We start from the raw sequence: 72,089 nt of genomic DNA on the forward strand, positions 1-72,089 counted from the left end.
TTGAGGTCATGCCTTCTCAATTGAACCGGCTTCCCTCTTGAATCTCTCTTCCATTGGGCGCCCTCTTCACAAATGTCTATGAGGACTTGGTCCAACCTTTGATCAAAGTTGACCCTTCTAGTGTAAGGGTGTTCATCTCCTTGCATCATGGGCAAGTTGAATGCCAACCTTACATTTTTCGGACTAAAATCCAAGTATTTCCCCCGAACCATAGTAAGCCAATTCTTTGGGTCCGGGTTCACACTTTGATCATGGTTCTTGGTGATCCATGCATTGGCATAAAACTCTTGAACCATTAAGATTTCGACTTGTTGAATGGGGTTGGTAAGAACTTCCCAACCTCTTCTTCGGATCTCATGTCGGATCTCCGGATATTCACTCTTTTTGAGTTTAAAAGGGACCTCGGGGATCACCTTCTTCAAGGCCACAACTTCATAGAAGTGGTCTTGATGCACCCTTGAGATGAATCTCTCCATCTCCCATGACTCGGAGGTGGAAGCTTTTGCCTTCCCTTTCCTCTTTCTAGAGGTTTCTCCAGCCTTGGATGCCATAAATGGTTATGGAAAAACAAAAAGCAATGCTTTTTCCACACCAAACTTAAAAGGTTTGCTCGTCCTCGAGCAAAAGAAGAAAGAAGAGAGTAGAAGAAGAAGAAATAAAGGAGATGAAGATGGCTTTGTGGTTCAGCCAAAGGGGGGAGAAGTAGTGTTTAGGATGTGTGAAAATGAAGGAGTGAAGATGGGGTTATATAGGGGTGGGGGGAGGGTTAGGTTTCGGTCATGTATGGGTGGGTTTGGGAGGGTAAGTGGTTTGAATTTGAATGGTGGGGTAGGTGGGTTTTATGAAGGATGGATGTGAGTGGTGAAGAGAAAGATGGGATTTGATAGGTGAAGGTTTTTTGGGGAAGAGGTATTGAGGTGATTGGTGAATGGGTGAAGAAGAGAGAGAGTGGTGGGGTAGGTGGGGATCTTGTGGGGTCCATAGATCTTGAGGTATCAAGGATGGCGAGCAAAATTGCTTTTCATGCCAATTCTGGCGTTAAACGCCGGGCTGGTGCCCATTTCTGGCGTTTAACACCGAGTACTTACCCTTTTCTGGCGTTTAATGCCAGTCTGGTGCCCCTTTCTGGCGTTAAACGCCCAGAATGGTGCCAGACTGGGCGTTAAACGCCCATCTGCTAGCCTCACTGGCGTTTAAATGCCAGCAGGTTCTTCCTCCAGGGTGTGCTATTTTTCTTTCTGTTTTTCATTCTATTTTTGCTTTTTCCATTGATTTTGTGACTTCTCATGATCATCAACCTACAGAAAACATAAAATAACAAAAGAGAATAGATAAAATATAACGTTGGGTTGCCTCCCAACAAGCGCTTCTTTAGTGTCAGTAGCTTGACAGTGGGCTCTCATGGAGCCTCACAGATGCTCAGAGCAATGTTGGAACCTCCCAACACTAAACTTAGAGTTTGAATGTGGGGGTTCAACACCAAACTTAGAAGTTGGTTGTGGCCTCCCAACACCAAACTTATAGTTTGACTGTGGGGGCTCTGTTTGGCTCTGTTTTGAGAGAAGCACTTCATGCTTCCTCTCCATGGTGACAGAAGGATATCTTTGAGCGTTAAACACAAAGGATTCTTCATTCACTTGAATGATCATTTCTCCTCTATCAACATCAATCACAGCCTTTGCTGTGGCTAGGAAGGGTCTGCCAATGATGATGGATTCATCCATGCACTTCCCAGTCTCTAGGACTATGAAATCAGCAGGGATGTAATGGTCTTCAACTTTTACCAGAACATCCTCTACAAGTCCATAAGCTTGTTTTCTTGAGTTGTCTGCCATCTCTAGTGAGATTCTTGCAGCTTGCACCTCAAAGATCCCTAGCTTCTCCATTACGGAGAGAGGCATGAGGTTTACACTTGACCCTAAGTCACACAGAGCCTTCTTAAAGGTCATGGTGCCTATGGTACAAGGTATTGAGAACTTCCCAGGATCTTGTCTCTTTTGAGGTAATTTCTGTCTAAACAAGTCTTCCAGTTCTTTGGTGAGCAAAGGGGGTTCATCCTCCCAAGTCTCATTTCCAAATAACTTGTCATTTAGCTTCATGATTGCTCCAAGGTATTTAGCAACTTGCTCTTCAATGACATACTCATCCTCTTCAGAGGAAGAATACTCATCAGAGCTCATGAATGGCAGAAGTAAGTCCAATGGAATCTCTATAGTCTCATTTTGATCCTCAGATTCCCATGGTTCCTCATTGGGGAATTCATTGGAGGTCAGTGGACGCCCATTGAGGTCTTCCTCAGTGGCATTCACAGCCTCTTCCTCCTCTCCAAGTTCGGCCATGTTGATGGCCTTGCACTCTCCTTTTGGATTTTCTTCTGTATTACTTGGAAGAGTACTAGGAGGGAGTTCAATAATTTTCTTGCTCAGCTGACCCACTTGTCCCTCCAAGTTTCTAATGGAGGACCTTGTTTCAGTCATGAAACTTTGAGTGGTTTTGATTAAATCAGAGACTATGGTTGCTAAGTCAGAGGTGTTCTGCTTAGAACTCTCTGTCTGTTACTGGGAAGATGATGAAAAAGGCTTGCTATTGCTAAACCTGTTTCTTCCACCATTATTGTTGTTGAAACCTTATTGAGGTCTCTGTTGATCCTTCCATGAGAGATTTGGATGATTTCTCCATGAAGGATTATAGGTGTTTCCATAGGGTTCTCCCATGTAATTCACCTCTTCCATTGAAGGGTTCTCAGGATCATAAGCTTCTTCTTCAGATGAAGCTTCCTTAGTACTGCTTGGTGCATTTTGCATTCCAGACAGACTTTGAAAAATCATATTGACTTGTTGAGTCAATATTTTGTTCTGAGCCAGTATGGCGTTCAGAGTGTCAATCTCAAGAACTCCTTTCTTCTGATTTTTCCCATTGTTCACAGGATTTCTTTCAGAAGTGTACATGAATTGGTTATTTGCAACCATTTCAATTAGTTCTTGAGCTTCTGTAGGCGTCTTCTTCAGATGAAGAGATCTTCCAGCAGAGCTATCTAAAGACATCTTGGACAGTTCAGACAGACCATCATAGAAAATACCTATGATGCTCCATTTAGAAAGCATATCAGAGGGACACTTTTTGATTAATTGTTTGTATCTTTCCCAAGCTTCATAGAGGGATTCTCCTTCCTTCTATCTGAAGGTTTGGACTTCCACTCTAAGCTTACTCAATTTTTGAGGTGGAAAGAACTTTGCCAAGAAGGCATTGACTAGCTTTTCCCAAGAGTTCAGGCTTTCTTTAGGTTGTGAGTCCAACCATATCCTAGCTCTGTCTCTTACAGCAAAAGGGAATAGCATAAGTCTGTAGACCTCAGGGTCAACCCCATTAGTCTTGACAGTGTCACAGATTTGCATGAACTCAGCTAAGAACTGATGAGGATCTTCCAATGGAAGTCCATGGAACTTGCAATTCTGTTGCATTAGAGAAACTAATTGAGGCTTAAGCTCAAAGTTATTTGCTCCAATGGCAGGGATAGAGATGCTTCTCCCATAGAAGTCGGGAGTAGGTGCAGTAAAGTCACCCAGCACCTTCCTTGCATTGTTGGCATTGTTGATGTTTTCGGCTGCCATGGGTTCTCCTTCTTTGAAGATTTCTGTTAGGTCCTCTACAGAGAATTGTGCCTTAGCTTCTCTTAGCTTTCGCTTCAAGGTCCTTTCAGGTTCAGGGTCAGCCTCAACAAGAATGCTTTTGTCTTTGCTCCTACTAATAAGAAAGAGAAGAGAACAAGAAAATATGGAATCCTCTATGTCATAGTATAGAGATTCCTTGAGGTGTCAGAGGAAACGAAAAATAGAAGGAAGAGGTAGAAGAAGAGTGTGAGAAGAGGGGAAGAATTTTCGAAAATTAAGTAAGAGATTTTAAAAACATTTTGAAAAACACTAATTGATTTTCGAAAATAAAAGTGGGAAAGAAATCAAGTGATTTTTGAAAAAGATTTTGAAATTAGAAATAAAAAAGATTTGATTGAAAATTATTTTGAAAAAGATGTGATTAAGAAGATATGATTAGTTTTTAAAAAGATGTGATTGAGAAGATATGATTTGAAAAACATTTTAAAAAGATTTGATTTTGAAAATTAATGACTTGGCTATCAAGAAAAGATATGATTCAAACATTAAACCTTTCTCAACAGAAAAGGCAACATACTTGAAATGTTGAATCAAATCATTAATTGATAGCAAGTATTTTTGAAAATAGAAAGAAATTGATTTTGAAAAAGATTTGATTGAAAAGATATGATTTGAAAAATATTTGATTTTGAAAAGATTTTGAAAACTAAAAAAAAAATTTGATTTGAAAATAGAATCTTCCCTCTTGTGCCATCCTGGCGTTAAACGCCCAAAATGGTGCACATTCTGGCGTTTAACGCCCAAAACTCTACCCTTTTGGGCGTTAAAAGCCCAGCCAGGCACCCTGGCTGGCGTTTAAACGCCAGTTTGCCTTCTTCACTGGGCATTTTGAATGCCCAGCTTTTTCTGTATAATTCCTCTGCTGTATGTTCTGAATATTCAATTCTCTGTGTTATTGACTTGAAAAGACACAAATTAAAAATATTTTTGGATTTTTAATAATGAGGAATAATCAACATGCAACTAAAATCAAATAACAATGCATGCAAGACACCAAACTTAGCAGTTTGTATACTACTGACACTAACAAAATGAGAATGCATATGAGACACATAAACACTCAAGTCAATAGAATTCAAAGATCAGAGTAATGAAATCATCAAGAACAACTTGAAGATTAATGAAGAGACATGCATGAATGCAAAAAGAACAGAAACATGCAATTGACACCAAACTTAACATGAGACTAGAGTCTCAATAGGAAACATAAAATATTTTTTTGGTTTTTATGATTTTGTAATTTTTTTTTATTTTTCGAAAATTAAGTGAAAAAGAGAATAAAGGTATTAAAATTCTTAATGAGAATTCCAGGAATCATGCAATGTTAGTCTAAAGCTTCAGTCTAAAGGAATTAGACATGGCTAGCCAAGCTTCAGCAGGATATTGCATTCAAGAGCTAAATTGATGAGAATCAATCAGATTTGGTGATGATAAGAACATCACCTTGAAACACTAGAATTCATTCTTAAGAACTCTGAAAAAATACCTAATCTAAGCAACAAGATGAACCGTCAGTTTTCCAAACTCAACAATCCCCGGCAACGGCGCCAAAAACTTGGTGCACGAAATTGTGATCATTACAACTCAAATATTCCAAAAACGTGGTGTTCAACACCATGGCATAAACACAACTTCGCACAACTAACCAGCAAGTGTACTGGGTCGTCCAAGTAATAAACCTTATGCGAGTAAGGGTCGATCCCACAGAGATTGTTGGTATGAAGCAAGCTATGGTCACCTTGTAAATCTTAGTTAGGCAAACTCAAATGGTTATGAATGATGAATAAAACATAAAGATAAAGATAGAGATACTTATGTAATTCATTAGTGGGAATTTCAGATAAGCATATGAAGATGCTTGGTCCCTTCCGTCTCTCTGCTTTCCTACTGTCTTCATCCAATCCTTCTTACTCCTTTCCATGGCAAGCTGTATGCAAGGGTTTCACCGTTGTCAGGGGCTACCTCCCATCCTCTCAGTGGAAATGTTCAACGCACCCTGTCACGGCACGGCTATCCATCTGTCGGTTCTCAATCAGGCCGGAATAGAATCCAGTGATTCTTTTGCGTCTGTCACTAACACCCAACCCTCAGGAGTTTGAAGCTCGTCACAGTCATTCAATCATTGAATCCTACTCAGAATACCACAGACAAGGTTTAGACCTTCCGGATTCTCTTGAATGCCGCCATCAGTTCTAGCTTATACCACGAAGATTCCGGTTAAAGAATCCAAGAGATATCCACCCAATCTAGGGTAGAACAGAGGTGGTTGTCAGGCACACGTTCATAGGTGAGAATGATGATGAGTGTCACGGATCATCACATTCATCAAGTTGAAGAACAAGTGATATCTTAGAACAAGAACAAGCGGAATTGAATAGAAGAACAATAGTAATTGCATTAATACTCGAGGTACAGCAGAGCTCCACACCTTAATCTATGGTGTGTAGAAACTCCACCGTTGAAAATACATAAGAACAAGGTCTAGGCATGGCCGAATGGCCAGCCTCCCAATGATCTAAGATAGCATAAGAATAAAGATAGCTACCCAGATTGATGATCTAGAGATCTAAAGTGATCAAAAGATGAAAATACAATAGTAAAAGGTCCTACTTATAGAGAACTAGTAGCCTAGGGTTTACAGAGATGAGTAAAGGACATAAAAATCCACTTCCGGGCCCACTTGGTGTGTGCTTGGGCTGAGCATTGAAGCATTTTCGTGTAGAGACTTCTCTTGGAGTTAAACGCCAGCTTTTGTGCCAGTTTGGGCGTTTAACTCCCATTCTTGTGCCAGTTCCGGCGTTTAACGCTGGGAATTCTGAGGGTGACTTTGAACGCCGATTTGGGCCATCAAATATTCGGAAAAGTATGGACTATCATATATTGCTGGAAAGCCCAGGATGTCTACTTTCTAACGCCGTTAAGAGTGCGAAATTGGGCTTCTGTAGCTCCAGAAAAGCCACTTCGAGTGCAGGGAGGTCAGAATCCAATAGCATCTGCAGTCCTTTTTAGTCTCTGAATCAGATTTTTGCTCAGGTCCCTCAAATTCAGCCAGAAAATACCTGAAATCACAGAAAAACACACAAACTCATAGTAAAGTCCAGAAAAGTGATTTTTAACTAAAATATACTAAAAACTAACTAGATCATACTAAAAACATACTAAAAATAATGCCAAAAAGCGTATAAATTATCCGTTCATCAGTGCTCCAGTTTGAAGTGCAACGATTGGTGTAGAGCTCGATTGAATGGGTCTAGGAAGCTGTTTGGATGCCTTAGTGAGAATTCAGATTGCTTGCCACCCGGTTGGAATAATAATGATCAACAAGAAGACGGGTGCAAAAGCAAGGCTTGGGACCCCTGAATTCATTCCAACAATCAACACTCTTGGGGACTTGTCACTTGCTTTAACTTTCTTGAAGGCTTTATGTGCCTAGTTTGCGATCCTAGAGGCTATTGGAATTGCAAACATTAGTGGGGATTCCTGGATGAGTTCAAGCATAAGCCACCATGACAAGGAGCTCACCAAATGTCCAACTTAAGGACATTAACTAAAAGTGCTAGGTGGGAGATAACCCACCATGGTACGGTCGTTTCTTTTTATTCTTAGTTTTATTTTATTTTATTTTTCTCCGTGTTCATTCATACATTCTGCATCATCACCTGCATTCTGCATAAAAAAAGCATTCGACGCGCAAGCATCTAGGACGCATACGCGTCAGCTGTGAATACAAAAATTTTAGGTATTGAACAGAGAGTTACGTGGGAGTGGCATAGGAACCATGCCTTGCACATAATCAAGTTCAAGCGTACACGTATCTCACGCGTGCGCGTCACTTGTGATTTTGGTAACCCACGCGTAGGTGCCTAGCACGCGCATGCGTCCGCGCCTAGCACGCGCACGCGTCCATCAGGGAATCGGCGTAAATATGTTTTGAACAGAAAGTTGTGATGGCCTGGCGCTGGCATCATGTGAGAGGTACAATTCCACTCATGCGTACGTGTCCCTGACGCATACGCGTCCCTCTCGTTCTCAGACCACCCACGCGTGCGCGTGCCTGACTCGCACACGTCGTATGCAAATTTTGATTCCTATTCTATGCGAACAGAGAGTTGTGTGTGCGTGCGGCGGGCTTCGCACGACTGGCATGCCCATGGGCACGCGTACGCGTGCCAGACGCTTATGCGTCACCCTCACTTTTGCGCGACCCACGCGTCCGCGTGGGGTACGCATGCGCATCGCCTGCGCCGCATCACTAAGCCGGCACGCCGCCAAGTTTCCCTTATTCCCTCCTCCCAAATCCTAATTCCCTCTCAATCCTAATTCTTTCTTCTCCTCCCTTCTCATCTTTATTATCTTTAATTTTCTTTTACATACTTCATTTGCATACTTTCCTTCATTGCATTTTAATTTTATTCATATTTTTATCCCCTTTTCTAATTTTCTATTTTATCACTGGTGTTAAAATTTTCTTACTCAACTGTTGCATATCTCTTGCATTATTTTGGGTGCTTCTCGACTTATTTCCTATTTAGTTGACATGTCCTGTGCTTCTATTATTTTCTCACTTACGTGTTGTAGCTACCATGTAGTTGAGATCCTTATTATTTGGCATTAGCCCATCTATGTTTCATTTCTTTTCCTATTTTTGTTTGCGGGTTATTTTTCTTCCTTTTCCTCTTCTTTCAGGATGGCCACCAAGGAGGGGAACGGAACGCTTTTAAATGGCGGCGAACAACAAGTCCATCTACACAATCCATTCAAGAAAGAGCAGTAGTTGTAGCTCACAACCCCCGTCCACTTGCACATCTTAGCATGCACCGAGGATGGTGCAATCTTTAAGTGTGGGGAGGTCGATACCGATCTCCGTGGGTTAGTTACTCTCTTTTCAACACCAATGTTTAGTTTTTGTTGTTATTGAGTTATTGCATTGCATAGTAGATTGCATGTGTAGTTAATTGCTTGCATGTATGTACTACTTGGTTGAAGTAATATTTTCTTTTTCAAGAAACTTTTTATAGTATTTCACTAATTTGAATTAAAATTTTTGTTAAACTTGTTTGAAGATTTTTATTTGGAACATGGTTTTAGAGCTCGAACACACAAAACCAATGAGATTTTGAGCCTAATTGATTGGTTGCATTTTATCAACTAATATTTTATTTTGATGTGTGTTGTTCTCCCTAAAATTGTGATCTTTGTCTTGGTTAATTCTATATTTCCATTGTTTGATGTATGCATGTACTTATATGATTGAGGCCTTTGTTTCATTGAGCTTACATACCCATATGGCCTTACCCTTTCATTATCCTTTGCAAACTAATGTTGAACCTATTTTACCCCTTTGTTATTTACTTTAGCTCATCACTAACTCTAAATGGAAAATAATAATGTCCTTAATTTGAATCCTTGGTTAGCTTAGACTAGTGAGAGTGCTCATGAATTAAGTGTGGGGAAAGTGGTTATGGAAATGTTTGGTTTGAAAATTGAGTATGTTAGACTTTTTTTGTGAAAATGTGAAAAAAAAATATTGAGCATATATTCTTGCACTCAATACCTTAATCATGTGCATTGAGAAAGACAAAAGAAAAATAGAAGAAAAAGAAGAGAAAAAAAGAAAAGAAAAAAAGCAAACAATAAAAAGGGGATAAAATGCTCCAAAGTAAATGATAGCAATGCATATGAGTTGTACTCAAATTTGGATGCATGAATATGTGGAAAACATATTTAATGGGTGGTTAGATTTTGCATTTTAATTACATGGATTGTCCTAAGTTAGGTGGGAAGTTTAGGTTAATTAAGGATTCAGATTTTAGTCCACTTGACCAAATACAATCCTACCTTGATCCTAATCCCATTACAACCCTCAAAAGACCTCTTGATTTGTGTATTTGTGCATTAGATTTTTGTTGATTGTTAGATGAAAAGCAAGCCTTAGAAAGCAAGATTAGTAGAGAATTAAGAGAATTGAACCTTAAACACATGAGTGATTAGAGTTTATACACTTCCGGTGAGGGTTCGATGCTCGATTCTTTGTTCCCGGCTTTCTGCAAGTCTATTTGTACTTCATTTTTATGGTTTGAATTAGTGAAATCCAGTTGACACTTGTTCTTGAAAGGTTTATCTACTTTTAACTAAGTAGGTAAAAGCATTTTGCATTTAGTTGCATTCATATAGACAGGTAGCATTTCATAAATTCTACCATTCCTCTTCACTCTCTTATAGCTTCTCTTGAGCTTAGCATGAGGACATGCTAATGTTTAAATGTGGAGAGATTGATAAACCACTATTTTACAGTTTATCTTGTGCTTAATTAAGTGGATTTTATCCATTATTCTCACACTTATTCATAAAAATCGCATGTTTTACATTTTTCTTCCTGATTTTGTGCTATAATTGAAAACATTCTTCTTTGGCCTTAAATTTGCTAATTTTAGTCCTCTCCTATTACCATTCAATGCCTTGATATGTATGATAAGTGATTTCAGGGTTCATAGGGCAGGAATGGCTTAAAGGATGGAAATGAAGCGTGCAAAAGTGGAAGGAATACAAGAAATTGAAGGAATTGCTGAGCTGTCAACCTTGACCTCTTTGTACTCAATCGGTCATAACTTGAGCTATAAAGGTTCAAATGAGACAGTTTCAGTTGCGTTGGAAAGCTAACATTTGGGGCTTTAAAATGATATAAAATTTGTAATAGTTGCTAGGCTTTTAGAGATGCGCACGTGTGCATCACGCGTACGCGTGGATAGTACGGCAGACAGTACGTATCAGAAATCGCTGGGGCCAATTTTTGGGCTATTTTTGGCCTAGTTTCAAGCCCAAAAATACTAATTAGAGGCTGCAGAGTGGAGGAATGAAGTGGACACTTCTCATAATTCACAATTTAGGTTTTAGATGTAGTTTCTGGAGAGAGATGCTCTCTCATCTCTCTAGGTTTTAAGATTTCTCTTAGTTTTAGGTTTATTTCTTCTCAATTCCAGGTTCAATGTTTCTTTAATTTAGTTTTTCTTCTACTTTATTTATTTTATTACTTTAGTTTATCTTCTTATCTTGTCAATTTATTAATGCAAATAGTATTTTTCTATTTAATTTCTTTATTTGCTTGATTATCTCAACTCAATTCCAAAATTATGATGTCTTCTTTCTACTCCCTTTACATGTATGTGAAATTGGCATCCATGTCAATGGAGTAGGCTTCCAACTTGGCTTTGGAGTTGATTAATATTAGGAGACCCTTGAGTTGGGAGACTCAAGAGTTAAATTGTAATTGGGAGTTATTGGCTGGCTCTCTAATCACTAACGCTAATCCTTCCCAAGGGAGAGGATTAGGACCTGTGAACCGGAGTTAGCTCAACTACTTGACTCTCCTTTATTCGTTGAGGGTTAACTAAGTAGAAACAACAACCTATTATTATTGATGTTGGGAAATCTAACAAGGATAGAATTTGTTTGTACTTGTGACAAACAAATTTTTGTATGAAAGGATTCTTTGTTGGTTTAGAAACTATACTTGCAACGAGAATTTATTTGTGTATTTCTTTACCATAAAAATCCATTCATCAGACAGACATGCATCATACTTGGTTGTGCATTTCTTCTGTTTTGATGGTTGAATGAATGTATGCTTTGTTTATTTGTATTCTATTCTCTATGTCTGTGTTTTATTTTATTTTATTCTTTTGTTTATGTTTTGCTTTCTATTTTCTCTATTTTATTTATTTATCTGTTTCTTCTAATTACTACTTCTCTATATTCTGTTATTTGTCTGCTAAATAATACCGAATTAATTAACTTAACTAATAACCCCAGCCCTACTAAGAACTCCCCAGTTCTTACCGCTTCTCTCTCCCTTCTCCCTTCAGATGGAAGCATGAGTACCCTTTCGTAGTTTACTGACAACCGTTCACAAAAAGGATTCTGCTCTAGGTAGTCTTCTGAGTCTAAGGTGAATCTTGTTCTCTGTTTATATGTATATATTGTGAGACCAGCCAACGTCTGCACCCTATTTATACGTGAACTTTAACCTAAATTTTGTGTACAAGACTCTTGTTATATGGCTACTTGATGAGGTACCAGAGAGACATCATATGGCAATGTCTGATCGTACAGAGGAGTAGTAGATGATGTTACCCCTTTTGATGACGTTCCACCTGACTTGAGTTTTGAAGACTTAGAACGTACTTTCCCTCGCTTTAGTAATTTAGAGAGACTAGGTGAGTATAGAGTCTAGGCTAGCCTGGGTGCCAGCTTAAGGACTTCTTGAACAGGTCAGAGCCTGGGATGTTGTATGTATGTATGTATGTATGTATGTATGTATGTATGTATATATATAGTTATTACCTAGCTATTTGTAGGGGTGTTCTAATCGAGATCTATGTTCCAATAAAGGTTGGATAACTGAATGTTGTTAACTGCTTAAAATGTTTATGTGTATATAAGTGTGATTTTTATAACTGTTTTATCTTCTATTCTTTGTGAATTGATTATAAATGATTCTCTTTATTAACCCAAACGTTTTTTTTAAAAAGAAAGTACCTCGCAAAATAACTATGCTCTTAACGACGATTCAGGCTCATATAATAAATAATAGATAATAATTAGGAAGACAAGTTAGTAGCTCTCAGTTTCTGGTATGATCTAGACATACTGAAAATTAGGTTGTTACACTAACCAAGGTTTCAAATTAGGGACATTCCTTGTTTTTCGCTTAGAGGTAATGATGTGCTAAAATAAAGAACAAATGGGGTAAAATAGACTCAACATTGGTTTGCAAAGGATGATGAAAAGGGTAAGGCTGTATGGGTATGTGAGCTTAGTGAAACAACGGTCTCAATCATATAAATGCATTCATTCATCAAACAATGGAAATATAGAATCAAGCAAGACAAAGATCACAATCTTAGAGAGAACAACACACGCCGAAACAAAATATTGGTCGATAAGATGCAACCAATCAGTAGGATCAAAATCTCACTAGGCTTGTGTGCTCTAGCACTAAAACCATGTTCTAAAATAAAATTCTTCAAGAAAGTTCAACACAAAAAATTTTATTCAAATTAGTGAAATACCATAAAATAGTTTCTTGGAAAGGAAATCATCACTTCAACCAAGTAGTGGTAAAATATGCACAAATTCTAACTAACATGCAATCTATGATAATGCAACAACTAACTAACAAAGAAAATTAAGAATTGGTGTTGGAAAAGGAAGTAGTTACCCACGGAAGTTCGTCCTCGACCTCCCCATACTTAAAGATTGTACCGTCCTCGGTGCATGCAAATATGAGCATAGTGGATTAGTGTAGGTTGCTACAACTGATGAGCTCCTTCAGAAGATTATTCGGAAGAACTTGTTTGTCTGCCCCATTTAGAAGCTTTTCCTTTTCCTTCTTGGTGGCCAGTGACAAACCCCAATTTGACGGTTTGTTGTGTATTGAATTTAGAGTATTTTGATAACCTTTTGTCACATTTAGTCTATGAATCAGCATGGTTTTGTTATCTCTCCTATATTTGTGCTTAAGTGTAAAAACATGCTTTTCAATCCTTATTTTGATGAATTCTAATTTCTCTTTGATTCCATAAGATGCCTTGATGTGTTTACTAGTAATTACAGGATTGAAATAGGCTAGGCATGGATCAAAGGAAGCAAGGGAGGAAGCATGCAAGTGGAGAGAAGCACAAAAAGCCAAAGAGTTGATCTCGGCCAAGCACGCGTACGCGCACAAGGCGCTCGCGCGCACATTGCGAAACAGGCCAAGGACGCGCACGCGTACCATGCGCGCACGCGCCGATGATGGCACATGACCTCACTAAAGCAACACGTGCCTGGCGATTTTGGAAGGTTTCAGCAACCAACTTTGGCGCCAAAATGCATATAAGAGCCAAGGATTGAAGGGGATTGAGAACTCATTCATCAATACATTCACACACACTCATTAGGATTAGTTTTAGTTTAGTTTTCTAGAGAGAGAAATTCTCACTTCTCTCTAGGATTAGAATTAGGATTAGGTTTAGGATAATCTCTCTTCTTAGATCTAGGTTTAATTCATACTTTGATTCAATTTTCCTTTATCAATTCTTAATCTTCTTCTCCTCCTCTTTCTAGTTATGTGTTTTAATAATTGTAATTCTTCATTTTGTCTTGGATAGATTGTTGTTCCTTTATTTCCTTTCAATAATGCAATTTGAGGTAATTCATGATAATTGTGATTTCCTTGAATGTTGTTGTTAATTCTTTGCAATAATTGTTGTTAGATTCTATTCTTGTTGTCAATTCACCATGCTTTTCCTTGATGCCTTCCAAGTGTTTGATGAAATGCTTGGTTGGATTTTAGTGTAGCTTTTGTTCCTCTTGGCTTTGGTAGAGTAATTAGTGACTCTTGAGTTATCTAATTCCTTTGTTGATTGATAATTAGAAGTTGATAATCGATTTGAATATCTCTAAAGCTAGTCTTTCCTTTAGGAGTTGATTAGGACTTGAGGAATCAAATTGATTCATCCACTTGACCTTCCTCCATGGTTAGAGGTTAACTAAGTGGGAGCTATGAATAATTCTCATCACAATTGAGAAAGATAACTAGGATAGGACTTCTAGTTCTCATACCTTACCAAGAGTCTTTTATAGTTGTTAGTTTATTTTCATTGCCATTTACTTTCATGCCTCTTATCAAAACCCCAAAATAACTCACAACCAATAACAAGACACTCTATTGTAAGTCCTAGGGAGAACGACCCGATGTTCAATACTTCGGTTTATAAATTTAGGGGTTTGTACTAGTGACAAACAACTTTTTGTATGAAAGGATTATTGTTTGGTTTAGAAACTATAATTTACAACGAGATTTCATTAGTGAAATTCTAAACCGTCAAAAATCCAATCGTCAAAATGGCGCCGTTGCCGGGGAATTGCAATGGTGTTATGTTATTGGTTATTGTATATATGTGAATAGTGTGAATATGTTTGCTTTTGTTAGCTCTTGCTAGTTTTAGGATTTAATTTTCTTGCTTCTTATTTGATTGTGTTTTCATTTTTCTCTTGCTATCATGAATTCTCATTTTGGCTATGAGTGTGATTACAACTATGTTGTAGGAAGTGGAGATTACAATGAAGAAATGTATCAAAGATGGGACAATCAAAGGTGGGAGGAGCCATATGCATATGATCAATCCTCTTGGCAACAACCTCCACCAATGCACTATGAAGAAGAGCCATTCTTTGATGCATATCAATCCAATGGCTATGGTGAATCTACTTGTGACTTTCAAGAACCACCACCATATGCCTATGATCCATACCCTCAACATAATTCTCAACCATACTCACAAGCCCCTTTTCACCAACCACCTTCATATGACCCTAATCCATATCCATCCTACCAACAACCATATGAGCAATATGAACCACACATAGAGCCACCACCATTCCAACATCAACATTTTCAAGAGCTACCCCCTCCATACTATTACCAAGATGAACCACCCCCAATATATGAAAATTTTCAACCACAAGATGAATTCTACCTTTCACCACAACCCCCCATGGAAGAATATTCATGTCTTTCAATCCAAGAGCCTTATGGTCCTACTCATGATATCCAAGAGAAACAAGAGTCAAGGGATCGTCTCAAGGAAGCATTGGATCAATTTCAAGCAACCATGGAGTGTGTTGTGCAACAAGTGGAAAGAGTGGAGAATATTGAACCACCACAACTCTACCAAGAAGAACCATCTTCCTACTATGAACCCTTCCCCCAAAATGAGGAACCCTTCCACCCACCCCAACCTCTATTGGATGAAACCCTTGGTGTTCTTGTTCAAGGGCAAGAAGAGATGAAAAGGGATGTGCAAAATTTCATGGCCGCCTTGGATGCGGTAACAAATCAATTAGCATCCCAATGCTTGAACACTCAAGAAACTCCCATGGCTACATGTGGAGAATTAAATGAAGAACATAGCATGAAGGAGAGATTGGAAATTTCGGTGGGAAATGAAGGAAGTTGCTTTGTATTGGAACAATTGGAAGAAGCTTTAATTGTTGAAGACAAGGAAGAAGTGGTAGAAGACTTAGGAGATGCGGAGCCTCCATGGGAACATAGAGTTGAAGAAAATCCCTCCAAGATGATTGAAATTGATGCTAGGGAGGAAAGTGCACACCTTCCAAGGTATATTCCATATGAAGACTTGGATGGGATAGAGCAAGAATTGAGTTCCCATGGCAATGAAGAGCGAGCATCAAGTCCTAGTGGTGGAGAATCCTTTGAACTTGAAGAACCTTCTCCCGGTGCATTTGAAAATGTTGTGGAGGTAAACTTCTTTCACCCTCCCAATTATAGTTTGATTAAGGGAAAAGGCTTAGATAGTATTGATGAACAAAGGATTGAATTAGAGAAATCTTGTGAAGAGGTGGAGATCCTTAGAAAAAGGAGGATGGGGGTGGAATATGCTTTGTCAAGAACCTTGGAATCATCTTTGCCTAAGTTGCCATCTACACCTTCACTTGAGTGGGTAAAATTCATTTCTATTAGCTTTATTGTCCCACTTGAGTATGGCTTGCTTGATACGGATGGTCAACTTAGGATGCTTTGTGGGATGAAGCGTAAGCGAAAGATGTTTCGTGGTTGGCGTTGCAAATCAAGGCTCATTATGGTTGATGCATCAAACATGAGATATAAAGGTTGGAGTAATGCTCAATTAGATGGGTCTAGGAGGATTGTTGGCCACTATATAGAGAATTCACCTTACTCACCACCCAGATGGACTAATAATGATGATCAACTTCAAGATGGGTGTGAAGACAAAATATGGGATCCGGGAACACATGAGGATCAACATTGGGAACCCATGGTTTGTGAAGAACTCCATCAAAGCTTGGAGAGATTAATCTTGAATGATGGAGCTTATTGGAAGTCCAAGCATTGGTGGAAGTTCCAAGATGAGTACAAGCACAAGCCACCTTGAGAGAAGCTCCCCATAAGTCCAACTTTAGGACAATAAATAAAAGTGCTAGGTGGGAGACACCCCACCATGGTAAACTCTTTCCATACTCTTTTTGTTTTGTTAATAAGTGAATTGAGTTGCCATTGTAGGTAGATTCTCATTTTCATTTTTATCTTCTGTAAATATTGGTAGAATTAGTTTAATTTCTTGTTTTTATTGTTTTAGTATAGTATGATAAATAAGGTTTTAGGGTGTTTTGGTAGCTGGTTGGAGGATTGAAATGCTTGGATTGGTGCAAGAACTTGAAGAAAAAAAATTTGAAAAATAGAACACCATCCACGCGTTCGCGCACATGACGCGGACGCACACCTGAGCATTTTCGACCATCCATGCGGACGCGCACTGTACGCGTACGCGTGGATGCAAAATTTCACCTCCAGCCAAAAAACCCGAGAGTTAGGCCTGCACTGTGCGAACATTGGGCCTAGGGCACAAGTCTATGCACGCGTGCGCGCACCTGGCGCGTACGCGCACATCATCTAAAATTCGCAATGCACGCGCACGCACACTGTGCGCGCGCGCGTCGATTGCACAATCTGCACCCCCGGTACTTTACCCGAGAGTTGTGCCAGACTTGGGCCGACACTATGCCTCCGGCCTAACTCGACGCACGCGTGCGCGCACCTGGCGCGTACGCATCCTTCGACCAATATACCCATCGACGCGTAAGCATGCATGACGCGTGGTGGACGAAATTGTGATCACTATTCTTTGTACTTGTATGGATTTATTCAATAATTGTCTTTATTTGAATTCGCAACTCCGTTTAACTAACCAGCAAGTGTACTGGGTCGTCCAAGTAATAAACCTTACGTGAGTAAGGGTCGATCCCACAGAGATTGTTGGTGTGAAGCAAGCTATGGTCACCTTGTAAATCTCAGTTAGGCAGATTAAATTGGTTTATGGGTTTCGAAAATAAAAATAAGGAAATAAATAATAAAAGGGATAGGATACTTATGCAGATTCATTGGTGGGAATTTCAGATAAGCGAATGGAGATACTGTATGCTCAAGGACGCCTGCTATTCTCCTGCTTCAACTCAATCCTTCTTACTCCTTTCCATGGCAAGCTGTGTATAGGGGTTCACCATCAGCGGTGGATACTTTCAATCCTCTCGGGAAAATGATCATATGCGGCTGTCACTCGCACGGCTAATCGTCTGGAGGCATCACCCATGGTTGATGGCTACATCCCATCCTCGCAGTGAAAACTACGCTCACGCACTCTGTCACAGCACGGCTAATCACTGGTTGGTTCCTGCGCCTACTGGAATAGAATCCCTTGATTCTTTTGCGTCTGTCATTAACGCCCAGCACTTGCAAGTTTGAAGCGCGTCACAGTCATTCATTACCGGAATCCTACTCGGAATACCACAGACAAGGTGAGACTTTCCGGATTCCCAGGATCCTACTCGGAATACCACAGACAAGGTGAGACTTTCCGGATCCTCATAAATGCCGCCATCTATCTAGCTTATACCATGAAGATTCTGTTGGGGAATCTAAGAGATACGCATTCAAGCTCGGTTGCATGTAGAACGGAAGTGGTTGTCAATCACGTGCGTTCATAAGTGAGAATGATAATGATCATCACTTTCATCATTATATTCATCATGTTCTTGGGTACGAATGAATATCTTGGAATAAGAATAAGAGATATTTGAATAAAAGAAAATAGAATTGCATTAATACTTGAGGTACAGCAGAGCTCCACACCCTTAATCTATGGTGTGCAGAAACTCCACCGTTGAAAATACATAAGTAAAAGGTTCAGGCATGGCCGAATGGCCAGCCCTCTCCATGATCAAGTGACCGAATGATTAAAGACTTAAAGTGGTCAAAAGATGTCTAATACAATAGATAAATGTCCTATATATACTAGACTAGCTTCTAGGGTTTACATGAGTAAGTAATTGATGCATAAATCCACTCCCGGGGCCCACTTGGTGTATGTTTGGGCTGAGCTTGATCAATCCACGAGCTGAGGCCTCTCTTGGAGTTGAACTCCGAGTTATGACGTGTTTTGGGCGTTCAACTCCGGATCATGACGTTTTTCTGGCGTTTAACTCCAGACAGCAGCATGAACTTGGCGTTCAACGCCCAGTTACGTCGTCATTCTTCGAATAAAGTATGGACTATTATATATTGCTGGAAAGCCCTAGATGTATTCGTTCCAACGCCGTTGAGAGCGTACCAATTGGAGTTCTGTAGCTCCAGAAAATCCATTTCGAGTGCAGGGAGGTCAGATTCCAACAGCTTCAGCAGTCCTTTTGTCAGCATTCTTTAGAGTTTTGCTCAAATCCCTCAATTTCAGTCAGAATTTACCTGAAATCACAGAAAAACACACAAACTCATAGTAAAGTCCAGAAATGTGAATTTAACATAAAAACTATTGAAAACATCCCTAAAAGTAGCTCAAACTTACTAAAAACTACCTAAAAATAATGCCAAAAAGCGTATAAATTATCCGCTCATCACAACACCAAACTTAAATTGTTGCTTGTCCCCAAGCAACTGAAAATCAAATAGGATAAAAGAAGAGAATATACTATAAATTTCAGAATATCAATGAATATTAATTTAATTAGATAAGCGGGACTTGTAGCTTTTTGCTTCTGAACAGTTTTGGCATCTCACTTTTTCCTTTGAAGTTTAGAGTGATTGGCTTCTCTAGGAACTTAGAATTTCGGATAGTGTTATTGACTTTCCTAGTTAAGCATGTTGATTCTTGAACACAGCTACTTATAAGTCTTGGCCGTGGCCCTAAGCACTTTGTTTTCCAGTATTACCACCGGATACACAAATGCCACAGACACATAACTGGGTGAACCTTTTCAGATTGTGACTCAGCTTTGCTAGAGTCCCCAGTTAGTGGTGTCCATAGCTCTTAAGCACACTCTTTTGCTTTGGATCACGACTTTAACCACTCAGTCTCAAGCTTTTCACTTGGACCTTCATGACACAAGCACATGGTTAGGGACAGCTTGATTTAGCCGCTTAGGCCTGGATTTAATTTCCTTGGGCCCTCCTATCCATTGATGCTCAATGCCTTGGATCCTTTTTACCCTTGCCTTTTGGTTTTAAGGGCTATTGGCTTTTTCTACTGCTCCTTCTTTTTCTTTCTATTTTTTTTCTTCTTTTTTTTTTCGCCAATTTCCTTTTTCACTGCTTTTTCTTGCTTCAAGAATCAATTTCATGATTTTTTTCAGATCATCAATAACATTTCTCTTTGTTCATCATTCTTTCAAGAGCCAACAATTTTAACACTCATAAACAACAAGATCAAAAATATGCACTGTTCAAGCATTCATTCAGAAAACAAAAAGTATTGCCACCACATCAATATAATTAAATTAAATTCAAGGATAAATTCGAAATTCATGTACTTCTTGTTCTTTTGAATTAAAACATTTTTCGTTTAAGAGAGGTGAAGGATTAATGGGTTTTATTCATAGCTTTAAGGCATGGTTACATACTAATGATCATGAAATAAAGACACAAAACATAGATAAACACAACATTTAAAAACCGAAAACAGAAAGAAATAAAGAACAAGGAATGAATCCACCTTTAGTGGCGTCTTCTTCTTGAAGGTCCAACAATGTCCTTAAGCTCTTCTATGTCCCATCCTTGCCTTTGTTGCTCCTCCTTCATTGCTCTTTGATCTTCTCTTATTTCTTGGAGAATGATGGAGTGCTCATGATGTTCCACCCTTAATTGTTCAACATTATGGCTCAAATCTTCTAAGGAGGTGTTGAGTTGCTCCCAATAGTTGTTGGGAGGAAAGTGCATTCCTTGAGGCATCTCAGGAATTTGTTGATGGTGAGCTTCCTCATGCATTTCTTGAGGGCCGTGAGGAGCTTCTCTTGCTTGCTCCATCCTTTTCTTGGTGATGGGCTTGTCTTCTTCAATGGAGACATCTCCTTCTATGATAACTCCAGCTGAGTAGCATAGATGGCATATAAGGTGAGGGAAGGCTAGCCGTGCCATGGGTGAGGACTTGTCAGCTATTTTGTAGAGTTCATTGGAGATGACCTCATGAACCTCTACTTCCTCTCCAATCATGATGCTATGGATCATGATGGCCCGATCCACAGTAACTTCAGATCGGTTGCTAGTAGGAATGATGGAGCGTTGAATGAACTCCAACCATCCTCTAGCCACAGGCTTGAGATCCAGTCTTCTTAGTTGAACTGGCTTGCCTTTGGAGTCTATTCTCCATTGGGCTCCTTCCACACATATGTCCATTAGGACTTGGTCCAACCTTTGGTTAAAGTTGACCCTTCTAGTGTAGGGGCGTTCATCTCCTTGCATCATAGGCAAGTGAAACGCCAACCTCACATTTTCCGGACTAAAATCTAAGTATTTCCTCCGAACCATTGTGAGATAGTTCTTTGGATTCGGGTTCATACTTTGATCATGGTTTCTAGTGATCCATGTATTGGCATAGAACTCTTGAACCATTAATATTCCGACTTGTTGCATGGGGTTGGTTAGGACTTCCCAATCTCTTCTTTGGATTTCATGTCGGATTTCCGGATACTCATTCTTTTTGAGCTTGAAAGGGACCTCGGGGATCACCTTCTTCTTTGCCACAACATCATAGAAGTGGTCTTGATGGCTCTTGGAGATGAATCTTTCCTTCTCCCATGACTCGGAGGTGGAAGCTTTTGTCTTCCCTTTCCCTTTTCTAGAGGATACTCCGGCCTTTGGTGCCATTGATGGTAATGGAAAAACAAAAAGCTTATGCTTTTACCACACCAAGCTTAAAATATTGCTCGCCCTCGAGCAAGAAAAGAAAAGAAGAGTAGAAGAAGAAGAAGAGAAGATGGTAGAAAGGGAAAGAAGTAGGTTCGGCTATGTGGGAGAAGGAAGGGTTGTGTTGTGTGGAAATGAAGTAGAATGGAAGGGAATTTATAGGGAGAGGGAGGGTGGGTGTTCGGCCATTTTGGGTGGGAATGGGTGGGAAATTGAATTTGAATTTTATGAAGGTAGGTGGGGTTTATGGGGAAGAGTGGGTTGATGTGAATGGTGAATGGGGTAATTGGGAAGAGGAATTGAGGTGATTGGTGAAGATTTTTGGGAAGTGTGATATGGGAAAGAGTGAAATGAGATTAGGATTAGGAGAGTGTGATTAGGATTAAAAGAAAAGGTGGGAATATGGTAGGTGGGGATCCTGTGGGGTCCACAGATCCTGGGGTGATCCTGTGGGGTCCACAGATCCTTGGGTGATCCTGTGGGGTCCACAGATCCTGAGGTGAAAAGAAATACCATTCCTTCACCATATAGGCATGTAAAATGCCTTCGTGCATCCTTCTGGCGTTCAAACGCCCATTGGTGCACGTTCTGGGCGTTCAACGCCCATGTAATGCATGTTTCTGGCGTTGAACGCCAGTTTCATGCTTGTTGCTGGCATTCAACGCCAGCTTGTCTCCTCTAGGCACATTCCTGGCGTTCAGCGCCAGGATGTTGCTTGTTTCTGGCGTTCAGCGCCAGAATGGTGCTCTGTTCTGGCGTTGAACGCCATCCAGATGCATCTTACTGGCGTTGAACGCCAGTCTGCGCTACCTCCAGGGTGAAAAATGTTTTTCTTCTGTTTTTGACTCTGTTTTTAATTTTTTTGATTTTTTCGTGACTCCTCATGATCATGTACCTAATAAAACACAAAATAACAATATAATAAAAATTAGATAAATAAACTTGGGTTGCCTCCCAACAAGCGCTTCTTTAATGTCAATAGCTTGACAGTGGCTCTCATGGAGCCACAAGGTGGTCAGGTCAATGTTGTATAGTTGCCAACACCAAACTTAGAGTTTGGATATGGGGTCTTAACACCAAACTTAGAGTTTGGTTGTGGCCTCACAACACCAAACTTAGAGTTTGACTGTGGGGGCTCTTCTTGACTCTGAACTGAGAGAAGCTCTTCATGCTTACTCTCTTTTGTCACAGAGGGATGGCCATGTGCCTTAAACACAAGGTAGTCCCCATTCAATTGAAGGACTAATTCACCTCTGTTGACATCTACCACAGCTTCTGCTGTGGCTAGGAAAGGTCTTCCAAGGATGATGCAATCATCCTCTTTCTTCTTAGTGTCTAAGATTATGAAATCAGCAGGGATGTAAAGGCCTTCAACCTTTACTAACACGTCCTCCACTATTCCATAAGCTTGTCTCAATGACTTGTCTGCCAATTGTAATGAGAACAAGGCAGGTTGTACCTCAATGATCCCTAGCTTCTCCATTACAGAGAGTGGCATAAGATTTATCCCTGACCCCAGATCACATAGAGCTTTTTCAAAACTCATGGTGCCAATGGTACAAGGTATTAAGAACTTGCCAGGATCTTGTTTCTTTTGAGGTAGAGTTTTCTGAATCCAAGTATCTAGTTCACTAATGAGCAAGGGAGGTTCACTTTCCCAAGTCTCATTACCAAACAACTTGGCATTCAGCTTCATGATAGCTCCTAAATATTAAGCAACTTGCTCTCCAGTCACATCTTCATCCTCTTCAGAGGAAGAATAATCTTCAGAGCTCATGAATGGCAGAAGGGGATTTAATGGAATCTCTATGGTCTCTGTATGAGCCTCAGATTCCTTTGGATCCTTAATAGCAAACTCCTTCTTGCTTGAAGGACGTTCCAGGAGGTCTTCCTCACTAGGATTTTCGTCCTCCTCCTCCCTAGTGCATTCGGCCACTTTGATTAAATCAATGGCCTTGCACTCTCCTTTTGGATTCTCTTCTGTATTGCTTGGGAGAATACTGGGAGGAGTTTCAATAACTTTCTTACTCAGCTGGCCCACTTGTGCCTCCAAATTTCTAATGGAGGATCTTGTTTCATTCATGAAACTGAAAGTGGCCTTTGACAGATCAGAGACAATATTGGTTAAATTAGAAGTGTTTTGTTCTGAATTCTCTGTCTGTTGCTGAGAAGATGATGGATATGGCTTACTATTGCTCAGCCTATTGCGTCCACCATTGTTAAAGCCTTGTTGAGGCTTCTGTTGATCCTTCCAGGAGAAATTTGGATGATTTCTCCATGATGAGTTATAGGTGTTTCCATATGGTTCACCCATGTAATTAACCTCTGCCATGGCAGGGTTCTCAGGATCATAAGCTTCTTCAGAAGCTGCCTTTCTAGTACTGTTGGATGCATGTTGCAATCCATTTAGATTTTGAGAGATCATGTTGACCTGTTGAGTCAACACTTTGTTCTGAGCCAATATGGCATTCAGAGCTTCAATTTCAAGAACTCCTTTCTTCTGAGGTATCCCATTATTCACGGAGTTCCTCTCAGAGGTGTACATGAACTGGTTGTTTGCAACCATGTCGATGAGTTCTTGAGCCTCTTCAGGCGTTTTCTTCAGGTGAATAGATCCACCTGCAGAATGGTCCAGTGACATCTTCGAAAATTCAGAGAAACCATAATAGAATATATCTAATAGGGTCCATTCTGAAAACATGTCAGATGGACATCTTTTGGTCAGCTGCTTGTATCTTTCCCAAGCTTCATAGAGGGATTCACCATCTTTTTGTTTGAAGGTTTGAACATCCACTCTCAGCTTGCTCAGCTTTTGAGGAGGAAAGAATTTATCTAAGAAAGCAGTGACCAGCTTATCCCAGGAGTCCAGGCTATCCTTAGGTTGTGAATCTAACCATATTCTAGCTCTGTCTCTTACAGCAAAAGGGAAAAGCATGAGTCTGTAGACTTCAGGATCAACTCCATTTGTCTTTACAGTCTCACAGATCTGCAAGAACTCAGTTAAAAACTGATAAGGATCTTCAGATGGAAGTCCATAAAACTTGCAGTTTTGTTGCATTAAAGCAACTAGCTGAGGTTTCAGCTCAAAGTTATTGGCTCCAATGGCAGGAATGGAGATGCTTCTTCCATCAAACTTGGACGTTGGCTTTGTGAAGTCACCAAGCATTCTCCTTGCATTATTATTATTATTATTTTCGGCTGCCATGTCCTTCTCTTGTTCGAAAATTTCTGAAAGGTTATTTCTGGATTGTTGTAATTTAGCTTCTCTTAATTTTCTCTTCAGAGTCCTTTCAGGTTCTGGATCAACTTCAACAAGAGTGCCCTTTTCCCTGTTCCTGCTCATATGAAAGAGAAGAAAACAAGAAAAGAAAGAGGAATCCTCTATGTCACAGTATAGAGATTCCCTTATGTTAGTAGAGGAAGAAAGGGGTATAAGAAAGAAGAAGGATGGATTCGGATTTTTGGATGAGGAGAGGTGAAGAGAAGTGTTAGTGATTAAATAATTAAATAGAAAAAGAAAAGAGAGGGAGAAATTCGAAAATAATTTTTGAAAAAGAGGTTAGTAATTTTCGAAAATTAGAGATAATATAATTAAAATTAAAATTTAAAACAAAAAGAATTTTTGAAAATTAGAGAGTGAAAAGTAGTTAGGTGGTTTTGAAAAAGATAAGAAACAAACAAAAAGTTAGTTAGTTGATTGAAAAAGATTTGAAATCAAATTTTTGAAAAAGATAAGAGGATAAGAAGTTAGATAAGATATTTTGAAATCAAATTTTGAAAAAGATAAAATTTTTGAAAAAGATAAGATAAAAGATAAAAAGATAAGATAAAAATTTTAATAAAAAGATATTTTGAAAAAGATTTAATTTTTAAAAAGACTCAACTAACAAGAAACTACAAGATAAGATTCTAGAACTTAAAGATTGAACCTTTCTTAACAAGAAAGTAACAAACTTCAAATTTTTGAACCAATCACATTAATTGTTAGCTAATTTTCGAAAATTTGATATAAAGATAAGAAAAAGATTTTGAAAAAATAAGATTTTTAAAATTGAAATTTTGTCTTGACTTGTAAGAAACAACTAATTTTGAAAATTTTTGACCAAGTCAATCCAAAATTTCGAAATTTTGGAGGGAGATAAGGAGAAGATATTTTTTTTTATTTTTGAATTTTTAAAGAAAAACACAAAAATGACCCAAAACATGAAAATTTTGAATCAAAACACAAGATGCATGCAAGAACACTATGAATGTCAAGATGAACACCAAGAACACTTTGAAGATCATGATGAACATGAAGAACATAATTTTGAAAAATTTTTGATGCAAAGAAAACATGCAAGACACCAAACTTAGAAATCTTTAATGCATGAGAAATATGAATGCAAAGATGCACATGAAAAACAAGAAAAGACACAAAACAAAAAATCATCAAGATCAAACAAGAAGACTTGTCAAGAACAACTTGAAGATCATGAAGAACACTATGAATGCATGAGATTTTCGAAAAAATGCAAGAAAAATTTTAAAAGCATGCAATTGACACCAAACTTAAAAATTAACACAAGATTCAAACAAGAAACACAAAATATTTTTGATTTTTATGATTTTCTAATTTTTTTGTATTTTTATTAATTTTTTCGAAAAACATAGTTTGGAAAAACGAAAAATAAAAAGAAAATTTTTTTTTAAAAAAAGATTTTTGAAAAGAAAATTACCTAATCTGAGCAACAAGATGAACCGTCAGTTGTCCATACTCGAACAATCCCCGGCAACGGCGCCAAAAACTTGGTGGACGAAATTGTGATCACTATTCTTTGTACTTGTATGGATTTATTCAATAATTGTCTTTATTTGAATTCACAACTCCGTTCAACTAACCAGCAAGTGTACTGGGTCGTCCAAGTAATAAACCTTACGTGAGTAAGGGTCGATCCCACAGAGATTGTTGGTGTGAAGCAAGCTATGGTCACCTTGTAAATCTCAGTTAGGCAAATTAAATTGGTTTATGGGTTTCGAAAATAAAAATAAGGAAATAAATAATAAAAGGGATAGGATACTTATGCAGATTCATTGGTGGGAATTTCAGATAAGTGAATGGAGATACCGTATGCTCAAGGACGCCTGCTATTCTCCTGCTTCAACTCAATCCTTCTTACTCCTTTCCATGGCAAGCTGTGTATAGGGGTTCACCATCAGCGGTGGCTACTTTCAATCCTCTCGGGAAAATGATCCTATGCGGCTGTCACTCGCACGGCTAATCGTCTGGAGGCATCACCCATGGTTGATGGCTACATCCCATCCTCGCAGTGAAAACTACGCTCACGCACTCTGTCACAGCACGGCTAATCACTGGTTGGTTCCTGCGCCTATTGGAATAGAATCCCTTGATTCTTTTGTGTCTGTCATTAACGCCCAGCACTTGCAAGTTTGAAGCGCGTCACAGTCATTCATTACCGGAATCCTACTCGGAATACCACAGACAAGGTGAGACTTTCCGGATTCCCAGGATCCTACTCGGAATACCACAGACAAGGTGAGACTTTCCGGATCCTCATAAATGCCGCCATCTATCTAGCTTATACCACGAAGATTCTGTTGGGGAATCTAAGAGATACGCATTCAAGCTCGGTTGCATGTAGAACGGAAGTGGTTGTCAATCACGTGCGTTCATAAGTGAGAATGATAATGATCGTCACCTTCATCATTATATTCATCATGTTCTTGGGTACGAATGAATATCTTGGAATAAGAATAAGAGAGATTTGAATAAAAGAAAATAGAATTGCATTAATACTTGAGGTACAGCAGAGCTCCACACCCTTAATCTATGGTGTGCAAAAACTCCACCGTTGAAAATACATAAGTAAAAAGTTCAGGCATGGCTGAATGGCCAGCCCTCTCCATGATCAAGTGACCGAATGATTAAAGACTTAAAGTGGTCAAAAGATGTCTAATACAATAGATAAATGTCCTATATATACTAGACTAGCTTCTAGGGTTTACATGAGTAAGTAATTGATGCATAAATCCACTCCCGGGGCCCACTTGGTGTATGTTTGGGCTGAGCTTGATCAATCCACGAGCTGAGGCTTCTCTTGGAGTTGAACTCCGAGTTATGACGTGTTTTGGGCGTTCAACTCCGGATCATGACGTTTTTCTGGCGTTTAACTCCAGACAGCAGCATGAACTTGGCGTTCAACGCCCAGTTACGTCGTCATTCTTCGAATAAAGTATGGACTATTATATATTGCTGGAAAGCCCAGGATGTCTACTTTCCAACGCCGTTGAGAGCGTGCCAATTAGAGTTCTGTAGCTCCAGAAAATCCATTTCGAGTGCAGGGAGGTCAGATTCCAACAGCATCAGCAGTCCTTTTGTCAGCCTTCTTTAGAGTTTTGCTCAAATCCCTCAATTTCAGTCAGAATTTACCTGAAATCACAGAAAAACACACAAACTCATAGTAAAGTCCAGAAATGTGAATTTAACATAAAAACTATTGAAAACATCCCTAAAAGTAGCTCAAACTTACTAAAAACTACCTAAAAATAATGCCAAAAAGCGTATAAATTATCCGCTCATCAACGCGCAAGCGTCGGTAAAAAAAAAAAAAAAAGAGTTTTTTTTCTCATCTTCCATTTTCTTTTGTTCACTGCATTCGCATACTTCTACTCTTTCCATTTTCATTTTGTTTCTATAGCATGTTTTCCGTTTTTTTTCTAAGTGTCATTTCAATAATGGTGTTGGATTCTTACACTCAATTGTTGAGAAATTCTTGCATTATTTTGGTGCCTCTTGACTTGTTTGATATTGTTGGGTGATGAAACTTTTAAATCAATGCCTCATCTTATATGACTCTTGTGTCTTTGTGCATTGATATGACCTCATATTGTCTTTCATGACCCACTTCTTCTCATTTGAACTTGATGCTCAATACACTCTTCATGCTTTAACTTTACTCTTGCATCGAGCCTAATGATATGCCCTAGCTTACATTGTTTTCTTACTCACATGCTTAGCTAACATGTAGTAGGGACTCATACTCTTATTTGGCATTAGCCCCCGCCTATGTTCTAATTGCTTTGATATCTTTGTTATAGGCTTAAATTTCTTTCTTTTTTTTTCCTTTTAGGTTGGCCACCTAGAAGGGGGAAAGGAAAAGCTTTTAAATGGGGCAACAAACAAGTCATCCGCACAACCTTTTGAAGGAGCTCATCAATTGTAGCAACCCGTCCACCTTGCTCTTCTTCGCATGCACCGAGGACGGTGCAATCTTCAAGTGTGGGGAGGTCGTTCGACCGATCTCCATGGGTAACAATTTTCTTTTTCAACACCAATGTTAGTTAGTTATTGCATTTGCATGATAGGTTGCATGTTAGTTAGAATTTGTAAATATTTTTACCATTTTTTTCTTATTAAGACTACTTGGTTAGGATGATAATTTCCTTTCCAAGAAACTATTTTAGGGCACCCTACCAATTTGAAAATTTTCTGTTGAACTTGCTTGAAAGAATGTATTTTGGAACATAGTTTTTGAGCTAAGAACACAAGCAAGTGAGTTTTGAGCCTAATGGTGTGGTTACATCTTATAACCACTTATTTTCCTTCTTGTGTGCATTATTCTCTTTCTATGAATGTAATCTTTGATTTGTTTGATTCTTTATGTCCATTATTTTGTGTATTCATGCATTTATATGATTGAGGCCATCATTTCATTAGCTCACTTATCCAAATAGCCAACCTTTTATATTCCTTTGTTAGCCAATTTGAGCCTATGATTAACCCACTTGTTCTTTAATTTAGCACATTACAAGCCTTAAAGCGGAAAACAATAAATGTCCTTATTTGGATCTTTGATTGGCTTAGGCTAGTGTGTGTGAGTATCATTCAAGTGTGGGAATCTTGGGACATTGGGTGAATGAAAAGGTAGTTTTGTATTTTTATTGAAAATATTGGGAATTGGGTACACGCTCATGTATTGATCAAATGTATAGACCTTATGCATTGATGCTCTTGTATATAGAAAGAAAAAAATGAGAAAAACAAAAGAAAACAAAAGAAAAAGAAAAATAATATGGAAAAGAAAAAGAAAAAAATAGAAAAAGAAAGAAAAAAAGAAGAAAAAGAAAGAAATAAAAAAAGGGGACAAAATGCCCCAAAACAAAGTGAAGCTCAATAAAGATCAATGCATAAGTGTTGTGAAATGAAAAGAAATTGCATGAGTATGTGAAAAAGTGAGAAATGGGTAGTTAGGTTAGCTTTGAAATTGTATAGGATGTCATAGGTTAGGTGGGAAGTTTAAGCTTATCAAAGATTCAAATTTCAAGCTCACTTGACCAAATATGCATCCTACCTTAACCCTAGCCCCATTACAACCTAAAGAAAAGACCTCGTGATAATTGTATGCATGCATGAAATAATTGTTGATTGTTAGATGAAAAACAAATTTTGGAAAGCATGATTAGGGGAGAATTGAGAGAATCAACCCCAAACACCGAGCGGCTAGAGTGCAAACACTCCCGGTGAGGGTTCGATGCTCAATTCCTTTATTCCCGGCTTTCATGAGCGTTCTTCTTGCAAGTCTATGTGAACTTCATATTTATACTTCAATTGGTAGGATTCATGAATCATTATATGATCTTAAGCCCTACTTGTGCATGTATGTCTTGGAGAATGATTTATTCTTAACCAAGTAGGTAGAATCATTTTGCATTTAGTTGCATGCACATAGTTTCTTTGCTTTGAATAAGTGTCATATCCCTCATTTCATTCTTGGTTTAAGCATGAGGACATGCTTGGTTTAAGTGTGGGGAGGTTGACAAACCCCAATTTGACGGTTTGTTGTGTATTGAATTTAGAGTATTTTGATAACCTTTTGTCACATTTAGTCTATGAATCAGCATGGTTTTGTTATCTCTCCTATATTTGTGCTTAAGTGTAAAAACATGCTTTTCAATCCTTATTTTGATGAATTCTAATTTCTCTTTGATTCCATAAGATGCCTTGATGTGTTTGCTAGTAATTACAGGATTGAAATAGGCTAGGCATGGATCAAAGGAAGCAAGGGAGGAAGCATGCAAGTGGAGAGAAGCACAAAAAGCCAAAGAGTTGATCTCGGCCAAGCACGCGTACGCGCACAAGGCGCTCGCGCGCACATTGCGAAACAGGCCAAGGACGCGCACGCGTACCATGCGCGCACGCGCCGATGATGGCACATGACCTCACTAAAGCAACACGTGCCTGGCGATTTTGGAAGGTTTCAGCAACCAACTTTGGCGCCAAAATGCATATAAGAGCCAAGGATTGAAGGGGATTGAGAACTCATTCATCAATACATTCACACACACTCATTAGGATTAGTTTTAGTTTAGTTTTCTAGAGAAAGAAATTCTCACTTCTCTCTAGGATTAGAATTAGGATTAGGTTTAGGATAATCTCTCTTCTTAGATCTAAGTTTAATTCATACTTTGATTCAATTTTCCTTTATCAATTCTTAATCTTCTTCTCCTCCTCTTTCTAGTTATGTGTTTTAATAATTGTAATTCTTCATTTTGTCTTGGATAGATTGTTGTTCCTTTATTTCCTTTCAATAATGCAATTTGAGGTAATTCATGATAATTGTGATTTCCTTGAATGTTGTTGTTAATTCTTTGCAATAATTGTTGTTAGATTCTATTCTTGTTGTCAATTCACCATGCTTTTCCTTGATGCCTTCCAAGTGTTTGATGAAATGCTTGGTTGGATTTTAGTGTAGCTTTTGTTCCTCTTGGCTTTGGTAGAGTAATTAGTGACTCTTGAGTTATCTAATTCCTTTGTTGATTGATAATTAGAAGTTGCTAATCGATTTGAATATCTCTAAAGCTAGTCTTTCCTTTAGGAGTTGATTAGGACTTGAGGAATCAAATTGATTCATCCACTTGACTTTCCTCCATGGTTAGAGGTTGACTAAGTGGGAGCTATGAATAATTCTCATCACAATTGAGAAAGATAACTAGGATAGGACTTCTAGTTCTCATACCTTACCAAGAGTCTTTTATAGTTGTTAGTTTATTTTCATTGCCATTTACTTTCATGCCTCTTATCAAAACCCCAAAATAACTCACAACCAATAACAAGACACTCTATTGTAAGTCCTAGGGAGAACGACCCGAGGTTCAATACTTCGGTTTATAAATTTAGGGGTTTGTACTAGTGACAAACAACTTTTTGTATGAAAGGATTATTGTTTGGTTTAGAAACTATACTTTACAACGAGATTTCATTAGTGAAATTCTAAACTGTCAAAAATCCAATCGTCAGCCAGCCTGAAAGGGGAGAAAAGACAGAAGATTAAGCCCAAAAATAAAGCAAATAAAATATAGGTAGAGCTAATGCCAAATAAAAGTGGGATTCTCAGCTACATGGTAGCTACAACATGTAAGTGAAAAAATAATACAAGTGAATGGCATATCAACTAACACTTGATTAAAGAGTAAAGTCAAAGCATCGGTAAATGAAAAGAATACTCGAGAACATCAAGTTCAAATAGGAATGATTGGGTCATGAAAGACATGCAAGTTCATATCAATACACAAAGGATGCAAGAGTCAATAGAGATTAAGCATTGACCTATAAATATCATCACCCAATAATACAAGACAAGTCACGAAGTACCAAAACAATGCAAGAAATATTCAACAGTTAAGTAATAGAATTCAACACCAATGTTAAAATAACAAATATGGAAAAGAAAAGAGGAGCAAACAACAAAGTTAAAACGCAATGAATGCAAGTATGCAAATGCAATAAACAAAAGAAAGGAAAGAGGATAAAAATGAGAAGTGGAAATGTGAAGAGATGGAGAAGAAGAAAGCAAGAAAGGAAAAAGAAAGAAGAATAAATGGGATAAGAGAAGCGACTCGTAAGCGTCGTCTACGCACACGCGTGGATAGGTTCATAAACTGGTGACGCGTGCATGTCGTCCACGCATACGCATGGTGGCCATAAATAGACAGTGACGCGTGACTACTTTGCGTGCTAGACGCATGAAACTTGCACAGTTCCATCACAACTCTCTGGTTTTTATACCAGATGTAGTATTTAGATATGACATGTGCGCGTCGTCCACGCCTATGCGAGGAAGGCCGAAAATTCAAATGACGCGTATGCATCAGCGAGGCATACGCGTGGGGTGGGTGGTGCGCCTAGCACCCCCACCCACACAGTTTCAGCACAACTCTTTGGTTTTTGTACCAGAGAGCAACATCATCAAATTTTTTTTAATTTTGTTAAGAAACTAACAAGCTATCAAAGTTGTACCAAATATTATTAAACAAGTTAAACCACAACTTAAACTAAATAAAACTAACTAAAAATAAAAATTCAATTTATTATCAATATAAACAAAAGAGAAAATAGGAAGAATTTACCATGGTGGGGTTTCTCCCACCTAACACTTTTAGTTAAAGTCCTTAAGTTAGACATTTGGTGAGATCCTTGTCATGGTGGCTTGTGCTTGAACTCATCTTGAAACTTCCACCAATGCTTGGACTTCCAATAAGCTCCAACATTTCCACATAAATTCAACAAGCCTTAATGGAGTTCTTCACAAGTTTTGAACTCCCAAATTTGATCCTCTTGTATGCCGGGATCCCAAATCTTATTTCTACACCCGTCTTTAAGTTGATCATCATTGTTCCAACCGGGTGGCCAGCATTCCGAATTCTCACTGAGGCATCCAAATAACTTCCTAGACCCAAGAAATCTAGCTTTACACCAACCTTTGCAATTAGACTTTGAGCTTTCAACCACAATGAACTGAAACTTATGTTTCTAACCACTTACCATCTCCCTTTTACTCTCAAAGCCACAACGAGCTCTAAGTTGACCATCCATCTCAAGCAAACCATATTCAAGTGGGAAGTAAGATTTAACGATGAGAATTTCCAACTTAAATGTTGTGTTGGATGGTAATGACTTTGGAAGAGGTGTTTCCAATGGCTTTGACAATGTGTACTTCACTCCCTTATGTTCTTTCTTGACTACTTCCACCTCTTGGCAAGATTTTTCAACTTCAACCTCTTTCTCTTGGTAGCTTTCTTCCAATTCAATTTCTTCTTCATTGCGTACCAAGAGTATGAGAGGTTGTGTATCTTCTTCTTTGGTCTCTATTTCATGTTCAATGGGGGAGTATTCAATTGTAGATAGAAATTCATCAAATATTGAATTCATCTCTTGATCAGTGATGAGCGGATAATTTATACGCTTTTTGGCATTGTTTTTAGGTAGTTTTTAGTATGTTTCAGTTACTTTTTAGTATATTTTTATTAGTTTTTATACAAAAATCACATTTCTAGACTTTACTATGAGTTTGTGTGTTTTCTATGATTTCAGGTATTTTTTGGCTGAAATTGAGGGACTTGAGCAAAAATCTGATTCAGAGGTTGAGAAAGGACTACAGATGCTGTTGGATTCTGACCCTCCTGCACTCGAAGTAGATTTTCTAGAGCTACAGAAGCTCAATTCATGTGCTCTCAATTGCGTTGGAAAGTAGAATATTGGGCTTTCCAGCAATGTCTAATAGTTCATACTTTGCCCGAGATTTGATGGTCCAAACTGGCGTCCAAATGCCCACTAGAGACCCCTTTCTGGTGTTAAATGCCAGAACTGGAGTTAAACGCCCAAACTGGCACCCAAGCTGGCGTTTAACTCCAAGGAAGGCCTATGCACGTGAAAGCTTCAAAGCTTAGCCCAAACACACACCAAGTGGGTCCCGGAAGTAGATTTCTGCACTATCTACTCATTTTCTATAAATCTAGGTTACTAGTTTAGTATAAATAGCACTCTTTACTATTGTATTAGGATCTTTGGACCATCTTTTGATCTTTTGATCACTTTGGGGAGGCTGGTCATTTGGCCATGCCTAGACCTTCTTCTCTTATGTATTTTCTACAGTGGAGTTTCTACACCTCATAGATTAAGGTGAGGAGCTTTGCTGTTCCTCATGAATTAATGCAAGTACTATTATTTTTCTTTCAATTCATGCCTACTTCTTCTCCAAGATATACTCTCATACTTAATTCAGTTAATTCATAATGAAGGGGGTGACCCGTGACAATCACCCACTATCTTCATTACTCACTTAGCCAAGATTCGTGTGCTTGACAACCATAAGCGGTCTACATGATGTTCAACATAGTCATTGGACGACAGCTGGAGTATATTCTCTTGGGTCTCTAATACGTGATTCACATCATCTCTCCTAACAATAGAGCATCCCAATCTGAGATTAGAACCTTCATGGTATAGGCTAGAAACAATTGGCAACATTCCTGATATCCGAAAAGTCTAAACCTTGTCTGTGGTATTCCGAGTTAGGTCTAGGATGGGATGACTGTGACGAGCTTCAAACTCGTAACTGTTGGGTGCAGTGACAATGTGCAAAAGGATCAATGGATCCTATTCTGACACAAGTGAGAACCGACAGATGATTAGCCCTGCGGTAGCTGTGCCTGGTATTTTTCATCCGAGACGAGAAATCTGACAATTGATTAGCCGTATAGAAACTGTAGCCGGACCATTTTCATTGAGAAGATCATACAGCTTGCCATGGAAGGGAGGACGCATAATTGGATGAAGACAATAGGAAAGTAGAGGTTCAGAAGCAACAAAGCATCTCCAAATGCTTATCTGAAATCCCCACCAATGAATTACATAAGTATCTCTTGTTATTTTCTGTTTTATTTATATTTTAATTATCAAAGATTCATAACCATTTGAATCCGCCTGACTGAGATTTACAAGATGACCATAGCTTGCTTCAAGCCGACAATCTCCGTGGGATCGACCCTTACTCACGTAAGGTATTACTTGGATGACCAAGTGCACTTGCTGGTTAGTTGTGCGGAGTTGTGAAAAGTATGATCACAATTTCGTACACCAAGTTTTTGGCGCCGTTGCGGGGGATTGTTCGAGTTAGGACAACTGACGGTTCATCTTGTTTCTTAGATTGGGTAATTTTATTTTATGTTTAAGATTTTTATTTTCGAAAAATACAAAAAAAATAAAAATTTAACAAAATCATAAAAACCAAAAAAAAAAATGTGCATTTTGTTCTTCTGTGATCTTCAAGTTGTTCTTGATGGTTTCCTTTGTTCAATCTCATGATTTTCTTGTTTTGTGTTTTAGGATGTTTTTCATATGCATTTTCGAATTCAGAGTGTCTAAACATTCAAAATTTCTATGTTTGGTGTCTTGCATGTCTCTCTTTTCTAAAAAATTTTCAATAATATGTTCTTGATGTTCATCATGATCTTCAAAGTGTTCTTGGTGTTCATCTTGACATTCAAAGTGTTCTTGCATGCATTTGTGGTTTAATCTTAAATTCTTATGATTTGAGTCATTTGGTGTTTTTCTCTCACCTTATTAAAAATTCAAAAAAAAGTCAAAATATATATCTTTTCAAGTAAATAATACAGAGAAATGAAGATTCAGAACATAAAGCAGAAGAATTACAAGAAAAAGAGCTCACTGGCGTCAAAATTCCAGTAAAGAGGCACTTTGATGAGCGGATAATTTGTACGCTTTTTGGCATTGTTTTTAGTATATTTTTAGTATGATCTAGTTAGTTTTTAGTATATTTTTATTAGTTTTTAGTTAAAATTCACTTTTCTGGACTTTACTATGAGTTTGTGTGTTTTTCTGTGATTTCAGGTATTTTCTGGCTGAAATTGAGGGACCTGAGCAAAAATCTGATTCAGAGACTAAAAAGGACTGCAGATGCTGTTGGATTCTGACCTTCCTGCACTCGAAGTGGATTTTCTGGAGCTACAGAAGCCCAATTGGCGCGCTCTCAACGGCGTTGGAAAGTAGACATCCTGGGCTTTCCAGAAATATATGATAGTCTATACTTTGCCCAAGATTTGATGGCCCAAACTGGCGTTCAAAGTCACCTTCAGAATTCCCAGCGTTAAACGCCGAAACTGGCACAAGAATGGGAGTTAAACGCCCAAACTGGCACCAAAGCTGGCGTTTAACTCCAAGAAGAGTCTCTATACGAAAATGCTTCATTACTCAGCCCAAGCACACACCAAGTGGGCCCGGAAGTGGATTTTTATGTCATTTACTCGTCTCTGTAAACCTTAAGCTACTAGTTCTCTATAAGTAGGACCTTTTACTATTGTATTAAGGAGCTTTTGATCATGTTTTTATGATTGAACCCTCTTTGGGAGGCTGGCCATTCGGCCATGCCTAGACCTTGTTCTTATGTATTTTCAATGGTAGAGTTTCTACACACCACAGATTAAGGTGTGGAGCTCTGCTGTACCTCGAGTATTAATGCAATTACTATTGTTCTTCTATTCAATTCCGCTTGTTCTTGTTCTAAGATATCACTTGTTCTTCAACTTGATGAATGTGATGATCCGTGACACTCATCATCATTCTCACCTATGAACGTGTGACTGACAACCACCTCCATTCTACCTTAGATTGGGTGAATATCTCTTGGATTCCTGATACACGATGCATGGTTGATCGCCTGACAACCGAGCGCTCGCCTGACAACCAAGCCAGCCATTCCATGAGATCAGAGTCTTCGTGGTATTGGCTAGAACTGATGGCGGCATTCAAGAGAATCCGGAAGGTCTAACCTTGTCTGTGGTATTCTGAGTAGGATTCAATGATTGAATGACTGTGACGTGCTTCAAACTCCTGAGGGCGGGGCGTTAGTGACAGACGCAAAAGAATCACTGGATTCTATTCCGGCCTGATTGAGAACCGACAGATGGATAGCCGTGCCGTGATAGGGTGCGTTGAACATTTCCACTGAGAGGATGGGAGGTAGCCACTGACAACGGTGAAACCCTTGCTTAAGCTTGCCATGGAAAGGAGTAAGAAGGATTGGATGAAGACAGTAGGAAAGCAGAGAGACGGAAGGGACACAGCATCTTCATGCGCTTATCTGAAATTCCCACCAATGAATTACATAAGTATCTCTATCTTTATGTTTATGTTTTATTCGTATATCACCCATATCCATTTGAGTTTGCCTGACTAAGATTTACAAGGTGACCATAGCTTGCTTCATACCAACAATCTCTGTGGGATCGACCCTTACTCGCGTAAGGTTTATTACTTGGACGACCCAGTACACTTGCTGGTTAGTTGTGCGAAATTGTGTTTATGCCATGGTATTGAACACCAAGTTTTTGGATTCATTACCGGGGATTATTTGAGTTGTGAAAAGTATTGATCACAATTTCGTGCACCAAGTTTTTGGCGCCGTTGCCAGGGATTGTTGAGTTTTTGGCAAGCTTTTGGTCCGGTAACATCAGTGCCAAATTTTTGATCCGGCAACAGCACCATGTTTTTGGCGCCGTTGCCGGGGATTGTTCGAGTATGGACAACTGACGGTTCATCTTGTTGCTTAGATTAGGTATTTTTCTTCAGAGTTCTTAAGAATGAATTCTAGTGTTTCATGATGATCTGTTGAAGTCTGGCTGGCTGTGAAGCCATGTCTAATTCTATTGGACCGAGGTTTCAACTTATCATCACAAGAGCTTGTTGATTTCTATCAATCTTGCTGTTGGAGCAGTGATCTGCTAAGGCTTGGCTGGCCATTGGCCATGTCTAGTGTTTTGGACCGAAGCTTTCTTTGAAAGCTTGGCTGGCTATGAAGCCATGTCTAATTCCTGAACCGGAGTCTTAGACTAGCATTGCACTGATTCCTGGAATTCTCATTAAGAATTTTGATATCTTTATTTTCTTTTCACTTAATTTTCGAAAAAACCAAAAATATTGCATATTTCTTGTTTGAGTCTAGTGTCTCATGTTAAGTTTGGTGTCAATTGCATGTTTTTGTTCTTCTTGAACTCATTCATGTGTCTTAAGTGATTTTCAAGATATTCTTGATGATTTACTTGCTCTGATCTTTGAATTCTCTTGACTTGAGTGTTTTATGTGCCTCATATGCATTCTCATTTTGTTAGTGTCAGTAGTATACAAACTGCTAAGTTTGGTGTCTTGCATGCATTGTTATTTGATTTTAGTTGCATTTTGATTATTCCTTATTATTAAAAATCCAAAAATATTTTTAATTTGTGTCTTTTCAAGTCAATAATACAGAGGATTGAAGATTCAGAACATACTGCAGAGGAATTATACAAAAAAAGCTGGGCGTTCAAAACGCCCAGTAAGGAAGGCAAACTGGCGTTTAAACGCCAGCCAGGGTGCTTGGTTGGGCGTTTAATGCCCAAAAGGGTAGAGTTTTGGGCGTTAAACGCCAGAATGTGCACCATTCTGGGCGTTTAACGCCAGGATGGCACAAGAGGGAAGATTTTGTTTTCAAATCAATTTTTTTAAGTTTTCAAAATCTCTTCAAAATCAAATCTTTTTCAAATCATATCTTTTCAATCACATGTTTTCAAATTGATTTTTGCCATCAATTAATGATTTGATTCAACATTTCAAGTATGTTGCCTTTTCTGTTGAGAAAGGTTTAATGTTTGAATCATATGTTTTCTTGATAGCCAAGTCATTAATTTCAAAATCAAATCTTTTTAAAATGTTTTTCAAATCATATCTTCTCAATCACATTCTCTTAAAATCAATCATATCTTCTTAACCACATCTTTTTCAAAATAGTTTTCAATCACATCTTTTTGATTTCCAATTTCAAAATCTTTTTCAAAAATCACTTTACTTCCTTCTCAATCATGGTTTTCGAAAATCAATTAATGTTTTTCAAAAATGTTTTCAAAATCCTTTACTTAATTTTCGAATACTACTTCCCTTCTTCTCACATCCTTCTACTTATGGACTAACACTATCCCTTAATACACAATTCGAACTCCATAATCTTTCTTGATAAGTTCGAATTTTCTACCTCTGTCTTCCATTTTTCTTTTCCTCTGACTCCTCAAGGAATCTCTATACTGTGGCTTAGAGAATTCCATATTTCCTTGTTTTCTTCTCTTTCATATGAGCAGGAGCAAAGACAAAAGCATTCTTGTTGAGGCTGATCCAGAACCTAAAAGGACCTTGAAGCGAAAGCTAAGAGAAGCTAAGGCACAACTCTCTGTAGAGGACTTAACAGAAATCTTCAAAGAAGAAGAACACATGGCAGCCGAAAACAACAACAATGCCAACAATGCAACGAAGGTGCTGGGTGACTTTACTGCACCTACTCCCGACTTCTATGGGAGAAGCATTTCTATCCCTGCCATTGGAGCAAACAACTTTGAGCTTAAGCCTCAATTAGTTTCTCTAATGCAATAGAATTGCAAGTTTCATGGACTTCCATTGGAAGATCCTCATCAGTTCTTAGCTGAATTCTTGCAAATCTGTGACACTGTCAAGACTAATGGGGTTAACCCTGAGGTCTACAGACTTATGCTATTCCTTTTTGCTGTAAGAGACAGAGCTAGGACATGGTTGGACTCTCAACCTAAAGAAAGCCTGAACTCTTGGGAAAAGCTAGTCAATGCCTTCTTGGCAAAGTTCTTTCCATCTCAAAAATTGAGTAAGCTTAGAGTGGAAGTCCAAACCTTCAGACAGAAGGAAGGAGAATCCCTCTATGAAGCTTGGGAAAGATACAAACAATTAATTAGAAAGTGTCCCTCTGATATGCTTTCTGAATGGAGCATCATAGGTATTTTCTATGATGGTCTCTCTGAACTATCCAAGATGTCTTTGGATAGCTCTGCTGGAGGATCTCTTCATCTGAAGAAGATGCCTACAGAAGCTCAAGAGCTGATTGAAATGGTTGCAAATAACCAATTCATGTACACTTCTGAAAGGAATCCTGTGAACAATGGGACTAATCAGAAGAAAGGAGTTCTTGAGATTGACACTCTGAATGCCATATTGGCTCAGAACAAAATATTGACTCAGCAAGTCAATATGATTTCTCAAAGTCTGTCTGGAATGCAAAATGCACCAGGTAGTACTAAGGAGGCTTCATCTGGAGAAGAAGCTTACGATCCTGAGAACCCTTCAATGGAAGAGGTAAATTACATGGGAGAACCCTATGGAAACACCTATAATCCTTCATGGAGAAATCATCCAAATCTCTCATGGAAGGATCAACGGAGACCTCAACAAGGTTTCAACAACAATAATGGTGGGAGAAACAGGTTTGGCAATAGCAAGCCTTTTCCATCGTCTTCTCAGCAACAGACAGAGAGTTCTAAGAAGAGTAACTCTGACTTAGCAACCATGGTCTCTGATCTAATCAAAACCACTCAAAGTTTCATGACTGAAACAAGGTCCTCCATTAGAAATTTGGAGGCACAAGTGGGTCAGCTGAGCAAGAAAGTTACTGAACTCCCTCCTAGTACTCTTCCAAGCAATACAGAAGAAAATCCAAAAGGAGAGTGCAAGGCCATCAACATGGCCGAATTTGGAGAGGAGGGAGAGGCCGTGAACGCCACTGAGGAAGACCTCAATGGACGTCCACTGGCCTCCAATGAGTTCCCCAATGAGGAACCATGGGAATCTGAGGCTCCCACTGAGACCATAGAGATTCCAGTGGATTTACTCCTGCCATTCATGAGCTCTGATGAGTATTCTTCCTCTGAAGAGGATGAGTATGTCACTGAAGAGCAAGTTGCTAAATACCGTGGAGCAATCATGAAGCTAAATAACAAGTTATTTGGAAATGAGACTTGGGAGGATGAACCCCCTTTGCTCACCAAAGAACTGGATGACTTGTCTAGGCAGAAATTACCTCAAAAGAGACAGGATCCTGGGAAGTTTTCAATACCTTGTACCATAGGCACCATGACCTTCAAGAAGGCCTTGTGTGACCTAGGGTCAAGTGTAAACCTCATGCCTCTCTCTGTAATGGAGAAGCTAGGGATCTTTGAGGTGCAAGCTGTAAAAATCTCACTAGAGATGGCAGACAACTCAAGAAAACAAGCTTATGGACTTGTAGAGGATGTTCTGGTAAAAGTTGAAGACCACTATATCCCTGCTAATTTTATAGTCCTAGAGACTGGGAAGTGCATGGATGAATCCATCATCCTTGGCAGACCCTTCCTAGCCACAGCAAAGGCTGTGATTGATGTTGATAGAGAAGAATTGATCATTCAAGTGAATGAAGAATCCCTTGTGTTTAAGGCCCAAGGATACCCCTCTGTCATCATGGAGAGGAAGCATGAAGAGCTTCTCTCAAAACAGAGTCAAACAGAGCCCCCACAGTCAAACTCTAAGTTTGGTGTTGGGAGGCCACAACCAACTTCTAAGTTTGGTGTTGAACCCCCACATTCAAACTCTAAGTTTGGTGTTGGGAGGTTCCAACACTGCTCTGAGTATCTGTGAGGCTCCATGAGAGCCCTCTGTCAAGCTACTGACATTAAAGAAGCGCTTGTCGGGAGGCAACCCAATGTTATATTTTATCTATTTCCCTTTGTTATTTTGTGTTTTCTGTAGGTTGATGATCATGAGAAGTCACAAAATCAATTGAAAAAGCAAAAATAGAATCAAAAACAGAAAGAAAAATAGCACACCCTGGAGGAAGAACCTACTGGCATTTAAACGCCAGTAAGGCTAGCAGATGGGCGTTTAACGCCCAGTCTGGCACCATTCTGGGCGTTTAACGCCAGAAAGGGGCACCAGACTGGCGTTAAACGCCAGAAAAGGGCAAGCACTTGGCGTTAAACGCCAGAAATGGGCACCAGCCCGGCGTTTAACGCCAGAATTGGTTCAAAATGCATTTTTGCATGCCATTTGGTGCAGGGATGACTTTTCCTTGACACCTCAGGATCTGTGGACCCCACAGGATCCCCACCTACCCCACCACTCTCTCTCTTCTTCACCTATTCACCAATCACCTCAACACCTCTTCCCCAAAAACCCTTCACCTATCAAATCCCATCTTTCTCTTCACCACTCACATCCATCCTTCATAAAACCCCACCTACCTCACCCTTCAAATTCAAACCACTTTCCCTCCCAAACCCACCCATACATGACCGAACCATGAGCCCCCCACTCCTATATAAACCCATCTTCACTCCTTCATTTTCACATTACCTAAACACCACTTCTTCCCCTTTTTGGCCGAACACAAAAGCCATTCCCTTCTTTCTCATTTCTTCTTCTTCTACTCTCTTCTTTCTTCTTTTGCTCGAGGACGAGCAAACCTTTTAAGTTTGGTGTGGTAAAAGCATTGCTTTTTGTTTTTCCATAACCATTTATGGCATCCAAGGCCGGAGAAACCTCTAGAAAGAGGAAAGGGAAGGCGAAAGCTTCCACCTTTGAGTCATGAGAGATGGAGAGATTCATCTCAAGGGTGCATCAAGACCACTTCTATGAAGTTGTGGCCTTGAAGAAGGTGATCCCCGAGGTCCCTTTCAAACTCAAAAAGGGTGAATATCCGGAGATCTGACATGAGATCCGAAGAAGAGGTTGGGAAGTTCTCACCAACCCCATTCAACAATTTGGAATCTTAATGGTTCAAAAGTTCTATGCCAATGCATGGATCACCAAGAACCATGATCAAAGTGTGAACCCGGACCCAAAGAATTGGCTTACAATGGTTCGGGGGAAATACTTGGACTTTAGTCCGGAAAATGTAAGGTTGGCATTCAACTTGCCCATGATGCAAGGAGATGAACATCCTTACACTAGAAGGGTCAACTTTGATCAAAGGTTGGACCAAGTCCTCACAGTCATTTGTGAAGAGGGCGCCCAATGGAAGAGAGATTCAAGAGGAAAGCCGGTTCAATTGAGAAGGCATGACCTCAAACCCGTGGCTAGAGGATGGTTGGAGTTTATCCAACGCTCAATCATTCCCACTAGCAACCGGTCTGAAGTTACTATAGACCGGGCTATCATGATTCATAGCATCATGATTGGAGAAGAAATAGAAGTTCATGAGGTGATATCCCAAGAACTTTATAAGTTGAAGTTGACATAGAGGGAGACATTCCCATTGATGAGGATAAGCCCATCACTAAGAAGAGGATGGAGCACACAAGAGACCCCACTCATCATGAGATCCCTGAGATTCCTCAAGGGATGCACTTTCCTCCACAAAACTATTGGGAGCAACTAAACACCTCCCTAGGAGAATTGAGTTCCAACATGGGACAACTAAGGGTGGAGCACCAAGAACATTCCATTCTCCTCCATGAAATTAGAGAAGATCAAAGAATCATGAGAGAGGAGCAACAAAGACAAGGAAGAGACATTGAGGAGCTCAAACACTCCATAGGATCTTCAAGAGGAAGAACAAGCCGCCATCACTAAGGTGGACCCGTTCTTTAATTTCCTTGTTCTTTATTTTTCTGTTTTTCGAATTTTAGTGCTTATGTTTATCTATGTTTGTGTCTTGTGATCATTAGTGTCTTAGTGTCTATGCCTTAAAGTTATGAATGTCCTATGAATCCATCATCTTTCTTGAATGAAAAATGTTCTTAATTGAAAAAGAAAAGAATTGCATGAATTTTGAATTTTATAACAGTTTAATTATTTTGATGTGGTGGCAATATTTTTGTTCTCTGAATGTATGCTTAAACAGTGCATATGTCTTTTGAATTTGTGGTTCATCAATGTTGGCTCTTGAAAGAATGATGAAAAAGGAGACATGTTACTGAGGATCTAAAAAATCATCAGATTGATTCTTGAAGCAAGAAAAAGTAGTGATTCTAAAAAAAAAGAGAAAAACAAAAAAAAAGGGGAGAAAAAGAAAAAAAAGAAATAAAGTTGTGATCCAAGGCAAAAAGAGTGTGCTTAAGAACCCTGGACATCTCTAATTGGGGACTCTAGCAAAGCTGAGTCACAATCTGAAAAGGTTCACCCAATTATGTGTCTGTGGCATGTATGTATCCGGTGGTAATACTGGAAGACAGAGTGCTTTGGGCCACAGCCAAGACTCAATAATTAGCTGTGTTCAAGAATCATCATACTTAACTAGGAGAATCAATAACACTATCTGGATTCTGAGTTCCTAAGGAAGCCAATCATTCTGAATTTCAAAGGATAGAGTGAAATGCCAAAACTATTCAGAGGCAAAAAGCTAAAAGCCCCGCTCATCTAATTAATACTGATCTTCATAGATGTTTTTGGAATTCATTGCATATTCTCTTCTTTTTATCTTATTTGATTTTCAGTTGCTTGAGGACAAGCAACAATTTAAGTTTGGTGTTGTGATGAGCGGATAATTTGTACGCTTTTTGGCATTGTTTTTAGTATATTTTTAGTATGATCTAGTTAGTTTTTAGTATATTTTTATTAGTTTTTAGTTAAAATTCACTTTTCTGGACTTTACTATGAGTTTGTGTATTTTTCTGTGATTTCAGGTATTTTCTGGCTGAAATTGAGGGACCTGAGCAAAAATCTGATTCAGAGACTAAAAAGGACTGCAGATGCTGTTGGATTCTGACCTCCTTGCACTCTAAGTGGATTTTCTGGAGCTACAGAAGCCCAATTGGCGCGCTCTTAACGGCGTTGGAAAGTAGACATCCTGGGCTTTCCAGCAATATATGATAGTCTATACTTTGCCCAAGATTTGATGGCCCAAACCGGCGTTCAAAGTCACCTTCAAAATTCCCAGCGTTAAACGCCGGAACTGGCACAAGAATGGGAGTTAAACGCCCAAACTGGCACCAAAGCTGGCGTTTAACTCCAAGAAGAGTCTCTACACGAAAATGCTTCATTACTCAGCCCAAGCACACACCAAGTGGGCCCGGAAGTGGATTTTTATGTCATTTACTCGTCTCTGTAAACCTTAAGCTACTAGTTCTCTATAAGTAGGACCTTTTACTATTGTATTAAGGAGCTTTTGATCATGTTTTTATGATTGAACCCTCTTTGGGAGGCTGGCCATTCGGCCATGCCTAGACCTTGTTCTTATGTATTTTCAACGGTGGCGTTTCTACACACCACAGATTAAGGTGTGGAGCTCTGCTGTACCTCGAGTATTAATGCAATTACTATTGTTCTTCTATTCAATTCCGCTTGTTCTTGTTCTAAGATATCACTTGTTCTTCAACTTGATGAATGTGATGATCCGTGACACTCATCATCATTCTCACCTATGAACGTGTGACTGACAACCACCTCCGTTCTACCTTAGATTGGGTGAATATCTCTTGGATTCCTGATACACGATGCATGGTTGATCGCCTGACAACCGAGTGCTCGCCTGACAACCGAGCCAGCCATTCCATGAGATCAGAGTCTTCGTGGTATAGGCTAGAACTGATGGCGGCATTCAAGAGAATCCGGAAGGTCTAACCTTGTCTGTGGTATTCTGAGTAGGATTCAATGATTAAATGACTGTGACGTGCTTCAAACTCCTGAGGGTGGGGCGTTAGTGACAGATGCAAAAGAATCACTGGATTCTATTCCGGCCTGATTGAGAACCGACAGATGGATAGCCGTGCCGTGACAGGGTGCGTTGAACATTTCCACTGAGAAGATGGGAGCTAGCCACTGACAACGGTGAAACCCTTGCTTAAGCTTGCCATGGAAAGGAGTAAGAAGGATTGGATGAAGACAGTAGGAAAGCAGAGAGACGGAAGGGACACAGCATCTTCATGCGCTTATCTGAAATTCCCACCAATGAATTACATAAGTATCTCTATCTTTATCTTTATGTTTTATTCGTATATCACCCATATCCATTTGAGTTTGCCTGACTAAGATTTACAAGGTGACCATAGCTTGCTTCATACCAACAATCTCTGTGGGATCGACCCTTACTCGCGTAAGGTTTATTACTTGGACGACCCAGTACACTTGCTGGTTAGTTGTGCGAAATTGTGTTTATGCCATGATATTGAACACCAAGTTTTTGGATTCATTACCGGGGATTATTTGAGTTGTGAAAAGTATTGATCACAATTTCGTGCACCACACTTTAAGCGTTAAACGCCAGAATGGCTACCATTCTGGGCGTTTAACGCCAGTAAAGCTATCATTATGGGCGTTAAACACCAGAATGGGTAGCATTCTGGGCGTTTAACGCTAGAAATGGTAGCATTCTGGGCGTTTAGAAAAACGCCTAGTAAAGGAGGATTCCTGGCGTTTAACGCCAGCTAGGGTATCTGGCTGGGCGTTAAATGCCCAAAGAGGCAGCCACATGGGCGTTAAACGCCAGAATGGATATCATTATGGGTGTTTAACGCCAGGATGACACAACGGAGGTAATTTTATCTCCAATTCAAATTTTTTTAATTTTTCATGTTTTAAGTCATAATTTTAAAATCTTATCTCCCCACATTTTCAAAAATCCTTGCTAACAATTAAAGTTTCGATTAAAAAAATTGCAAGTTTGTTACTTTCTTGTTAAGAGAGGTTCAACCTTGGAATTTTAGAATCATATCTTTTAATTTCTTGTTAGTCAAGTCATCAATTTTAAAAATAAAATCTTTTTCAATCATATCTTTTCAATCATATCTTTTTAAAATCAAATCTTTTTCAATCAAATCTTTTTTTCAATCATATCTTTTTAAAATTTTGATTTCAAAATCTTTTTCTAACTTCTTATCTTTTCAAAATTATTTTCAAATCTTTTTCAACTAATTACTATTTCTTATTTTTTTCGAAACCACCTAACCACTTTTCCACTTCCAATTTTCGATAATCACTAACCAATTTTTCAAAAAAAATTTTAATTAACTAATTGTTTTAGTTTTAATTTTCGCATACTCTCTCTCATCTCTTTTTATTTATTTGCTAACATTTCTCTTCCACCTATAATTCGAATCCTCTCTCTCCCTCTGTGTTTGAATGCTTATTTTCTCTCTACCTCATTCCTCTATTCTTCCTTTCTTCTTACACATCAAAGAATCTCTATACTGTGACATAGAGGATTTCACTACTCCCTTTTGTTCTCTTCTTTTTTATATGAGCAGAAACAGGGATAAAAACATTCTTGTTGAAGCTGATCCTGAACCTAAAAGGACTCTAAAGAAGAAGCTAAGAGAAGCTAAAGCACAACACTCCGGAGAGGACCTTACAGAGAATTTCGAAAAAGAAGCAAACATGGCAGCCGAACACAACGATAATGCTAGAGATGCAAGGAAGATGCTTGGTGACTATACTATACCAACTTCCAATTTCGATGCAAGAAGCATCTCAATTCCTGCCATTGGAGCAAAAAACTTTAAGCTTAAGCCTCAATTAGTTTCTCTAATGCAGTAGAATTGCAAGTTTCATGGACTTCCATTGGAAGATCCTCATCAGTTCTTAGCTGAATTCTTGTAGATCTGTGATACTGTTAAGACCAATGGGGTTGATCCTGAGGTCTACAGACTTATACTTTTCCCTTTTGTGGCAAGAGACAAAGCTAGGATATGGTTGAACTCACAACCTAGAGAAAGCCTGAACTCTTGGGATAAGTTGGTCATTGCTTTTTTGACCAAATTCTTTCCACCTCAAAAGATGAGCAAGCTTAGAGTGGAAGTCCAAACCTTCAGACAGAAGGAAGGTGAATCTCTCAATGAGGCTTGGGAAAGATACAAGCAATTAGCCAAAAGGTGTCCTTCTGACATGTTTCCAGAAAAGGAGCATCATATGTATATTCTATGATGGTCTGTCTGAAATATCTAAAATGTCATTGGACCATTCTGCTGGTGGATTCCTTTATCTAAAAACACCTGCAGAAGCCCAGGAACTCATTGAGATAGTTGCAAATAACCAGTTCATGTATACTTTTGAAAGAAATCCTGTGAATAATGGGATGACTCAGAAGAAAGGAGTTCTTAAGATTGATATTCTGAATGCCATATTGGCTCAGAACAAAATATTGGCTCAGTAAGTCAACATGATTTCTCAGAATTTGACTGGATTGTAAGCTACATCCGGCAGTGCTAAAGAAGCATACTCTGAAGGAGAAGCTTATGACCCTGAGAATCCTGCAATGGAAGAGGTGAATTACATGGGAGAATCCTATGGAAACACCTATAATCCTTCATGGAGGAATCATCCAAATTTCTCATGGAAGGATCAACAAAAGCCTCAACAAGGCTTCAACAACAATAATGGTGGGAGAAATAGGTTTGGCAATAGCAAACCTTTTTCATCATCTTCTTAGCAACAGACAGAGAATTCTGAGTAGAGCCTCTCTGGCTTAGCAAACATAGTCTCTTATCTATCTAAGACCACTCTCAGTTTCATGAATGAAACAAGGTCTTCCATCAGAAATTGGTGGCACAAGTGGGTCAGCTGAGTAAAAGAGTTACTGAAACTCCTCCTAGTACTCTCCCAAGATATACAGAAGAGAATCCCAAAAGAGAGTGCAAGGCCATAACTATAACCAAAATGGTCGAACTTGGGGAGAGTGAAAAGGCAGTGATTCCCAGTGAGGAAGACTTCAAGGAATGTCCACTGACCAATAAGCAGTTTTATATTGAGGAATCAAAGGAATCTGAGGCTCACACAGAGACCAAAGAGATTCCACTGAACTTACTATTGTCATTTATGAGCTCTAATGAGTATTCTTCCTCTGAAGAGGACGAAGACACAGTTGAAGAGCAAGTTGCTCAATATCTAGGAGCAATCCTGAAGCTGAATGCCAAGTTATTTGGTAATGTGACTTGGGAGGATGAACCTCTATTGCTCATCAATGAACTGAATACCTGGATTCAGTAGACATTACCTCAGAAGAAACCGGATCCCAGAAAGTTCTTAATACCTTGCACCATTGGAACTATGACCTTTGAGAAGGCTCTGTGTGATCTGGGGTCAGGTATCAACCTCATACCACTTTCTATAATAGAGAAACTAGGGATCTTTGAGGTACAAGCTGCTAGAATCTTACTAGAGATGGCAGACAAATCAATGAAACAAGCTTGTGGACTTGTAGAGGATGTCTTAGTAAAGGTTGAAGGACTTTACATCCCTGCTGACTTCATAATCCCAGACACTGGGATGGATGAGGATGAATTCATCATCCTTGGAAGACCCTTCCTAGCCACAGCAAGGGCTGTGATTGATGTGGATAGAGGAGAGTTAGTCCTTCAATTGAATGAAGACTACCTTGTGTTTAAGGCTCAAGGATCTTCCTTTGTAACCATGGAGTGGAAGCATGAAAAGCTTCTCTCAATACAGAGTCAAGTAGAGCCCCCACACTCAAACTCTAAGTTTGGTGTTGGGAGGCCACAATCATGCTCTGAGCATCTGTGAAGCTCTGTAAGAGCTTCCTGTCAAGCTATTGACATTAAAGAAGTGCTTATTGATAGGCAACCCAATCTTATTTATCTATATTAATTCCTTCTCATTTTTAGTTTTTCGTGTTAGTCTATGTCTTCTTTAGGTTGACGATCATGTGAAGTCACAAAAACAGCTGCAGAATTAAAGCGGAATCAAAAACAGCATCAAAAATAGCACACCTTAAAGGACGAGCTTACTAGTGTTTAAATGCCAGTAAGGATAGCAAAATGGGCGTTAAACACCCAGTCTGGTAGCATTCGGGGTGTTAAACGCCAGAAATGGCACACAGACTAGCGTTTAATGCCAGAAAAGGGTGTCTAGTGTCTGGCTGGGGTTAAATGCCAGTAAGTGTAGTAGAATGGGCGTTTAACGCCGAGTCTGGCAGCATTCTGGGCGTTAAACTCCAGAATTGGCATCCAGACTGGCGTTTAACGCCAGAAATGGGCATCAGCCTGGCGTTTAATGCTAGAAATGGCACACAGTGGGCATTTAAACGCCAGAAAGGTGTAGGGATGAGAAATCCTTGACACCTTAGGATTTGTGGACCCCACAGTATCCCCACTTACCCCAACCTACTGTCTCTCCTTTTCACACCTTTCCATAACACTCTCCCCCAAAATAACCTCCACCAATCACCTCCAATTCTCCTCCAAAACCATCATACAACCCACCTACCCCCACCCATTCAAATTCAAATCATCTCCCTCCCAAACCCAACCCCTATTACAAGAATTCCCTCTCCACTCCACTCCTATATGAGCCCCTCATCACTCCTTCATTTTCACACATCATAACCACCTAAAACCCCCTTGGCCGAACCGCTCACCCCCTCTATCTCTTCTAATTCTTCTTCTTCTACTCCTTTCTTTCTTCTTTTGCTCGAGGACAAGCAAACCTCTTAAGTTTGGTGTGGGAAAAAGCTATGCTTTTTGGTTTTCCATAACCATTAATAGAACCTAAGGCCGAAGACACCTCTAGAAAGAGGAAAGGGAAGGCAGTTGCTTCTAACTCCGAGTCATGGGAGATGGAGAGATTCATCTCAAAAGCCCATCACTAGAAAGAGGATGGAGCAAACAAGAGAGCCCACTTATGGACTTCAACAAGAGTACGAGGAAGTCCCTCATCAAGGAATCTCTGAGATTCCTCAAGGGATGCATTTTCCTCCATATAACTATTGGGAGTAACTCAACACCTCTTTAGGAGATTTGAGTTCTAATATAGAGCAACTAAGGATAGAGCACCAAGAGAACTCCATTATCCTCCATGAAATTAGAGAGGACCAAAGAGCTTTGAGGGAGGAGCAACAAAGGCAAGGAAGAGATATTGCGGAGCTCAAGCACTCCATAGGATCTTCAAGAGGAAGAACTAGCCACTATCACTAAGGTGGACCCGTTCTTTAATTTCCTTGTTCTTATTTTTCTATTTTTCGGTTTCCTATGTTTGATGTTTTGTCTATGTTTGTGTCTTTATTACATGATCATTAGTGTCTAGTGTCTATGTCTTAAAGCTATGAGTGTTCCATGAATCCTTCACCTTTCTTAAATGAAAAATATTTCTATTTGCAAAAGAACAAGAAGTACATGGATTTTGAATTTTATCTTGAAATTAGTTTAATTATTTTGATGTGGTGGCAATACTTTTTATTTTTCTGAATGAATGCTTGAACAGCGCATATTTTTTATAGTGAAGTTTATGAATGTTAAAATTGTTGGCTCTTGAAAGAATAATGAAAAAAGAGAAATGTTATTGATAATCTGAAAAATCATAAAATTGATTCTTGAAGCAAGAAAAAGAAGTAAAAAATACAAAGAGCTTGCAAAAAAAAGGCGAAAAAAAGAAAAAAAAAAGAAAAAGCAAGCAGAAAAAAAGCAAGAGTAAAAGGCAAGAGCAAAAAAGCCAGTAACCATTTAAACTAAAAGGCAAGGGTAAAAAAGATCCAAGAATTTGAGCATTAATGGATATGAGGGCCCAAAGGAATAAAATCCTAGCCTAAGCGGCTAAATCAAGCTGTCCCTAACCATGTACTTGTGTCATGAAGGTCCAAATGAAAAGCTTGAGACTGAGTGGTTAAAGTCATGATCCAAAGCAAAAAGCGTGTTCTTAAGAACTTTGGACACCTCTAACTGGGGACTCTAGCAAAGCTAAGTGACGTGGCAGAAATTGGCAGATTAAGAAATTAATATGAGAGATACATTGCAAGTACAGTTCTTAACCAACAAAAATCCGCTTATCAATTTAGAAGGGTTGTCACAAAATTACAATTAAAATACTGGGAGTATGAATCCTAGGTCGTCTCCCAACGAGTTGCAGAGAGGTGTGCTATTCTATTAATCATAGGTTTTCCAAGATGGTTTTGAGTTTAGTAAACAGAAAATTAAATCAGAGAATTTATGTAATTTAAATAAAAATCTTGACTGGGAGTAGATTAATCGGAAGTTCTATCCTTGTTGGAGTTCTCACAGGATCAATTAATAATTGAAGGTTGTTCTACTTAGTTATCCTTTACTAGGTAGAGGAAAGTCAAGTAAGTTGGAAGGCTACTTCTATTCACAAGTTCTAATCCTCTCCCTTGGGAAGGATTAGTGATGAGCGGATAATTTATACGCATTTTGGCACTATTTTTAGTATGTTTTTAGTACATTTTAGTTAGTTTTTAGTATGTTCTTATTAGTTTTTATTTAAAATTAACTTTTTTGGGCTTTACTTTGAGTTTGTGTGTTTTTCTATGATTTCAGGTAATTTCTGGCTGAAATTGAGGGACCTAAGCAAAAATCTGATTCAGAGGCTGAAAAAGGACTAAAGATGCTGTTGGATTCTGATCTCCCTGCACTCGAAGTGGATTTTCCGGAGCTACAGAAGCCCAATTAGCGCGCTCTCAATTGCATTGGAAAGTAGACATCCTGGGCTTTCCAGCAATTGATAATAGTTTATACTTTGCCCGAGATTTGATGGCCCAAACCGGCATTGCAAATCAGCTTCAGAATTCCCAGCGTTTAAAGTCGGAACTGGCACAAAAATTTGAGTTAAACGCCCAAACTGGCACAAAAGCTGGCGTTTAACTCCAGAAAAAATCTCTTCACATGAAAACTTCAATGCTCAGCCCAAGCACACACCAAGTGGACCCCGGAAGTGGGTTTTTATGTCATTTACTCATTTCTGTATATCCTAGGTTACTGGTTCACTATAAATAGGATATTTTGACATTGTATCTTTATCTCATGACACATTACACGGTTCTTATTGTATATTCTACGGCATGAGTCTCTAAACCCCATGGTTGGGGGTGAGGAGCTCTGCTGTGTCTTGATGGATTAATGCAATTACTACTGTTTTTCAATCAATCACGCTTGCTTCTATTCTAAGATATCACTTGTTTTTCAACTTGATGAATGTGATGATCCGTGACACTCATCATCATTCTCACCTATGAACGTGTGCCTGACAACCACCTCCGTTCTACTTTAGATTGAGTGAATATCTCTTGGATTCCTTAACCAGAATCTTCGTGGTATAAGCTAGAATTGATGGCGGCATTCAAGAGAATCCGGAAGGTCTAAACTTTGTCTGTGGTATTCTGAGTATGATTCAAGGATTGAATGACTGTGACGAGCTTCAAACTCCTGAGGGCTGGGCGCTAGTGACAGACGCAAAAGAATCATTGGATTCTATTCCAACCTGATTGAGAACCGACAGATGATTAGCTGTGCTGTGACAGAGCGCGTTGAACATTTTCACTGAGAGGATGGGAGGTAGCCATTAACAACGGTGAAACCCTACATATAGCTTGCCATGGAAGGATCCTTGCGTGCATGAAGAAGAAAACAGTGGGAAAGCAGAGGTTCAGAAGATAGAGCATCTCCAAAATCTCAACCTATTCTCCATTACTGCAAAACAAGTATCTATTTCATGTTCTTCTACTCTTCACAATTATACCTGAGAATTATTGATATCCTGACTAAGAGTTACAAGATAACCATAGCTTGCTTCAAGCCGACAATCTCCGTGGGATCGACCTTTACTCACGTAAGGTATTACTTGGACGACCCAGTGCACTTGCTGGTTAGTTGTGCGGAATTACAAAAGTGTGATTGTGATTTCGTGTACCAAGTTTTTGGCGCCGTTGCCGGGGATTGTCCGAGTTTGGACAACTGACGGTGTATCTTGTTGCTTAGATTAGGACTATTTTATTTTTGTTGGTTTAGAGTCTTTTATTTGAGTTTAGTTTCATATTTTAAGTTTGGTGTCTTCTTTGTGTTTTTCTTTAAATTTTCGAAAATTTGTGTTTGATTTTCTAAAAATTTTAAGTTTGGTGTCATTTTGTTGTTTTTCTCTTTCCTCATTTCAAAAATCAAATCTTTTTCAAAATAATTTTCAATCATATCTTTTTAATTACTAATTCCAAAATCTTTTTAATTAATTAATTGGTTTAGTTTTCAATTTGCTTTGATTTTATTTTCTTTTAGTTTTCGAAATTTTATTTTATTTTCTTTTCTTTTCCATTTATTTTATTATTTTCGGTCATTTTTAATTAATAACGCAAAAAAATAAAAATATTCTATACTTTACTTGTGAATCCATATCATTTCCGTTTCTCCATCATGGACCTAAGTGGAATTGAGCAGTCCAGAAAGACTATGGGGTCATATGCTAACCCCATTACAGCTGCATATGGGAGTAGCATCTGTATACCTCCCATTAAAGCAAGCAGCTTTGAGCTAAATCCTCAACTCATTGTCATGGTGCAGCAAAACTACCAGTATTCCGGTCTTCCACAGGAAGAACCTACTGAGTTTCTGGCACAATTTTTACAAATTGCTGACACAGTACGTGATAAAGAGGTGGATCAGGATGTCTATAGATTATTACTGTTTCCATTTGCTGTAAAGGATCAAGCTAAGAGGTGGTTGAATAACCAACCCACAGCAAGCATAAAAACATGGAGACAGTTATCAGACAAATTCCTGAATCAATTTTACCCTCCAAAAAGGATGACACAGCTAAGGCTGGACATCCAAGGCTTTAAACAAGAGGATAATGAATCCCTTTATAATGCCTGGGAGAGGTACAGAGGTATGCTAAGAAAATGCCCCTCTGAAATGTTTTCAGAGTGGGTACAGTTAGACATCTTCTATTATGGGCTCACAGAAAAAGCTCAGATGTCTTTAGACCACTCAGCTCATAAATACAGTTGCTAGAAATCAACATTTATACTCAAGCAGTGAGTCTTCTATAAAAGAAGAAGCTATGGAAATAACTACTGATCCTAACCCTCAAGAATAGATGGTTGAGCTTAATCAGCAATTACTCATGATGATAAAACAGTTAGCAGAATTTAAAGAGATGCTCCAAGAAACTAAAATTGCTAACAAGAATATAGAAGCACAATTAAATCAGACAAGACAGCAACTATCTAAACAGATAACAGAAGAATGCCAAGCTGTTAAATTAAGGAGTGGGAAAACATTGAATGAATCAACTCAAAGCAGTAGAAAGCTTAGAAAGGAACAACTGACAGAGGATAACCAAATCACTGTCCAAAATCCCTCTGAGGACAGTAAGAGCCCAGAGAGGAATACTTCTAGCGTTCACACGCCAGAAAAGGGGGAAAAGTTGGCGTTAAACGCCCATTCCCTGCCCAGTTCTGGCGTTCAAACGCCAGAAAGGGGAGAAAAGTTGGTGTTAAATGCCCATTCCTCACCCAATCCTGGCGTTCAAACGCCAATGAGGAATCAGACACCTGAGTGTGCTGATAGTAACCCCTCTAAGAAGGCTTCTCCAACCACTTTTGTAGGAAATAAACCTACAGCAACTAAGGTTGAAGAGTATAAAGCCAAGATGCCTTATCCTGAAAAACTCCGCCAAGCGGAACAGGATAAGCAATTTGCTCGCTTTGCAGACTATCTCAGGACTCTTGAAATAAAGATTCCGTTTGCAGAAGCACTTGAGCAAATACCTTCTTATGCTAAGTTCATGAAAGAGATCTTAAGTCATAAGAAGGATTGGAGAGAAACTGAAAAAATGTTTCTCACTGAAGAATGCAGTGCAGTCATTCTGAAGAGCTTACCAGAGAAGCTTCAAGATCCAGGAAGCTTTATGATACCATGCACATTAGAAGGTGCTTGTACCAAGATAGCCCTATGTGACCTTGGAGCAAGTATCAATCTAATACCTGCATCCACTATCAGAAAGCTTGAGCTGACTGAAGAAGTCAAACCAACCCGGATATGCCTCCAACTTGTTGATGGCTCCATTAAATACCCATCAGGCATAATTGAGGACATGATTGTCAAGGTTGGGCCATTCACCTTTCCAACTGACTTTGTAGTGCTGGAAATAGAGGAGAACAAGAGTGCAACTCTCATCCTAGGAAGACCCTTCCTAGCAACTGGACGAACTCTCATTGATGTACAAAAAGGGGAAGTGACCCTGAGAGTCAATGAGGATGAGTTCAAGTTGAATGCTGTCAAAGCTATGCAGCATTTAGACACATCAAATGACTGCATGAGCGCTGATATTATTGACTTTTTAGTAGAAGAGATCAATATGACTGAGAGTCTCGAATCAGAGCTAGAAGATATCTTTAAAGATGTTCAGCCTGACCTTGAGGAACCAGAGGAAATAAAAGAACCTCTGAAAATTCCTCAGGAAGAGGATAAGCCTCCTAAACCCGAGCTCAAGCGACTACTACCATCCCTGAAGTATGTATTTCTGGGAGAAGGTGACACTTTTCCAGTGATTATAAGCTCTGCTTTAAACTCACAGGAAGAGGAAGCATTAATTCAAGTGCTAAGGACACATAAGACAGCTCTTGGGTGGTCCATAAGTGATCTTAAGGGCAATAGCCCAGTAAGATGCATGCACAAGATCCTATTGGAAGATGATGCCAAGCTAGTGGTTCAACCACAGAGGCGGCTAAATCCAGCCATGAAGGAGGTGGTGCAGAAAGAGGTCACTAAGTTACTAGAGGCTGGGATTATTTATCCTATTTCTGATAGCCCTTGGTTGAGCCCTGTCTAAGTTGTCCCCAAGAAGGGAGGCATGACAGTGGTTCATAATGAAAAAAATGAACTGGTTCCCACAAGAACAGTTACAGGGTGGCGCATGTGTATTGACTACAGAAGGCTCAATACAGCCACCAGAAAGGATCATTTTCCTTTACCATTTATAGACCAAATGCTAGAAAGACTAGCGGGTCATGATTATTACTGCTTTTTGGACGGCTATTCAGGCTATAACCAAATTGCAGTAGATCCTCAGGACCAAGAGAAAACAGCATTTACATGTCCTTCTGGAGTATTTGCCAACAGAAGGATGCCTTTTGGTCTGTGCAATGCATCTGCAACCTTCCAGAGGTGCATGCTCTCTATCTTCTCAGATATGGTAGAGAAATTTCTGGAAGTATTCATGGATGACTTTTCAGTATTTGGAGACTCATTCAGCTCATGCCTTAACCATCTAGAACTTGTCCTGAAAAGATGCCAGGAGACCAACCTAGTTTTAAACTGGGAGAAATGTCATTTTATGGTGACTGAAGGAATTGTCCTTAGGCATAAAATTTCAAGCAAGGGAATAGAGGTGGATCAAGCAAAGGTGGAGGTAATTGAAAAATTACCAACACCTGCCAATGTTAAGGCAATTAGAAGCTTTTTGGGACATGTCGGATTCTACAGGAGGTTTATAAAGGATTTTTCAAAAATTGCAAAACCTCTAAGCAACCTGCTAGCTGCTGACACACCATTTGTGTTTGACACACAGTGTCTGCAGGCATTTGAGACATTGAAAGCCAAGCTGGTCACATCACCAGTTATCTCTGCACCAGACTGGACATTACCATTCGAACTAATGTGTGATGCCAGTGACCATGCCATTGGTGCAGTGTTGGGACAGATGCATAACAAGCTTTTGCACGTCATTTATTATGCTAGCCGTGTTCTAAATGATGCACAGAAGAATTACACAACCACAGAAAAAGAATTACTTGTAGTGGTTTATGCCATTGACAAGTTTAGATCCTATTTAGTAGGGTCAAAAGTGATTGTGTACACTGACCATGCTGCTCTTAAATACTTACTCACAAAGCAGGATTTAAAACCCAGGCTTATAAGGTGGGTGTTGCTTCTGCAAGAGTTTGATATAGAAATAAGAGACAGAAAAGAGACAGAGAACCAAGTAGCTGATCATTTGTCCCGAATAGAACCAGTGGCAGGGGCGTCCCTCCCTTCTACTGAGATCTCTGAGACCTTTCCAGATGAGCAACTCTTTGCCATTCAGGAAGCTCCATGGTTTGCAGACATTGCAAACTATAAAGCTGTGAGGTTCATAACACAGGAGTACAGCAGAGTGCAAAGAAAAAAATTAATTTCAGATGCCAAGTACTACCTTTGGGATAAGCCATATCTCTTTAAGAGATGTGCAGACAGAATAATTCGCAGATGTGTACCTAGAGAGGAAGCACAAAGAATCCTGTGGCATTGCCATGGATCACAGTATAGGGGACATTTTGGAGGTGAGCGAACAGCCACTAAGGTCCTCCAATGTGGATTCTACTGGCCTACTCTCTATAGGGATGCCCGAGAGTTTGTGCGTAACTGTGATAGTTGCCAAAGAGCTGGTAACCTGCCTCATGGTTATGCCATGCCTCAACAAGGGATCTTAGAGATTGAATTGTTTAATGTATGGGGAATTGACTTCATGGGTCCCTTCCCACTATCATACTCAAACACTTATATTCGGTGGCAGTAAACTATGTATCTAAATGGGTAGAAGCAATTCCCACACCTAATAATGATACCAAGACCGTGCTGAAATTCCTCCAGAAACACATCTTCAGCAGGTTTGGTGTTCCCAGAGTTCTAATCAGTGATGGGGGCACTCATTTCTGCAATAAACAGCTGTACTCTGCTATGGTTCGATATGGAATTAGCCACAAAGTAGCAACTCCGTATCATCCACAGACAAATGGGCAAGCTGAAGTCTCTAATAGAGAGCTAAAGAGAATCCTGGAACGGACTGTTATTGCCCGTAGAAAGGATTGGGCAAAGCGCTTGGATGATGCTCTGTGGGCATACAGAACAGCATACAAGACTCCTATAGGAACCTCTCCATACCAACTTGTGTATGGGAAGGCCTGTCATCTGCCCGTGAAACTGGAACATAAAGCCTACTGGGCAACCAGATTCCTAAACATGGATGCTAAGTTAGCTGGTGAAAAAGGATTGCTCCAGCTAAATGAGCTAGAGGAGTTCAGACTCAGTGCCTTCGAAAATGCAAAAATCTATAAGGAAAAGGCAAAGAAGTGGCATGACAAAAAGTTATCATCCAGAGTCTTTGAACTAGGACAAAAAGTTCTGCTCTTCAACTCTAGGCTCAGACTATTCCCAGGAAAACTTAAATCCTGATGGAGGGGTCCGTATGTGATTACAGGAGTGTCACCATATGGATATGTTGAGCTTTAGGATATTGATTCTGATAAAAAGTTCATTGTTAATGGACAGAGGATCAAACATTATCTTGAAAGCAATTTTGAGCAAGAATGCTCAAAGCTGAGGCTTGAATGAATCTCAGTAAAAGGTCCAGCTAAAGACGATAAAGAAGCGCTTGCTGGGAGGCAACCCGGTCATTAGCAGGTTATCTGTTTTATTTAATAAAAGTTTGATACATATTCTCAAAGGGTGATCATCAAAATTGAAGGAATTCACAGAGTTACACAAGGATTCAGTGCAAAAAGCAGAGAAAAAGAGCTTGCTGGCGAAAAAAACCAGTAAGGGGTACTCTGGGAGTTAAACACCAGAATGGATACCATTCTGGGCGTTTAACACCAGTAAAGGTACCATTTTGGGCGTTAAACGCCAGAATGGGCACCATTCTGGGCGTTTAACGCCAGGTGTGCAGCATCCTGGGCATTTAGCAAAACGCCCAGTGATGAAGGGGTTTCTGGCATTTAACGCCAACTAGGGTACCTGGCTGGGCGTTAAACGCCCATATTGGCCAACATTTGGGTGTTAAACGCCAGAATCTATTCTGGGCGTTTAACGCCAGATAGGTGGGGGACAGAGATCTTGCTTTCCACTTCAAATTTTTTTTCAAACTTTCTTGTTTTGATCCATAATTTTTTGTATAAACACATTTCAAACTTTCATCATTCACCTTCAAATCTTAAAAATTTAAATCATTCTTCAAATCTTTTTCAAATCCTTTCCAAATCTTCTTCAAAAACTCAAATATCTCTCAATTTCTTTCCATATCTTCTCAAATCTCCTCCAAAATTAAATTGGTTTATGGGTTTTCGAATATTAATAATAAAAAGAAAATAAAAAGGGATAGAAATACTTATGTAAATCAATAGTGAGAATTTCAGATAGGTGTATGGAGATGCTGTGCTCCTCTTGAAACTCTACTTCACTACTCACTCTTCCTTCAATCCTTCTTACTCCTTTCCATGGCAAGCTGTATGTAGGGCATCACCATCAGCCGTGGCTACTTTAAATCCTCTCGGGAAAATGGTCCTATGCGCTGTCACTGCACGGCTAATCGTCTGGAGGCATCACCCTTGGTTGATGGCTACATCCCATCCTCTCAGTGAAAATGGTCCAAATGCTCTGTCACAGCACGGCTAATCATCTGTCAGTTCTCAATCAGGTTGGAATAGAATCCATTGATTCTTTTGCATTTGTCACTAACGCCCAGCCTTCAGGAGTTTGAAGCTCGTCACAGTCGTTCAATACCGGAATCCTACTCGGAATACCACAGACAAGGTTAGACTTTCCGGATCCTCATGAATGCCGCCATCTATGTAGCTTATACCACGAAGATTCTGTTGGGGAATCTAAGAGATATGCGCCCGGCCTAAGGTAGAACGGAAGTGGTTGTCAATCACGCGCGTTCATAGGTGAGAATGATGATGAGTGTCACGAATCATCACATTCATCAAGTTAAGTATAACGTATATCTTGGAATAAGAATAAAAGAGAATTGAATAAAAAGTAATAGTGATTGTATTGAAACTTGAGGTACAGCAGAGCTCCACACCCTTAATCTATGGTGTGCAGAAACTCCACTGTTGAAAATACATAAGTAAAAGGTTCAGGCATGGCCGAATGGCCAGCCCCCTTGAGTGATCAAGAGACTGAATAATCAAAGGCTAAACAGTCAAGAGATGAAACTGTCAAAAGATGTCTAATACAATAGTAACTTATCCTATTTATACTAGACTAGCTACTAGGGTTTACATGAGTAAGTAATTGATGCATAAATCCACTTCCGGGGCCCACTTGGTGTATGCTTGGGCTGAGCTTGATCTATCCACGAGCTGAGGCTTTTCTTGGAGTTGAACTCCAAGTTATGACGTGTTTTGGGCGTTCAACTCCGGATCATGACGTTTTTCTGGCGTTTAACTCCAGACAGCAGCATGTACTTGACGTTCAACGCCAAGTTATGTCGTCAATTCCCGAATAAAGTATGGACTATTATATATTGCTGGAAAGCTCTGGATGTCTACTTTCCAACACCGTTGAGATCTCGCCAATTGGAGTTCTGTAGCTCCAGAAAATCTATTTCGAGTGCAGGGATGTCAGATTCCAACAACATCAGCAGTCCTTTTGTCAGCCTTTTTCAGAGTTTTGCTCAAGTCCCTCAATTTCAGCCAGAATTTACCTGAAATCACAGAAAAACATACAAACTCATAGTAAAGTCCAGAAATGTGAATTTAACATAAAAACGAATGAAAACATCCCTAAAAGTAGCTCAAACTTACTAAAAACTACCTAAAAACAATGCCAAAAAGCGTATAAATTATCCGCTCATCACAACACCAAACTTAAATTGTTGCTTGTCCCCAAGCAACTGAAAATCAAATAGGATAAAAAGAAGAGAATATACTATAAATTCCAGAATATCAATGAATATTAATTATAATTAGATGAGCGGGACTTGTAGCTTTTTGCTTCTGAACAGTTTTGGCATCTCACTTTTTCCTTTGAAGTTCAGAGTGATTGGCGTCTCTGGGAACTTAGAATTTTGGATAGTGTTATTGACTTTCCTAGTTAAGCATGTTGATTCTTGAGCACAGCTACTTATGAGTCTTGGCCGTGGCCCTAAGCATTTTGTTTTCCAGTATTACCACCGGATACATAAATGCCACAGACACATAACTGGGTGAACCTTTTCAGATTGTCACTTAGCTTTGCTAGAGTCCCCAGTTAGTGGTGTCCAGAGCTCTTAAGCACACTCTTTTTGCTTAGGATCATGACTTTAACCACTCAGTCACAAGCTTTTCACTTGGACCTTCATGACACAAGCACATGGTTAGGGACAGCTTGATTTAGCCGCTTAGGCCTGGATTTAATTTCCTTGGACCCTCCTATCCATTGATGCTCAAAGCCTTGGATCCTTTTTACCCTTGCCTTTTGGTTTTAAGGGTTATTGGCTTTTTCTGCTTGCTTTTTCTTTATCTTTCTATTTTTTTCGCCATTTTTTTCACAAGCTTTTGCTTTTTCACTGCTTTTTCTTGCTTCAAGAATCAATTTCATGATTTTTCAGATCCTCAATAACATTTCTCTTTGTTCATCATTCTTTCAAGAGCCAACAATTTTAACACTCATAAACAACAATATCAAAAGACATATGCACTGTTCAATCATTCATTCAGAAAACAAAAAGTATTGTCACCACATCAATATAATTAAATTAATTTCAAGGATAAATTCGAAATTCATGTACTTCTTGTTCTTTTGAATTAAAACATTTTTCATTTAAGAGAGGTGAAGGATTAATGGAATTTATTCATAGCTTTAAGGCATGGTTACATACTAATGATCATGAAGTAGAGACACAAAACATAGATAAACACAACATTAAAAACCGAAAACAGAAAGAAATAAAGAACAAGGAATGAATCCACCTTTAGTGGCGTCTTCTTCTTGAAGGACCAACAATGTCCTTAAGCTCTTCTATGTCCCTTCCTTGCCTTTGTTGCTCCTCCCTCATTGCTCTTTGGTCTTCTCTTATTTCTTGGAGAATGATGGAGTGCTCATGATGTTCCACCCTTAATTGTTCCACATTGTGGCTCAAATCTTCTAAGGAGGTGTTGAGTTGCTCCCAATAGTTGTTGGGAGGAAAGTGCATCCCTTGAGGCATCTCAGGGATTTCTTGATGATGAGCTTCCTCATGCATCTCTTGGGAACCGTGCATGGTCTCTCTTGCTTGCTCCATCCTCTTCTTGGTGATGGGCTTATCCTCTTCAATGGGGATGTCTCCTTCTATGATAACTCCAGCTGAGTAACATAGATGACAAATAAGGTGAGGGAAGGCTAGCCGTGCCATGGGTGAGGGCTTGTCGGCTATTTTGTAGAGTTCATTGGAGATGACCTCATGAACTTCTACTTCCTCTCCAATCATGATGCCATGAATCATGATGGCCCGATCCACAGTAACTTCAGATCGGTTGCTTGTAGGAATGATGGAGCGTTGAATGAACTTCAACCATCCTCTAGCTACAGGCTTGAGGTCCAGTCTTCTTAGTTGGACTGGCTTGCCTTTGGAGTCTCTTCTCCATTGAGCTCCTTCCACACATATGTCCATAAGGACTTGGTCTAACCTTTGATTAAAGTTGACCCTTCTAGTGTAGGGGCGTTCGTCTCCTTGCATCATGGGCAAGTGAAACGCCAACCTCACATTTTCCGGACTAAAATCTAAGTATTTCCCCCGAACCATTGTAAGATAATTCTTTGGACTCGGGTTCATACTTTGATCATGGTTCCTAGTGATCCATGCATTGGCATAGAACTCTTGAACCATTAAAATTTCGACTTGTTGCATGGGGTTGGTTAGGACTTCCCAACCTCTTCTTTGGATCTCATGTCGGATCTCCGGATACTCATTTTTCTTGAGCTTGAAAGGGACCTCAGGGATCACCTTCTTCTTTGCCACAACATCATAGAAGTGGTCTTGATGGCTCTTGGAGATGAATCTTTCCATCTCCCATGACTCGGAGGTGGAAGCTTTTGTCTTCCCTTTTCCTTTTCTAGAGGTTACTCCAGCCTTAGGTGCCATTGATGGTAATGGAAAAACAAAAGGCTTATGCTTTTACCACACCAAACTTAAAATATTGCTCGCCCTCGAGCAAGAGAAAAGAAGAGAAGAAGAAAAAGAAGAAAATATGGTAGTGAGGGAGAGAGGTAGGTTCAGCTAAGGGGGAGAAGATGGGTTAGTGTTGTGTGAAAATGAAGTAGAATGGAAGGGTATTTATAGGGAGAGGGGGTAGTGTGCATTTGGCCATTTAGGGTGGGAATGGGTGGGAAATTGATTTTGAATTGTTGAAGGTAGGTGGGGTTTATGGGGAAGAGTGGGTTGATGTGAGTGGTGAATGGGGAAATTGGGAAGAGGAATTGAGGTGATTGGTGAAAGTTGTTGGGAAGTGTGACATGGGGAGTAGGAGAGTGTAATTAGGATTAGGAGGGTGTAATTAGGATTAGGAGGTAAGGTGGGAATATATTAGGTGGGGATCCTGTGGGGTCCACAGATTCTGAGGTGATCCTGTGGGGTCCACAAGATCTGAGGTGTCAAGGAATTCCATCCCTGCACCAAATAGGCATGTAAAATGCCTTTGCACACCATTCTGGCGTTTAAACGCCCATTGGTGCATGTTCTGGGCGTTCAACGCCCATCTAAAGCATGTTTCTGGCGTTGAACGCCAGTTTCATGCTTGTTGCTGGCGTTCAGCGCCAGCTTTTCTTCTCTGGGCACATTCCTGGCGTTCAGCGCCAGAATGTTGCTTGTTTCTGGCGTTCAGCGCCAGAATGATGCTCTGTTCTGGCGTTGAACGCCAGCCAGATGCATCTTACTGGCGTTGAACGCCAGCCTGTGCGTCCTCCAGGGTGTGAATTTTTTTTCTGCTGTTTTTTATTCTATTTTTAATTTTTATGATTTTTTCGTGACTCCTCATGATCATGTACCTAATAAAACACAAAATAACAATAAAATAAAAATTAGATAAATAAGATTGGGTTGCCTCCCAACAAGCGCTTCTTTAATGTCAATAGCTTGACAGTGGCTCTCATGGAGCCACAAGGTGATCAGGTCAATGTTTGTGTAGTCCCAACACCAAACTTAGAGTTTGGATATGGGGTCTTAACACCAAACTTAGAGTTTGGTTGTGGCCTCACAACACCAAACTTAAAGTTTGACTGCGTGGGCTCTTCTTGACTCTGAACTGAGAGAAGCTCTTCATGCTTACTCTCTTTTGTCACAGAGGGATGGCCATGTGCCTTAAACACAAGGTAGTCCCCATTCAATTGAAGGACTAATTCACCTCTGTTGACATCTATCACAGCTCCTGCTGTGGCTAGGAAAGGTCTTCCAAGGATGATGCAATCATCCTCTTCCTTCCTAGTGTCTAAGATTATGAAATCAGCAGGGATGTAAAGGCCTTCAACCTTTACTAACACGTCCTCTACTATTCCATAAGCTTGTCTCAATGACTTGTCTGCCAATTGTAATGAGAACAAGGCAGGTTGTACCTCAATGATCCCCAGCTTCTCCATTACAGAGAGTGGCATAAGATTCATCCCTGACCCCAGATCACACAGAGCTTTTTCAAAGATCATGGTGCCTATGGTACAAGGTATTAAGAACTTACCAGGATCTTGTTTCTTTTGAGGTAGAGTTTTCTGAATCCAAGTATCTAGTTCACTAATGAGCAAGGGAGGTTCACTTTTCCAAGTCTCATTACCAAACAACTTGGCATTCAGCTTCATGATAGCTCCTAAGTATTGAGCAACTTGCTCTCCAGTAACATCTTCATCCTCTTCAGAGGAAGAATAGTTTTTAGAGCTCATGAATGGCAGGAGGAGATTTAATGGAATCTCTATGGTCTCTGTATGAGCCTCAGATTCCTTTGGATCCTTAATAGGAAACTCCTTCTTGCTTGAAGGACGTCCCAGGTGGTCTTCCTCACTAGGATTTTCGTCCTCTTCTTCCCTTGTGCATTCGGCCACATTGATCACATCAATGGCCTTGCACTCTCCTTTTGGATTCTCTTCTGTATTACTTGGGAGAATAATGGGAGGAGTTTCAATGACTTTCTTACTCAGCTGGCCCACTTGTGCCTCCAGATTTCTAATGGAAGATCTGGTTTCATTCATGAAACTGAAAGTGGCCTTTGACAGATCAGAGACTATATTGGCTAAATTAGAAGTGTTTTGTTCAGAATTCTCTGTCTGTTGCTGAGAAGATGATGGATACGGCTTGCTATTGCTTAGCCTATTGCGTCCACCATTGTTAAAGCCTTGTTGAGGCTTTTGTTGATCCTTCCATGAGAAATTTGGATGATTTCTCCATGATGAGTTATAGGTGTTTCCATAAGGTTCACCCATGTAATTAACCTCTGCCATGGCAGGGTTCTCAGGATCATAAGCTTCTTCAGAAGCTGCCTCTCTAGTACTGTTGGATGCATGTTGCCATCCATTCAGATTTTGAGAGATTATGTTGACCTGTTGAGTCAACACTTTGTTCTGAGCCAATATGGCATTCAGAGCATCAATTTCAAGAACTCCTTTCTTCTGAGGTATCCCATTATTCACGGAATTCCTCTCAGAGGTGTACATAAATTGGTTGTTTGCAACCATGTCAATGAGTTCTTGAGCATCTTCAGGTGATAGATCCACCTGCAAAATGGTCCAATGACATTTTCGAAAATTCAGAGAGACCATAATAGAATATATCTAATATGGTCCATTCTGAAAACATGTCAGATGGACATCTTTTGGTCAGCTGCTTGTATCTTTCCCAAGCTTCATAGAGGGATTCACCATCTTTTTGTTTGAAGGTTTGAACATCCACTCTCAGCTTGCTCAGCTTTTGAGGAGGAAAGAATTTATCCAAGAAGGCAGTGACCAGCTTATCCCAGGAGTCCAGGCTATCCTTAGGTTGTGAATCCAACCATATTCTAGCTCTGTCTCTTACAGCAAAAGGGAAAAACATGAGTCTGTAGACTTCAGGATCAACTCCATTCGTCTTTACAGTCTCACAGATCTGCAAGAACTCAGTTAAAAACTGATAAGGATCTTCAGATGGAAGTCCATAAAACTTGCAGTTTTGTTGCATTAAGGCAACTAGCTGAGGTTTCAGCTCAAAGTTATTGGCTCCATTGGCAGGAATGGAGATGCTTCTTCCATCAAACTTGGACGTTGGCTTTGTGAAGTCACCAAGCATTCTTCTTGCATTATTATTATTTTCGGCTGCCATCACCTTCTCTTCAAAAATTTCTGAAAGGTTGTTTCTGGATTGTTGTAATTTAGCTTCTCTCAATTTTCTCTTCAGAGTCCTTTCAGGTTCTGGATCAATTTCAACAAGAGTGCCTTTTTCCCTGTTCCTGCTCATATGAAAGAGAAGAAAACAAGAAAAGAAAGAGGAATCCTCTATGTCACAGTATAGAGATTCCTTTATGTTAGTAGAAGGAGAAAGGGGTAGAAGAATCCAAACACAAGAGATATAATAAGTTCGGATTTTTAGATGAAGAGAGGTGAAGAGAAGTGTTAGTAATTAATTAATTAAATAGATGAAGAAAAGAAAAGGGAATTTCGAAAATAATTTGAAAAAGGGGTTAGTATTTTTGAAAATTAAAAGGTAAGATGAGATTAAAATTAAAATTTAAAACAAAAAGAATTTTTGAAAAAGAGATGAGATATTTTCGAAAATTAGAGAGGGAAAAGTAGTTAGGTGGTTTTGAAAAAGATAAGAAACAAACAAAAAAAGTTAGTTAGTTGATTGAAAAAGATTTGAAATCAAATTTTGAAAAAGATAAAGTTTTTGAAAAAGATAAGATAAAAGATAAAAAGATTTTTAAGAAAAAGATATTTTGGAAAAAGATTTAATTTTTAAAATTACTTAACTAACAAGAAACTAAAAGATAAGATTCTAGAACTTAAAGATTGAACCTTTTTTAACAAGAAAGTAACAAACTTCAAATTTTTGAACCAATCACATTAATTGTTAGCTAATTTTCGAAAATTAGATGTAAAGATAAGAAAAAAATTTTGAAAAAAATTAATTTTAAAAAAAATTCGAAAATAAGAAAAAAAAATGGAAAAGGTATGATTTTTGAAAAAGATTTTGAAAAGATAAGATTTTTAAAATTGAGATTTTGACTTGACTTGTAAGAAACAACTAATTTTATAAATTTTTGACCAAGTCAACCCAAAATTTCGAAAATTTGAATAAGGAAAAGATATATTTTTTTTATTTTTGAATTTTTAATTTTGAGAGAGAAAAACAACAAAAATACTCAATGCATGAAATTTTTAGATCAAAATAATGAATGCATGCAAGAATGCTATGAATGTCAAGATGAACACCAAGAACACTTTGAAGATCATGATGAACATCAAGAACATAATTTTGAAAAAAAATTTTGATGCAAAGAAAACATGCAAGACACCAAACTTAGAAATTTTTAATGCTTGGAAAATATGAATGCAAAGATGCACATGAAAAACAAGAAAAGACACAAAACAAGAAAACATCAAGATCAAACAAGAAGACTTATCAAGAACAACTTGAAGATCATGAAGAACACTATGAATGCATGAGATTTTCGAAAAATGCAAGAAATTTTTTTTTAAAGAATGCAATTGACACCAAACTTAAAAATTAACACAAGATTCAAACAAGAAACACAAAATATTTTTGATTTTTATGATTTTCTAATTTTTTTGTATTTTTATTTAATTTTTTTGAAAATATTCTTTTAGAAAAACGAAAATAAAAAAAAATTTTGAAAACTTTTTGAAAAGAAAATAAAAAGAAAATTACCTAATATGAGCAACAAGATGAACCGTCAGTTGTCCATACTCGAACAATCCCCGGCAACGGCGCCAAAAACTTGGTGGACGAAATTGTGATCCATATTCTTTTGTACTTGTATGAAATCATTATTGTGGCACCAGTTGAATTCACAACTCCGTTCAACTAACCAGTAAGTGTACTGGGTCGTCCAAGTAATAAACCTTACGCGAGTAAGGGTCGATCCCACAGAAATTGTTGGTATGAAGCAAGCTATGGTCACCTTGGAAATCTCAGTTAGGCAGATTAAATTGGTTTATGGGTTTTCGAATATTAATAATAAAAAGAAAATAAAAAGGGATAGAAATACTTATGTAAATCAATAGTGAGAATTTCAGATAGGTGTATGGAGATGCTGTGCTCCTCTTGAAACTCTACTTCACTACTCACTCTTCCTTCAATCCTTCTTACTCCTTTCCATGGCAAGCTGTATGTAGGGCATCACCATCAGCGGTGGCTACTTTCAATCCTCTCGGGAAAATGGTCCTATGCGCTGTCACTGCACGGCTAATCGTCTGGAGGCATCACCCTTGGTTGATGGCTACATCCCATCCTCTCAGTGAAAATGGTCCAAATGCTCTGTCACAGCACGGCTAATCATCTGTCAGTTCTCAATCAGGTTGGAATAGAATCCATTGATTCTTTTGCGTTTGTCACTAACGCCCAGCCTTCAGGAGTCTGAAGCTCGTCACAGTCGTTCAATACCGGAATCCTACTCGGAATACCACAGACAAGGTTAGACTTTCCGGATCCTCATGAATGCCGCCATCTATCTAGCTTATACCACGAAGATTCTGTTGGGGAATCTAAGAGATATGCGCCCGGCCTAAGGTAGAACGGAAGTGGTTGTCAATCACGCGCGTTCATAGGTGAGAATGATGATGAGTGTCACGAATCATCACATTCATCAAGTTAAGTATAACGTATATCTTGGAATAAGAATAAAAGAGAATTGAATAAAAAGTAATAGTGATTGTATTGAAACTTGAGGTACAGCAGAGCTCCACACCCTTAATCTATGGTGTGCAGAAACTCCACTGTTGAAAATACATAAGTAAAAGGTTCAGGCATGGCCGAATGGCCAGCCCCCTTGAGTGATCAAGAGACTGAATAATCAAAGGCTAAACAGTCAAGAGATGAAACTGTCAAAAGATGTCTAATACAATAGTAACTTATCCTATTTATACTAGACTAGCTACTAGGGTTTACATGAGTAAGTAATTGATGCATAAATCCACTTCCGGGACCCTCTTGGTGTATGCTTGGGCTGAGCTTGATCTATCCACGAGCTGAGGCTTTTCTTGGAGTTGAACTCCAAGTTATGACGTGTTTTGGGCGTTCAACTCCGGATCATGACGTTTTTCTGGCGTTTAACTCCAGACAGCAGCATGTACTTGACGTTCAACGCCAGGTTACGTCGTCAATTCCCAAATAAAGTATGGACTATTATATATTGCTGGAAAGCTCTGGATGTATACTTTTTAACGCCGTTGAGAGCGCGCCAATTGCAGTTCTGTATCTCCAGAAAATCCATTTCGAGTGCAGGGAGGTCAGATTCCAACAGCATCAGCAGTCCTTTTGTCAGCCTTTTTCAGAGTTTTGCTCAAGTCCCTCAATTTCAGCCAGAATTTACCTGAAATCACAGAAAAACACACAAACTCATAGTAAAGTCCAGAAATGTGAATTTAACATAAAAACTAATGAAAACATCCCTAAAAGTAGCTCAAACTTACTAAAAACTACCTAAAAATAATGCCAAAAAGCGTATAAATTATCCACTCATCAACTACTGGACCCGCCTAGAAGCATCTGTTGCCAAGCTACAAGAAGCTATGGAACAAATTAAGGAAGAATAGCAGAATCAAAACTGCATGCTCTGTAAATTGCTGAAGGAACAAGAGAAGCATGGGCGTGAGCTATAGGAGCTGAAGCGCCAGAAGCTCTCCCTTGAAAGGTCAAATACCCCACAAGTTGAGGGAGCATCCACTTCTCAAGATCAAGGTTGTTGAGTCCTAACTCTGTGATAACCTCTATCATTAGGAGTCTATTTTAGAGTCATTTAAATTTTTGTTTTCTTTTACTATTAGTCTTATCTTATGTTTATCTTTAAGTCTTGTTCTTAATTCATGATTAATAAAATTTAATGTCTATGCCTTAAAGCTATGAATGTCCTATGAATCCATCACCTCTCTTAAATGAAAAATGCTTTAATAACAAAAGAACAAGAAGTGCAGGATTTCGAATTCATCTCTAAAACTAGTCGAATTAGCTTGATGTGGTGACAATACTTTTTGTTTTCTGAATGAATGCTTGAACAGTGCATATGTCTTTTGAATTTGTTGATTAAAGAATGTTAAACTTATTGGCTCTTGAAAGAATGATGGAAAAGGAGAAATGTTATTGAGGATCTGAAAAATCATCAAATTGATTCTTGAAGCAAAAAAAAGCAGTGAATTCAATCAAAAAAAAAGAGAAAGAAAAAAAAAGGAAAAAAAGAGAGAGAGAGAAATAAAAAGTGATCCAAGACAAAAAGAGTGTGCTTAAGAACCCTGGAAACCTCTAAATGGGGACTCTAGCAAAGCTGAGTCACAATCTAAAAAGGTTCACCCAGTTATGTGTCTGTGGCATGTATGTATCTGGTGGTAATACTGGAAGACAGAGTGCTTTGGGCCACAGCCAAGACTCATAAAGTAGCTATGTTCAAGAATCATCACACTTAACTAGGAGAATCAATAACACTATCTGAATTCTGAGTTCCTATAAATGCCAATCATTCTAATCTTCAAAGGATAAAGTGAGATGCCAAAACTGTTCAGAAGCAAAAAGCTACTAGTCCCGCTCATTTAATTGGGGCTAAGTTTCATTGATATTTTGGAGTCTATAGTATGTTCTCTTCTTTTTATCTTATTTGATCTTCAGTTGCTTGGGGACAAGCAACAATTTAAGTTTGGTGTTGTGATGAGCGGATAATTTATACGCTTTTTGGCACTGTTTTTAGTATGTTTTTAGTACATTTTAGTTAATTTTTTGTATGTTCTTATTAGTTTTTATTTAAAATTCACTTTTCTGGGCTTTACTTTGAGTTTGTGTATTTTTCTGTGATTTCAGGTAATTTCTGGCTTAAATTGAGGGACCTGAGCAAAAATCTGATTCAAAGGCTGAAAAAGGACTGCAGATGCTGTTGGATTCTGACCTCTCTGCACTCAAAGTAGATTTTCCGGAGCTACAGAATCCCAATTAGCGCGCTCACAGTTGCGTTGGAAAGTAGACATCCTGGGCTTTCCATCAATGTATAATAGTCCATAATTTGCCCGAGATTTGATAGCCCAAACCGGCGTTGCAAATCAGCTTCAGAATTCCCGGCGTTTAACGCCGGAACTGGCACAAAAATTGGAGTTAAACGCCCAAACTGGCACAAAAGCTGGCGTTTAACTCCAGAAAAAGTCTCTACACATGAAAGCTTCAATGCTCAGCCCAAGCACACACCAAGTGGACCCCGGAAGTGGATTTCTACGTCATTTACTCATTTCTGTATATCCTAGGTTACTAGTTCACTATAAATAGGATATTTTGACATTGTATCTTTACCTCATGACACATTACACGTTTCTTATTGTATCTTCTATGGCATGAGTCTCTAAACCCCATGGTTGGGGGTAAGGAGCTCTGCTGTGTCTTGATGGATTAATGC

At 39.1% G+C, this 72,089-nt stretch overlaps 2 non-coding genes across 2 annotated transcripts; one reads left to right on the forward strand and one right to left on the reverse strand.

The window, feature by feature from the left end:
- Positions 1–3,098: 3,098 nt before the first annotated feature.
- Positions 3,099–3,206, forward strand: LOC112704326 (small nucleolar RNA R71). The gene has a single exon (XR_003154958.1). It is a non-coding gene; the product is annotated as a small nucleolar RNA R71 (small nucleolar RNA).
- Positions 3,207–39,922: 36,716 nt separating this feature from the next.
- LOC112704208 (small nucleolar RNA R71) lies at positions 39,923–40,030 on the reverse strand. Its single transcript, XR_003154844.1, has one exon. It is a non-coding gene; the product is annotated as a small nucleolar RNA R71 (small nucleolar RNA).
- Between the last annotated feature and the right edge of the window lie 32,059 nt (positions 40,031–72,089).

The sequence above is a fragment of the Arachis hypogaea genome, chromosome 7 (genome assembly GCF_003086295.3).
Source record: "Arachis hypogaea cultivar Tifrunner chromosome 7, arahy.Tifrunner.gnm2.J5K5, whole genome shotgun sequence".
In the NCBI taxonomy this organism is placed as follows: Eukaryota; Viridiplantae; Streptophyta; class Magnoliopsida; order Fabales; family Fabaceae; genus Arachis; species Arachis hypogaea.